Source organism: Rhamphochromis sp. 'chilingali' (genome assembly GCF_963969265.1).
Source record: "Rhamphochromis sp. 'chilingali' genome assembly, chromosome: 3".
In the NCBI taxonomy this organism is placed as follows: Eukaryota; Metazoa; Chordata; class Actinopteri; order Cichliformes; family Cichlidae; genus Rhamphochromis; species Rhamphochromis sp. 'chilingali'.
Window position 1 is genome coordinate 1,003,055 of NC_137931.1, and position 72,089 is coordinate 1,075,143.

The 72,089-nt window shown below is 43.2% G+C and overlaps 1 protein-coding gene across 3 annotated transcripts; it reads right to left on the reverse strand.

The window, feature by feature from the left end:
* Nucleotides 1–25,268: 25,268 nt before the first annotated feature.
* Nucleotides 25,269–33,698, reverse strand: LOC308393247 (uncharacterized protein). Of its 3 annotated transcripts, XM_080876876.1 has the most exons (7): nt 33,510–33,698; nt 31,965–32,033; nt 31,791–31,839; nt 27,786–28,811; nt 27,471–27,626; nt 26,562–26,654; nt 25,269–26,287 (listed from the first exon to the last, which is right to left on the reverse strand). In XM_080876876.1, exons 1-7 carry the CDS (start codon nt 33,647–33,649, stop codon nt 25,985–25,987), a joined length of 1,836 nt encoding a protein of 611 aa, XP_080733002.1. In that variant the 5' UTR covers nt 33,650–33,698; the 3' UTR covers nt 25,269–25,984. The 3 variants fall into 3 exon arrangements, with proteins under 3 accessions (XP_080733002.1, XP_080733004.1, XP_080733003.1); XM_080876878.1 differs by lacking the exon at nt 31,791–31,839; XM_080876877.1 differs by lacking the exons at nt 31,791–31,839; nt 31,965–32,033; nt 33,510–33,698 and adding an exon at nt 29,114–31,498.
* Nucleotides 33,699–72,089: the final 38,391 nt, after the last annotated feature.

Consider the following 72,089-nt stretch of genomic DNA (forward strand, 5'->3'; position numbering starts at 1 on the left):
GTTGAATTATTAAACATATTTTTCCTTAATCTTTCTAGCCATAAAAAAACAACTTTTAATTTTCTTCTGCTTGAGTATCGGCCTCGGGTAGCTCTACTTGGCATTGCTCAGTCAGTTGTCTGTTTGTGCTACTTTTTCAAAGAGCAGTTTTTTTCTCTGTATCTATGAAGCGCCTTGAGGCGACTTATGTTGTGATTTGGCGCTATATAAATAAAATTGAATTGAATTGGATTATTGGTAAGGGTGACTTTATGTGTTTAGTTACTTACATAAGTGGAAGTACTGTGGAAAGTTTAACCTTACATACATAGATCTGACAGTACAGGTTCTGAGGTAAGATGTTATATCCAATCCAAATGTTCTTTGCAATTTTGCATTGATAAACATTCTCCTTAACATATTTGGTCACATAAAGTACCACGGCCATCACACTGTCATTTAGAATTGTTTAAATAACTCGTGTCTTAAGTCATCCCATCATACAGAAAATAAAAACAGCCACATGGTTCACTGTTATATCACACAATGTTAGAAATATAAGTCGTTCATAACAACCTGAGATGCTGGGAGTTTAAAATGCAAACCAATGAAAGCAGAAGTAGAAGACTATAATGTCACAGAGCACACGGTGTCTATTATTGTGTAGACATTTATAAACAAGAGCTTAATAAAGATGCTTAACTTCTTAAGAAATAAGTAGAAGTTACATCTATTCAAATCAATTCAATTCAATTTTATTTATATAGCGCCAAATCACAATATAAGTCGCCTCAAGGCGCTTCATAGATACAGAGAAAAACCCAACAATCATATGACCCCCTGTGAGCAGCACTTTGGCAACAGTGGGAAGGAAAAACTCCCTTTTAACAGGAAGAAACCTCCGGCAGAACCAGGCTCAGGGAGGGGCGGGGCCATCTGCTGTGATTGGTTGGGGTGAGAGAAGGAAGACAGGATAAAGACATGCTGTGGAAGAGAGACAGAGATTAATAACAGATATGATTCAATGCAGAGAGGTCTGTTAACACATAGTGAGCGAGAAAGGTGACTGGAAAGGAAAAACTCAATGCATCATGGGAATCCCCCGGCAGCCTACGTCTATTGCAGCATAACTAAGGGAGGATTCAGGGTCACCTGGTCCAGCCCTAACTATATGCTTTAGCAAAAAGGAAAGTTTGAAGCCTAATCTTGAAAGTAGAGATAGTGTCTGTCTCCTGAATCCAAACTGGAAGCTGGTTCCACAGAAGAGGGGCCTGAAAACTGAAGGCTCTGCCTCCCATTCTACTTTTAAATACTCTAGGAACAACAAGTAGGCCTGCAGAGCGAGAGCGAAGTGCTCTAATAGGGTGATATGGTACTACAAGGTCATTAAGATAAGATGGGGCCTGATTATTTAAGACCTTGTATGTGAGGAGCAGGATTTTGAATTCAATTCTGGATTTAACAGGAAGCCAATGAAGGGAAGCCAAAACAGGAGAAATCTGCTCTCTCTTTCTAGTCCCTGTCAGGACTCTTGCTGCAGCATTTTGGATTAGCTGAAGGCTTTTCAGGGAGTTTTTAGGACTTCCTGATAATAATGAATTACAGTCGTCCAGCCTGGAAGTAATAAATGCATGAACTAGTTTTTCAGCGTCACTCTGAGACAGGATATTTCTAATTTTAGAGATGTTGCGCAAATGGAAGAACGCAGTCTTACATATTTGTTTAATATGTGCGTTGAAGGACATGTCCTGATCAAAAATGACTCCAAGGTTCCTCACAGCGTTACTGGAGGCCAAGGTAATGCCATCCAGAGTAAGAATCTGCTTAGATACCATATTTCTAGGCTTTTCAGGGCCGAGTACAATAACCTCAGTTTTATCTGAATGAAGAAGCAGAAAGTTAGCGGCCATCCAGGTCTTTATGTCTTTAAGACATTCCTGCAGTTTAACTCATTGGTGTGTGTTATCTGTGTGTGTTAGTTTTACTATGCATCATTGTTACGTCCCCTGGCTAGTCTAGGGGGTTGAAGGGACGAACATAAAGGTGGATAGAGAAGGAGGAGCCAAGATGGTAATTTCAGAAGGTTTATTTAATACTGGTGATGGGATCAGATTGAGGTATAACGTCAGGGAGAGCCAAGGCCAACATAACAAACAAAACATCCCTGATGTTGAAATAAAAGAAACTTACCTAACTCCAAAGAAACAAAATATACAACCTATAACCATAACCTACCTAACAACACATAAACAGGAGAAAACAGGGTGTCAAAACAAAAGGCAGCTCTCCCCTACAAGCAGTCTGAACATGAAACAACAATGCTCACACAAAATACAAAGGCATGCAAGCCTGCACAAGTATGGCAACCAAAATGGCCAGAGGGCACAGAAGCACAGCTCCACAGGCCTTAAATAGTGCTCTGCTGATTACCAATTAGCCGGACTCTGCGCAACATCCAATCAGGACAGAGGAGGTGGAGCCTGGACAAAACAAAGGGTTAATAGGGAGAAGAGACATCCTCCTGGGGGATGTAACAATCATAAAAACGCAATCATTCATCTTCCAACTGTATCTTTCTGTTCTGGCTTTAGAGTCATTGTTTGTTTACTGAGCCGTACTTTGGGAGTCATACTGTTGTGATGCTGGGGAGAAACTGGTAAGGTTTGATAGACTAAACCGTTACACACAAAACTTCAAAAACCTAAAGAGTGTGTGAGACTGCTAGCTGTGTAGTTCATCAATAAACTCATCTACAATGTGTTAGTAAAGAGTGACTTGTACTTCTGTGCTGTTAAGCAACAGTTTAACAAATTTCACTGCAAACTATAAAAGGAATCTGGATTTAAATAGAACATAGTAGTGATGGATTAAGTGCAGGAAACACTAGTATACAGTGTCTATGAAACAAATCTCCTTCAACATTCAAGTGGATGACTGCAGGCGTTTCTCTCAGTTGGTTGTGTTCAGGGAAAAAGCAGCTAAATACACTGAGACTGCTCCACGCTGTTGGTGAGTTAACTCTGGATGTCTGTGGGTTTTGTTAACTTGGAGTGAACAAAAGCAGAAAAACAGTAAAAGATGCAGACAGTGAAAGTCTGGTTTATTTCATGAACAAAGTGAAACATTTTACAGTCCACAGAGCAAAGTAGCATACATGATAAATAGATACACATAACACGGACAGTGAGAAGTAAAACTCGTCGTCTTACCACATGTTATATTCTGTAAACTTAAAATAACCACAGAAATTAGAGTTTAGTGTTTTAAAGTCGTCTATCAAAAAAACACGAGTCAACATTACTGAAGTGACACTTGAACTTCATATCACAGTCTTTATGATGATAAAACATGTTCTCTCATTAGTAGATGTCTGCGCTGTCACTGTCCAGAGCCAGGGTTCAAGCTTCCTCTTCAATCACCATTGATCATTAATAGGGTCACAAAAGATTTGTCACATTATCCCCATAAACAACATGTTTTTATAGAAATCATTGTGACACAAATATTTCGATTCTTGTTTCACAATGTGCATGAACTCAAAATCTTGATGAACAATGATGAATCGGCTAGTGATGAGGAGCAACGTAGATCCGTAAAATGAGGTTTGATTAAATTAAACTCTTATGAACAGCAATGAATTCTACCTCTCTGCTGCTGATGTGTTCCAAACAAACGATGCTTTCTACATGGCCAAATTGTGTGCTAACTACCTCACACCGCTGTGTCTGGGGTCCGAAAAAAAAAGCACTTCACAACTTCCGTATACCTTGCAGAAGTTGTGAAGTGCTGAGTAAAATACTGTGTCTGATGGGATGTTTTTATATAGGTGGACTTGGTTTCAGTTGGCCTCTGACATGCAGATATGAAGAGCAGGTTGTAGAGAAAAAGGTGGAAACTAGAGAGGTGCAGTTGGGGGGTATACCTATCCATGTGAACGTTAGTGTGTGTGTCCTTGGATGCTCTTCCTGTATTCTTTTTATGACTTGTTTTGCTGACTGTTGGGGACCCACCTGTAACCCACGTGTCTAATCACTGAGTCTTACTGTTGCAGTGTGTTTGTGTGACCAATTATAGTGGTGGCTGCATTAAAGGAACATTAGATGTCGATACAGAGCTTATATATGTATACATGCTAGACCAACGGGTAGGAGGTGTCATAGTCACACGGGGGGGTGACTGTGTGTCAGTTAAAACTCTGACATGGACGGATTAAAGAGCAGGTTGTAAAGAAAAAAAAGGTGTAATCTGTGGAGGTACAGTTGGGAATGTGTGTGCTGGGATGCTCTTGATAAGTAAGCAGCTTTTGTTGTTTTATGACTTGTTTTGCTGACTGTTGGGGCCCTACCTGTAACCCCCTCTGTCTAATCGTCAAGTCTTACTGTTGCAGTGCGTTTGTGTGGCTACTAGATAATTATAGGGATTGTTGCATTAAAGGAACATTGGGGGTCGATACAGTGCTATTGTGGCTAGTTAAGAATATGTGGTTTTTAGAAGTATCACAACAAAAGTTTATTTCTAAAAGGATGCCTGTTATTTGTGGTACTCTGTTTAAAAACTACTAGGCCCTGTGTCTTTCAGAGCACAAAAGAAAAGTAAAATGCTAGACTAGTTAAATTAAATCATCTACTGTATGTCTAAATAACAGAGCGCTGAGACCTATACAATCCTTAAAACCAGTTTAATTAAAACACATAATGGTTTCATTAAATAAAACGCAAATTAAACTTTTATGAACTCACATGTGCGAGCAAAGCCAGTACACGCGTACATGCACTCACATGGATGCGCAGGGTGGTGGGGTGGGGGTGAGGGGTGAAAAAAGTGCAGGTATATTACTACTCTCATCGCACCACGTTTCAACGTTTAACACACGTTTCTCTATTCCCATATTCCCCCAGATCGAGGGAGATTATCAGTGGTCTTGTATGTCTTCCATTTTCTGATGATTGCTCCCACAGTTGATTTTTTCACACCAAGCTGCTTGCCTATTGTAGATTCACTCTTCCCAGTCTGGTGCAGGTCTACAATACTTTTCCTGGTGTCCTTCGAAAGCTCTTTGGTCTTGGCCATGGCGGAGTTTGGAGTCTGACTGTTTGAGGCTGTGGACAGGTGTCTTTTATACAGATGATGAGTTCAAACAGGTGCCATTCATACAGGTAACGAGTGGGGGACAGAAAAGCTTCTTACAGAAGACGTTACAGATCTGTGAGAGCCAGAGATTTTCCTTGTTTGAGGTGACCAAATACTTATTTTCCACCCTGATTTACAAATCCTACCATGTGAATTCATGGATTTTTTTTCACATTCTGTCTCTCACAGTTGAAGTGTACCTCTGGTGCAAATTACTGACCTCTGTCATCATTTTAGGTGGGGGAACTTGCACAATCGGTGGCTGACTAAATACTTTTTTGCCCCACTGTAGTTGTCATTTCACATTTAGTTATCGTCAGGACTCCAACTGACATTGCAAACATTTTCAGTCTGCACCAACATATGATCATAAATCGCTATCTTTATACAAGGACATACAAGGGCGGCCAGATAATCCTGTAACAAACCATGGAGCATAATCCAACTATTTTTAACCCAATCTCTAAAAAGAAAGACCACAAAGGAGATACACTACATGGGGAAAGTGCTGAGCTACCACTCTTAATCTTTGAATATAGGCATTTTCAGTCCCATTGCACCAGTTGTGTAAAATGAAGCAGCTTCAGAAACACTAAAGAATAACCTCTAAAGAGCTCACTGAATTTCGGGATGGTCCTATATTAGGGTGCCACCACTGCAGTAATTCAACTGCAAATATCTTCCCTCATAGATATTCCACAATCAAATGTAAGTGGTTATTATATTATTATTGCAAACATAGAAGTGTTTAGGAACAAAGACAGCTCAACCACAAACTGAAAGACCGTGTAAAATCACAGTGCTGATGCATATTATGCATAAAAAGTCACCACCACGTGACACAGATACCAACAAAAGGGAAAACACTACAAGCCAAAGGATACTTCAGCAGCTGCAGTTGATTTTTACCCAGCAAATCTTTTGATTCCTGTAGGTCCCATTTTAAGTATTCCTTTTGATGCCTTCTTTTATATCTCCCTTCACTACATTCCCTCTCATAAGCTTTTTACATCTCCACTGGGCAAGCAATTATCCATAAACCTAGAGGGAAAATAGCCTCTGTGCCATATGAGCGTATTAAATGTTGTGAATATTTGTCTCATCCATTTAATTGAAACAGTCAGAGATCCCTTTGGAATTCCCACTTCCAAGCTCCCTTGCTTTTATGCACTCAGGTTTTCGTTCTTTTATTTTTATTTATTGATGTATTTTTTTGCCAGCCAGCTTTGACATTCAGGAGAAAGAGGGCCATCGCAACACATGTGTAAGAACAGAAATGAAAATGAATGACCCAGAAATCAGAAATCAGCACTGGAACACAGAACGTTGTTAAAGGCCAGGAAAAAAGGGCTACTGTCGATGCCAGATATCTGGCATTAAGTTGACAGATAATTTTTCTAAATTTCACCTGCGGGAGATTAATTTTGTAAGATGATTAATTATGTAAACAGTGTTATCAGTGTGAGATGCTTACAGACCACTACAGAGAAACATTTGGATTCTGTCAGCTTTGCCTTGTTTACTTTCATCAGTGGGGAGACAGCATCCAGCAACAAGGTTGTTCAAGGTTACAGCTCGTCTATGGACACTGAGGGGAGCTGAAACATCAGTACAGGAGGCAGACTCATTCATATTCCTTATCTCAACACTGCATAGACTCACTAACATTAAATAAAAGAAAACGGTGGCACTTTCTATTATGGTTGGGTAATAAAGTAGTAATAGTAGTGTAGGAAGCCAGAAACAAGAATCCAGTAGTGTAGTAATTTCAATTTCATTAACACTCAATTACCCGTGTCAGTTTCTGTGCAATATGGAGGAAACAGAGCTGCAAAATGCAAAACTCCCTGTTTCTGTTTAATAACAATCATTAAAGCAAACTTAAACTGGCAATTTGAAGTGATGCACGATCGTCCTAATTAACTTAGTTTCATCTAAATCCATAATTAATTACTGACTGACAGAGCTTTAATCTTCCCCTTCAAAACTAGGCACTGCTGCAAAGAGTCGGCTGCCAGTAGGTGGCAGACTGCACTTTCTATTTCATCCCTGTCACGGTTCTGGGTCCGTTGGACCCAGTATTTTGAGTTTATTATGTTTTGGTTTATTTTTGCATTATGGATTGTTTTCTGATGTTCTGGTGCTTTGTTTATTATTATCATTATGGATCTGTTTCTGTTATTCTTGGTGAGGGATCAGTTTTTAGGTTTTGGGTTCTCATGTGTATTACAGTTTCTGTTCAGTGTCATGTCTGCATCTGGTTTAGTAATTCTTGTTTCCTGTTTTATTGTGGAAGTCTTTGTCTTATGTTAGTGTGTGTGCAGCTTAGCTCCCCCGTCTCGTTAGCCCTGATCTCCCCCAGCTGTGTCTCCTTTCTGTTGCCCATTCCCTCATTACTACCCTGTGTATTTAAGCCCTGTGTTTTCCCATGCTCTGTGTCGCGTCATACCCTCAGATTATGCCTGTGTGTTTGTTAGGTTTTGTATTGTTGATTGTCATTTATGCTTAGAAATATTTAACCATATATGCTTAGAGGTGTATAATCATTTGTCGATTGAAAGAATGTCTCATCCTAGGAGGTCTGTAACAACTCTGTGTAGCATAAAGAGGGGAGTGCGTTCACTCCTCTACAGATTGTTCTGGCATAGATCACACACCTCCTAGGAGAGGTCGTATCTTCTCTTGCTGATATATGGTTTAGCAAACACACGTATATCTGTTTAAGTATAAGAGCCTTTTGTTCAGATGGAGCCCCAGACTCCTGGCACCAGCCTTTGGGGAGTCTTCACAGGGTCACATCTTGACCTCACACATACACACACATACACACACACACAGTATTCTTTGTTCACATGTATACCTATGTAAGATGTCATATGTTAATGACCCTATGCATATTCATGTAACCACAATAAAAGGAGTGCTATGGGGAGCCTGGCTGAGAGTCTGACGGAGGTCAAGTGGTGGAACGACACTTGGCTCCAGGCAGGCCTCCCTCATGCATGAGTAACATGAAGAACTTTGCCTACTCGTGTCTTGCTTTGCTGTGTAATTATATTGTCCTCAACGTTCCAGCGGATAGGTTCAAGCTACAAACCTATCAGTGTTTCTTTGGTTTCTGTATTCACGTCACTTCACGTTTGGTTTTCATGTCAGCAATAAAGCTGAGGTTCTGATTTACAATTCTGTGTTCGAGTCCTGCGCTTGGATCCTCCTCCCCGCCTGCCCACACACAGAGCCCTGACAATCCCTGGATAAAGCTAAAGAAGAAGTGAAGTGCCACCTGCAAACATTGGCCACCATTTACCTCCTTTTTGGCTTGCTTCATAGATCCACATAATCTCGTAGATATGCTTGCACAAACCAATGAAGTATAACAGTATATTTGGAATCAAAGCCACATTCTATATACTGCTGTAGGATTAGGATTCATCTTTATTGTCATTACACATGTGTGAATGCAGCGTAACGAAATACAGTTTGCATCTAATCAGAAGTGCAAAGAACAGTAAGTGCAATAAGAGCAGATTATATACAGATAAGGGTAGAATAATGGTGGAATAGTTATGACAGATTATGTTAGGGGCGACTGTGGTTTAGGGGGATTGGGAAGCTCATCTTGTAACCGGAAGGTTGCGGGTTCGATCCCCAGCTCTGTCTGTCTTGGTCATTGTGTCCTTGGGCAAGACACTTCACCTGCCGCCTACTGGTGTTGGCCAGAGGGGCCGATGGCGCGATATGGCAGCCTCGCCTCTGTCAGTCTGCTCCAGGGCAGCTGTGGCTACAACTGTAGCTGCCTCCACCAGTGTGTGAATGTGAGAGTGAATGAATAGTGGTATTGTCATGCGCTTTGAGGGTCTCGAAAAACACTATAAAAATGCAATCCATTATTATTATTATTATTATTGTTATTATTATTATTATTATTATTATTGTTATAATATTATTGTTATTACATTATTATTAGAGATGTGACACATATACACAGATGTATTGATGTGTGGTAAACAGATCTACAGAGTGCTATGAATATATCTGCCGTAGTTAAAGCAAAGCGCTCAACTTTCCTACGCCAATCCGTCAGCTACTCATGGTGGTAACAGGCCGTATTTATTTATTAGATTTATTGCCAAATGAGTTTCTCTCCATGTCAACAGATTACCGCAAATCTTCACACCGTCTTTCCGTCGGCAGCCTCCAGCTCCAGCCTCAGTAACAGAGCAGTTCCCATGCCAGACTGTGACACAGTTGGTCACGATGCTCTCTACTGCACAGCACTAGAAGTTACCCAGTATGTCAGTAGACAAGTGGTTCTTCTTCAGTGTCCTCAAGAAAAAGAGGCGCCGATGGGCTTTCTTAGCCAGGCTAGAGATGTTAGTTGGCCAGGACAGATTCTCAGAGATGTGGGTCCCCAAGAACTTGAAGCTGGAGACCCGTTCAACAGCTCTGTGTATTTGTACCTTTTTTTGACACTTTTGGTCAAGATGTATTATGAGCTTTACAGATTATTTTAAGGTCAATATTAATAAGGACGATAGCTGGTGGTAAATACAGGGTCTTTGCCTGGTTTTAGCAGGAGTGTTGGCAGAATTCATATTTGGTGGTAGTCTGCCATTTTCCTTGATTTCCTGCAACGCTCTGTGGTTAACTGGTGCCAGAATTGTCCAGAATTCTGCGGGAAAGCCGTCTGGACCTGGAGCCTTAATGCTGGGTATAATTATCAGGGCTTCATGGAGTTCAGCTGATGTCAGCGGTGAATCCATTCCTACTGCTTGACTGTCGTCTCTGAGACAATGCACTCGATCAAAGCTGATGATCTTCACGGTGTCCTCCGGAAGCTTGAGCTGGGTTCTGATGAAACTCTCACCTCGAAGCTGGGTCATTTTTAAGCATAACATTTTAACCTAGGCTTTTAAATTGCATTATCCCTTTCTGAAGCATTAAAACAAAAATTACTGCCTTAAAATACAGTGTTCGGTACACCATAATTTCCACAGTTTGAAGATGCTGATTACTTAGTGTTATATTAATATGCAGTTCAATAGCTGATGATCATTACATTGTTAAATATGTTTTTTTTTTAAGAAGAAAAGTTTGAATTCTTATCAGGTTTTTCTAGTGTTCAATGATGCATTTGGAAAAGAAATGAAGAAAGAGATCTAAAGCTGTGCGTGTGTTTTCTGTGTGTGTGTTGTGATTCGGGGCTGTATAAACAACAACAATTGTAACAACAAAAGGAAAGGGCTCACAGAAAAGATGAAGCAACATAACAACAACAGAAACAAACATTTTTGTACCCACCTTTTACAAAGTATGCTAATCAAAGTCAAAAATCCAACAGCTTCCAACACTCTTAAAAGACCTTTAGGCTTCACAAAAGTGATTTCATACCTATTGATCTCTAATGTCAAAGATAACCTGTGGACACTAGTACATTCGTTTCAACAGAAGAGGTCAGGAAGGAGCGGACGTGATTCACTTAAGTTTGCAGAAGTCTGTGTTGTGTCAATAGTAATAGCTAATAACAATAGCCACTTCTTGGAAAAAGGAGCTATGGCAATGGCTCCGATCCTGACTGATCAGAAGGTTGGTGGTTCAGTCCCTGGCTCCTCCAGTCTGCATGTCAAGTATCCTTGGGCAAGATACTAACCCCAAGTTGCTCTCCGATGCATCCATCGGAGTGTGAATGTCGTTAGTACTAAATACAGAGAAAGTGCTCGTGAGAATGGGTGTGACTGGGTGAATGTGGCATGTTGTATAGAGCGCTTTGACTAGTCCGAGAGAGTTGCACCATCGAGAGCATCCTGACCAACTGTATAACAGTCTGGTACGGGAACTGCTCTGCCTCGGACCGGAAGGCGTTGCAGAGGGTTGTGAAAACTGCCCAGCGCATCGCCGGAGCACCACTTCCTGCCATAAAAGACATCTACAGGAAGCGGTGTCTGAAAAGGGCTGGGAAAATCATCAAAGACCCCAGTCACCCAGCACATGGACTCTTCACCCTCCTGCCCTCTGGGAGGCGCTACAGGAGCCTCCGGACTAAGACCACCAGGTACCGGAACAGCTTCTTCCCCACAGCTGTCAGACTCCTGAACTCTGCCTCCTGACATCTGACCCACGTTAACTCATGGACTGAACATACACACACCCACAATGGACAACTGTACCCTCAAACACAATAATAACATGGACTGAACCACCACTCACAACCACTAGCACTTTATATAGCCTCTGTAGAAACTATCTACACCCTCACTTATCTTAACTGCACTACTGTATAGCTCTGTGTAAATAATCATTCTGTACATTCGATAATCTTTAATCCTACAACTGTTTACAACTTGCATAGTTCCCATTTCTGTATAGCTGTATATCTCAGATTCTGTAAAGTTATTTATTTCATATTCTGTATAGTTTTTCATATTTATATCCTGTTCATATCCTGTACATAGCTTGTACTCACTACAGCCTGTACATACTTATAGTTATAGAATATTCACAACATACTTCATACCGTGTACATTATAACATACCATAATAGACCCATTTCTGTAATATACTCACATATCTATATTATTGCTAATATATATTGTAATATATCTATATCACTAAGCACTTCTGGATGGATGCAAACTGCATTTCGTTGCCCTGTACCTGTGCATGTGCAATGACAATAAAGTTGAATTCTATTCTAATTCTATTCTATTCTAGAAAAGCGCTATATAAGAATCAGTCCATTTACCATAAACTCCTGTTCCTTTGTACTCTTACAAAAGTGTGTATGTGACTCCTACATTTCAAACAAAAACAACTTAAATGAAATCTTTAGGGGGGGTTTTAAAAACAAATTTGCTTTTAAATCTCATTTCAGGAACGTGGACAGCCAAGGTAGGAATCAGCAGACACTCAGCAATACACACTCTTACAATTTTTGTAATATACTGAGCACAATAATAACATGTACTATGATTTTCACCTTTTTTCAACTGCAAATCATATCCTCAAATTTGAACTTTGTCAGTATCAGTTTTATGCAATAAGATAAAGTTATGTGACTATTGCCATGAGACGGAGTCAGACTGCTGTCAGTCTGATAACAACTCTGACTGAATACAGTCAAGATGGCAGCTATTAAGACTTAACTATCACATTTGTCCTCAGCTATCTTCCTGTTCTACAGGAACCAAAATACAAACAGCAAAACGACCAAGCTTTTCTAAAATATTAACAATAAATAGTAACTGAGATTTGTTTGTATGACATCATTCTTAAAAATAAGCAAGGACTTTATCAAAGACCAGTAATATGATTATACTGAACTCACAGGGACCGTGACCAAAACGAAAAAAAAACAAAAACAAAAACGATCTCACTACAAGTGTTAAATAACACCTTAGGATTACCTCTGGTCTTTCAAACTTTGAAACCAGCTTCTCTTGCATCTGTGACCAAAGTGACACATCTGGGCCGCGAGACAATTTCATATGTCAATTATTAATGGCCTGTCGGTTTGTGGGAGCTGAATCTTCAACCCTGCTGAGAATCCATGCAGGCAGGTGTGGGACTTTATTTTCATGGGCACACCATCAAAATAAAGATGTGATCCAAGTCTTGGAAGGGGGGCAGACGTTCAGAGGAAAGCACATGTAGTGGTACAGGCCAGGTAGACAGAGACGGGGTGCCGGATTTAAATGCAAGTGTGTCGGGAATAAGTGAAGAAATGACTGCTTATTCTTTAAATATTGTAGACACATTTTGGAGGTGTGTTTAACCTGCTATCCATAGGACGGTCCATGGTGCTGCAAAACCTTTTAATAGCTTTCCTTTCTTAAGGTCCCATCCACTATCCCAAATGTCTTATTTTACCACCTCCAGAGCTCCCCTAGACCGGTACACCATGCTTTACTGATGGTATTAAGCACTGTTCTTGCATCCTTTTATCTGTTCTTTGTCTTACAAATTCTGTTTGACTCATCTGTCCAAAAAGCTGTCTTCCAATGTCCAATGTCAGTTTTTATTGTCCAGTCTGATATGGCTTTTTCTCTTCAAATTTGCCATTCCAGAATTCCAGCATCCCAAAGTTGCCTCTTCACTGTTGATGCTGATTTTAAACAACATGCTCTCAGATATTTGTCTTCTTGTCCTCTACTCAACACTTTAATGCTTCATGCAAAAAATATAGATCTTATGTTATCATCTTCAATGCCCTGTACCAACACAGAGCAGAGCAGCTATCTGAACGCTACCCCAACAGAGGTCGATTATCTTGTTAATAATTTCACCTCCTCACTACGTACGACTCTGGATACTGTAGCTCCTGTGAAAACTAAGGTCTCTAATCAGAAGTACCTGACTCCGTGGTATAATTCTCAAACACGTAGCCTAAAGCAGATGACTCGTAATCTGGAGAGGAAATGGCGTGTCACAAATTTAGAGGATCATCATTTAGCCTGGAGAAATAGTTTGCTGCTTTATAAGAAAGCCCTCCGCAAAGCCAGAACATCTTACTATTCATCACTGATTGAAGAAAATAAGAACAACCCCAGGTTTCTCTTCAGCTCTGTAGCCAGGCTGACAAAAAGTCAGAGCTCTTTTGAGCCAACCATCCCTTTAACGTTAACTAGTAATGACTTCATGAACTTCTTCACAAATAACATTTTTATCATTAGAGAAAAAATTACCAGTAATCATCCCACAGATGTAATATTATCTACAGCTACTCTTAGTACCATTGATGTTAAGTTAGACTCTTTTTCTCCAATTGATCTTTCTGAGTTAACTTCAATAATTACTTCCTCCAAACCATCAACGTGTCTTTTAGACCCCATTCCTACAAAACTGCTCAAAGAAGTCCTGCCATTAATTAATGCTTCGATCTTAAATATGATCAACCTATCTCTAATAATCGGCTATGTACCACAGGCCTTCAAGCTGGCTGTAGTTAAACCTTTACTCAAAAAGCATCTCTAGACCCAGCAGTCTTAGCTAATTATAGGCCAATCTCCAACCTTCCTTTCATATCAAACATCCTTGAAAGAGTAGTTGTCAAACAGCTAACAGATCATCTGCAGAGGAATGGCTTATTTGAAGAGTTTCAGTCAGGTTTCAGAGCTCATCACAGCACAGAAACAGCTTTAGTGAAGGTTACAAATGATCTTCTTATGGCCTCAGACAGTGGACTCATCTCTGTGCTTGTCCTGCTAGACCTTAGTGCAGCGTTCGATACTGTCGACCATAATATCCTATTAGAGCGATTAGAACATGCTGTAGGTATTACAGGTACTGTGCTGCAGTGGTTTGTATCATATCTATCTAATAGACTCCAGTTTGTGCATGTAAATGGAGAGTCCTCTTCACACACTGAGGTTAATTATGGAGTTCCACAGGGTTCAGTGCTAGGACCAATTCTGTTTACATTATACATGCTTCCCTTAGGCAGTATCATTAGAAGACATAGCATACATTTTCACTGTTATGCCGATGACACCCAGCTCTATCTGTCCATGAAGCCAGATAGCACACACCAATTAGTTAGACTGCAGGAATGTCTTAAAGACATAAAGACCTGGATGGCCGCTAACTTTCTGCTTCTTAATTCAGATAAAACTGAGGTTATTGTACTCGGCCCTGAAAATCTTAGAAATATGGTATCTAACCAGATTCTTACTCTGGATGGCATTACCTTGGCCTCCAGTAACACTGTGAGGAACCTTGGAGTCATTTTTGACCAGGACACGTCCTTCAACACACATATTAAACAAATATGTAAGACTGCTTTCTTCCATTTGTGCAACATCTCTAAAATTAGAAATATCCTGTCTCAGAGTGACGCTGAAAAACTAGTTCATGCATTTATTACTTCCAGGCTGGACGACTGTAATTCATTATTATCAGGATGTCCAAAAAACTCGCTGAAAAGCCTTCAACTAATCCAAAATGCTGCAGCAAGAGTCCTGACAGGGACTAGAAAGAGAGAGCAGATTTCTCCTGTTTTGGCTTCCTGTTAAATCCAGAATTGAATTCAAAATCCTGCTCCTCACATACAAGGTCTTAAATAATCAGGCCCCATCTTATCTTAATGACCTTGTAGTACCGAGGAGGAGCTCTGAACAGAAATTATTGTGAGATACTATTCTTGTCCCCACACTGAGACATTACAACCAATTTAAGAGTTCCCCAACCTGCTGAATCCATGTTACCTCCTGACTGGACATATTTCACTCATTCATTTTACAAACTTAGACTAAAGTTTGTATATCTACTGATGTTATTTTAATATTATTTTAATATAGCACAAGGTTCAAATGTCCTCTCGACTACTACACATTCAAGAACACTCAGTAAATCCCATTGCGGTGCAACAATGCCATAAGTGAGTGGCAATTCTGAACACAAAACACTGCTAACACAACAGTCAAACTAACTTGTAACCCAGTCTGTTACACAACCCCGTCCCCTCAAAGTCCCAAGGGTGGATAAAGTCTCTCAGGTGGCCTGGTGGTCTATGGTGCCTCCTTGGGCAAAGGCGCCTGGAAGCAGGCGTGGAAGGAGCTGCATCCAAAGCGACCACAGGCCCAGGACTCACAGGGCTCACAGCCGGGGGAGTCACAGTGGTGATGGAAGAATCTGTAGGGGTGGAGTCCAGGTCTGTTCGTGGCCCACAGTATTGTCCCAGTAAGGTGGCCGTGCCCCGATAGGGGGTCAGTCTGTCCCAGTGCAGGGTGACCCTCCTTCCCATGGGGGTAGTTGTACCCTGTACGCCACTTCCCTCAGGCGTTCCAGGACCTTACAGGGTCCAACCCAGTCACTGTCCAGCTTGGGGAATCTGCCCTTTTTCCTCTGGGGGTTGTAAACCCAGACCAGTTCTCCGGCGTCAAAATGTCAGCCTCTGGAATGGATGTCGTAGTTCCTCTTCTGCCCCACCCCCGCACTTGTCAGTTTTCTGTTAACAAAGTCATGAGCAGACTCCATGCGATCCTGGAGCTTCCGCGCATAGTCACGTTCTGGTTGATCGTCATCAGCGTCAGGGGGTCAGCCCATCTTCATCTCCGCTGAAGTATGGATCTCCCTGGCAAATATCAAGAGGGCAGGGGAGCACGAGGTGGAGTCCTGGACCGCCGAACGATATGCCATGAGGACCAGGGGAACATGAGTGTCCCAGTCACGTTGATGTTTAGCTGTCACTAGCGCCAGTTGCTCTGCCAGTGTACGGTTAAATCTCTCAACGAGTCCCTCACTCTGTGGTTGGAAGGGTGTTGTATGGATCTTATGGGAGCCTAGTTTCTCGCACATGGCCGCAAACGCACAGGACTCAAAGTTCCTGCCCTGCTCTGTGTGAATTACTTCAGGCACCCCAAATCTGCTGAACATCCCCTCCACCAGAGCATCCACAATCGTCTCGGCCTCTTGGTCAGGAAAACTTTAAGCCTCTGGCCACTTTTTGAAATAGTCCATAGTGTTGAGGATATAGCAGTTTCCCCTTTCTATGCGAGGGAAAGGACCCAGGATGTCCATCCCCACCCTCTCCATATGGTACTCTGCCAGAAACTGTTGGAGTTGGGCATGGGATTTTGCTGTGGGCCCCTTCCGTGCTGTACAGCTGTTACAGCAGCAGCAAAAGTCCTCTATAACGGGCCCAATAGCATCGCTGCTGGAGGCGGCAGAGGGCTTTAGTGACACCAAAGTGGCCAGACCCTGGGGCTCCATGCACTGCGTGAAGCACCATCTCTTGCAGGGCCCGCGGGACCACCAACTGCCACCTCATCTTGTCCGTAGCTGGTTCCTTCCAGCCCCTTTGCAGCACTCCATTGTACTGCCGCAGGGCATTAAACATGGACCAGAGTCCCTTTGTGGCCTGAGACAACATGGCTATTTCCTCCTGTTGGGGTTGTCGCTGTTCCTCAGTCCACCCAAGCACTGGTTTGATATCAGCATCATCCTCCTGTTGATGTCTCCACTCTGCTGCATCCACAGCAACCAGCCTCTGACTGGGTGGCTGTTCCTCTACCCCCATCACAGCACAATGTAAGTTGGGCACCAATTGGGCGCCTCCTGAGCTTCCTGTCTCTCACAGTAGTGGCATCTGTCTTGGGCACAGGGTCTGCGGGAGAGCGCATCTGCATTTCTGTGCTGGGCCCCAGGTCTGTGTACAACTTCAAAATTATAAGCATGCAGCTCCTCGATCCAGCGTGCTAGCTGCCCCTCTGGCTCCTTACAAGACATGAGCCACTGCAAGGCAGCATGTTCAGTTCTGACCATAAAGTGGAGGCCCCCGAGGTAGTACTTACAGTGGCGTGTGGCACATACCTCAGCAAGCAGCTCCCGCCTCGTGACACAAAAGCGGCGGTCAGCTTTGTTGAAGGCCGACTATGGTATGCAGCCACTTTCTCCCCGCCGGGTATCATCTAGGCTGGCACTGCACCAGATCTGACACTGCTGGCATCTGTGTCAAGGACAAAGGGCAGTGTGGGGTCAGGCGGAGAGAGCACTGGGGCCCCCACTAGGGCTTCCTGCAGTGAGGTGAAAGCTCCCTGAAAGCCCACTGTCCACTGGAAGGTAACACCCTGTTACAGCAGGTGGAACAGTGGCGTGCCTATGCAGAAGAAACCCCTTACAAAACCTCTGTAGTAGGATGCCAAGCACTGCACTGATTTGGGGTGGGCCAGTCTTCACAGCTTGGATCTTATCCTCCATGGTGCCAACGCCACCTGCCCCCAGTCCGTGGCCCGGGAACGTGACCTCATGTCACATGAAGCAGCATTTCTTTTCTCTTTTTTTTTTGCCTGTCCCGTTTGGCTCTTTTGCCATCAGAATTATTGTCTAAAGGCAAAGAAAGATGCCCAACGGATTTACTTTACCAAATCGACCAACCCAGGCTTGCCGTAATGGTCCATTTGATTCACCTTTTATTGTTTATTTTATTTTAACCTGCTAAATACGGGACAGACTTGACTGGGGAAAAGGAAGGGGAGAAAGAAAGAGGGAAAGAAAAACAGCGGGGAAGAGGAATGGTGATAAAGGGCAAAAAAACAAAAGCCAACAATATAAGCAGACGAAAAATACATCTGTCAATCACCTGGATCACTTGTTTAGAAAGAAAAAAGAGAAAACAAGCAGAAAAAAAAGAGCAATATAATAAACAACATCATCGCGATGATCTATGGAAATATAACAGTAAATACTCAATATTAAACATTATTGTGCATCACGTAAGATCGACAGCGCACAGTGTGCTTTGAGGTAGGAGCCAAAAAGGGTGTAGTTTGTGGGTGTGATCACCCGTGTGTACACCTGTGAGCATGGACGCGCTTGTTTTTAAACGGTTCCTTCATGTAATGATCTGCTAGAGGGTGTGGGGGGGCCACAGCCCCGTCCTCCAGGGCATGAAGCAGGTATGGAGGAGATCAAAACTCCAGACATCCAGAGGCCCCCAGAACACAAGAGACCAAGGAAGACCAACAGAGGGGCAGCCGCGCCACTGTCCCAGAAAGAGAGTCCCAGATGAGGGCTCACTCAGCAGCCGCGGAGCAGACGCCAGGGGGAGTTGCAGTGACGCGCCCGTGAGCTCTGCTGGCAGCCAGCTGTGCCAGAGTGACACCACAGTCTCTGTGGTGAATTCCAATGAGTACCTTATCCATGAGTATCTCAAACGTGGCACGGGCATTGCAGAGGCCGAAAGGAAGAACTTTGCATTGATTACCAGCAGAGACTTATGGTAATTTAGTCCTTGGTCTGGCCTCTGGTGCGAGGGCGCTGCGTAGGTCTAGGGAGGAGAACCATGAGGATCCCGCCACTTTGTCAAGCGTCTCATCTATACGTGGGAGAGGATATGGGTCCTTCTTTGTCACCTTATTCAAAGGCTGGAAATCTATGCATAACTGCCAGTCATCCTTCACTTCCTTTGGAACCATAATGACCAGGGATGCCCAGGGGCTGGTGGATGGTTCAATGAGTCCAGTAATGGCGTGGGCGTAGATTGAGGTGGCCGCCTCAACATCTGAATAACACACCCATCAGGGAAAAAGAGCGTCCCCCCCTTTTTGTCAATAAGCAGTCCAGTGCCCTAAGGACATCCAGCCCCAGTATGCAGTCTTCCAGGTTTGCAACCCATGCCAAGCAGCAGACTGATTTCCTCCCCACACTCAGGGTGAGCACCGCTTCCCCTAGCATAGGGGCCCGCTCTCCCCTGACAGTTTGCAGCTTCACCATGGTAGGGAGGATGGTATCCCCCTTCCCACCACATCAGGTCTTAAAGCTGTCGCTTAAGACCCGGTATCCACCAGGGCTGAGTAGCACAGTCCATTCATGACTAATGGGGCATACCAGCAGCTCCCAACCCAAGTCCTGCCCAATAAAACAAACCGCTCCACTTGTCCATCCACAGCTCTGCAGGGGTGCTGTGCACCCCCGTGGTCCCCGAGCTGGGTTGTCCCTACATGTAAAGGAGGTCGGGACACAGGCCCATGGTCCCGCATTGTCCCGGTTAGGCGGACACCATGTCGTTTCCCTGATCCCTGCCGGCGTGGAAACAATCTCGGGCTAGGTCGCCCGACCGTCCACATCCCCAGCAGACCCTCGGCCCCCTTCTTGGTCTTTGTTCCCCACGCAGCGTGATAGCTCTCACCGACTGGGTCAATACCTCCACCCATGCGGGTTCAGTGGCGTCCGGTCCAGTCCCACTTGTAGCCCCCGTTTGCAGTGGCCCAGTGAGCTGAGTCAGGGGTTTAGCAGTCCCAGCACACAGTAACTCTCTCTCCCTGTAGCCAGCTCCAGGGCCTCCTGAAGGGACTTACGATAGGCTGACAGTGTCTGGATCTGCAGCTCATCTGGAAGCAGGGCCTGGAGGAAGTGGTCCCGAGCTAATTCGCCCTGGATGGCGGGGGGCATGTGGGCATAGGTGCGGTGGACCAGCCTCTCAATGTCATTAGCCAGATCCCTAATGTGCTCCCCCGGACAGCGGCGGCTGCACAGTTCGGAGTGGAGTAGGCTCGGGAGTAGCAGAGCAAGAACTGAACCACCTCTTCAGAGCCCTGACCAAAGCATCATAATTGTCCCTGCCCTCTGGACTCAAAAGCAGTAAGCTAGACAGGGCATTGCCAGTAAGGCACATAGCTAGCTGTAGGGACTTCTTCTAAAGCAGACCACCAAACAGCCCTGGCCAACAGTTCAAATTGCGCATGAATAGTTTCCCAGTCAGCCTTGCCATCATACCTGGGGGTGTTCATGGAAGCACAGAAAGTGTTTCTATACATCGACATGTCCCTCTCATCATCCCCATTGTCTCACCCAGTCTCTGTGCTCTGCAAACCTCTGGTTTCCAGCGGCATAGTGGTGTCCGTGAGCATCCACTGGGGGTTCCCGCTTAATCTTGGAGTATCCATTGGAAACATCCCGAAAAGTCCCAGGGCAATTGCCAGCATCTACAGCCGATTTGGTGGATCATCACGGTATTCCGGTTGCTGGATGTTTATGAAGAACAGTAACACAGGCTACTGTGGGCCATAGCCAACACCAAAACAATAGGGAAAATGCGCTCTCCTGAATCAAAACAAACTCTCAGCACGCACTCCTTTCCCCCCCACACACAAACAACAAGACTCTCTAATACCCGCCCTCCCCCCCAAATACTCTAAGCCAACCACACACATGCTCTCCTCCTGACTCTTTGTCATAGGTACCTGATCTGACTGACAGGCCAAACGGCCTCTAGACTACTACACATTCAAGGACACTCAATAAATCAAATTGGTGCCAGTGTGGTTCAACTATGTCATAAGTGAGTGGCAATTCTGAAACACTGATAACACAATAGTCAAACTAACTTGTAACCCAGTCGGTTACAGTATATATATTTTTTATTCACTATTTTAATTGGGTTTTTACGTCTTTCTGTTTCGGTGATCATCCCCTGCTGCTCTTCCCATTTAGAAGGGTTTCTCTTCTAGCATACACCCGTGACATGTAGATGAAGTGGAATGAAGGTGGCCAAGGACTAGTCAGTGTCAGAGCCACTGTCCATGATGAGACAAACATCCATGAGTACATGAAGAAGATGGCCATACTGATAGATGTAGCTATAGTGAGTGACAGCAACATCAGGAAAAAAGAACATGAGAAGATCAAGAAGTACCAAGGACAGAGAGGAGCTCGAGAAGAAGTGGAGATTGAAGGTAACAATGGTCCCTGTGGTAATAAAGCACCCAGAGCAAGCGCGTGTTAGGGACAGATAGCAATTTACTTAACTTTGCGCTTTAAAATTTATTTAACAATGTCAGGGTAAACATTCAAATGCACTGTTGGGCAAGTTATTTTGAAAAAGTAATTAATTATAGTTACTTCTTCAAAAAAGTAACTGAGTTAGTAACTGAGTTACAAGATTAAAAGTAACTAATTACTTGAAAAGTAACTATTGCGTTACTATAAAAAAAATGTTGAACCCTCTGGGGTCCAGGGTATAATTGGCCATTTTTAATGACTTTTGATGTTTCCTCTACATTTTACCTTTAAAAACTATTTACTTTGCCTTGTTTGGTCTCATTCTTTTCAGCACAGCCTCACGTGTCTGAATTTACAGTCATGTTTTCATTTTGACAAACTGTATTAACACAATTGATCGAAAATCAGAACATAAAATCCGAGTAGAAAAAGTGATAGTTTTACTGTAACAACCACAAACATGTTTATTGAATCATATTTCATAACTTTAAATGCAAATATAAATTGTCAATTTTAAAATCTTATGCACAAGTTTTGCAAACAACAAAGTTATTTGCAGCCATTTACCTTTTACCCTTTTAAAATGACCATTTCAAACTGTTTACAGAACCATCAGCTGTTCTTCAATAAGATGCCACAAATTATTTGTGCCACTGCAAATATTTCTGTCCACTATAAAGGAAACATCACAGCCTGATACCTGCAGGTCTGACAGCAGCAGGTGTGTCGCTGCTGTTTCTACTTGGAGACAGCAGTCGCCTCATTGTTCTGACACACAACACAACACTATCCACAACACTACACACTAACTACACAAGACAACACATTAACTACACACTGCAAACACGCTAAACGTCACAAATCTCACACATCTCAAAACTCGCTCTCTCTTTTTCTGCTGTCTCTCTCTTGCTCTCTCTCTCTCTCACCGTCACTCCTAAATCTTCCCCCTCTTCCTAAACAACCAAATGTCATGTTGCCATATAATTTTTTGATTGGTCAACATGGTGCATTTTTCCATCAACACAAAAGGGCTGTATTTTTTATTTATTTTTTTCGCTCATAAGCAGAGAGGTCTCGCTGCGCTGTCCTTAGACAGCCAACGTGGCGAAACTGTTGAGGAAAAAACGGCGCGTATATGTTTATCATATATCACTTTGGTTTTACTGGCCTATCAACACAATCTATAAACGGGTATATGTCACCTTGTTGCTTTGTCATCTTGAAGTGGTCATGTGATTGTCTTACCACGACTACTTTATTCTTCCTCAGTCAAACAGCAGCACTCATGCGATTGTTTTGCTCCCTTAGCTCCAGATGTTGTGCTAGAAAGTGATTGCTGTCTGCGGGAGCGTGCAGCTGCTTAAAGCTGTAGCGCCCAGATTACTTACAGCTACTTCCGTGCAGCTGATATAAGCTGCGGTAAACTGAACACAGCTTCAACCGTCTGTTTGTTGAAAAATAGTAATGCGACCGCGCCGCATTTTCTTGTTAGTAACGGTAACGGCGTTGTAACGATAGGAATAGTAATTAGTTAGATTACTTGTTACTGAAAAAAGTAACACCATTAGTAACACCGTTACTTGTAACGCCATCCCATCACTGTTCAAATGTGGATATAATAAGAAACAGTAGTAAGTGTGTGGTATGTTCAGAAATAAAGGACATCTGCTGATCAAACAGTTACTCTGCGCAGTCAAATCTAACTGAGCACATTTCAGGCTACAGGCCAGGAGAAATTGTTTCAGCACCTGTTCTGGCAAAGGCAGCTTATTGCTTTAAACAACCAGCTACAGCCAAATAACAACAGGCATGCCAGAGTACTAATGGGCTCATGGTAAGGTGGCAATCACAAGCAGAATCATCAGCATCAGATACAAGTCTTATCTGTGCCCCCTTCCCCAACTGCAGCATAACATCACCTGGATGCTAGAGCTGAGCTGCTGCTCATTTTGCTATAGGCGAGAGTCAGAAGAACATGGAAAGGAGAGGTGGTGCTGACAACAATGCTTTCCTGTATTTTGGATAATTTGTGACATCCAGCAAGTCTTAATAACTCTGTTTCCTGCTCCTTTTTCAACACAACATGAGCAGCATCCCATAACAAGTTCATTTCCATATTGAAAGACCTTAGCAGACATTATTCCCTTTGCACCAGAAAAGGTGTCACCTCGTCTCTATACTCTCAGTCCTCATTTTTATTTAAAGAGAACAGAGGCATGAATGACATTTTTATATCAATGTAGTTCAAAGGCATGGGAAATATTGTACTGCAAGACGTTAGCTCCCTGCAAAGAGAAGACATCACATAACAGGGATACCGTAACATCTAACCCACACTGTGCAGTGAATATACAAATGCAGGCCATTTACCATTTATTTTACTGGACTATACAGTTGTTGGTGCTATGTTCTCAGATTATAACTGTTTTCTTTGTCTGTTTTCTGATGCCCTTCCGTGAGTTGCCACCTTATCATGTGGGAGGGATTTGTTTGTCTTGGGGATGCCAGGGTCTATGTTGTCAGGGAGGCTGACAAATTTGTCCCACTGCAAATTGGTCCTAGGTGAGGGGACAGACAAAGAGTGATTGAGAAAACCCCTATGAGTGTTACATTAACCCTTTAAGACCTACCATAGAACCAAGTCCGCCAGAGCTTATATTATATTTTTACATGCTGTAGTGCCATTTTTGGGAGCATTTCAAGTTGCTATACATCAATACAACCAGATTTTAATAATATGTATGCATTAAGTGCATAGTACTTACATAAATTGCAAAAAAGTGCAATAAACTACAAAAAATTTGAAAATCGTTTTTGTTTTTTTAACATATATTTCTAGTTAGAGAAATTTAAGAGGCTTATCCCTCAAAACTGTAAATACAAAAAAGTTGCAGAAAATAGTTTCCTACCACAGGAAATTTATTTTGGGTGTCTTCATAGTTTTATTTTTGAAATACACCAATTTTTATATACTGCAGAAAAAACGAAAATAAATATTATACTGCAAATTTGCAAAAAAACAGCATATGCATCAAAATAAACTATTTCCAGCAGTGCAATATGAGTCCTAAGCATCCCAGAAACGACACAGAAAGTCATAAAGTCAAAGATAACTTTTAAAAACACCAGTATAGGCTCATGAGGCTTTATGGTAAAAAAAAAAAAAAAACTACATTTCCGCAAAAATGACATCAGTTCCGGTTTCGGGCAGGTAATGGCGGCAATGAAAAAGTTCGCGCTGACGTCTATTCCAACGTAGGAAGTGTTATGAACAGCTGATCGGATCGGCAAAGCGTGTTTCTGGAATATTATGTTTTTGTTCCTGCAAGCGCTTTTTGTGCAGTTTTTGCAAAGCTTTATGTGGAAGGAAACTGTGACCGAGGACAAGCTGATGGCATAAGATGTAAGTACAACTCCTCTGGTTTCATATGCAAAAAAAATTATTGCGCCAGCTTACGTGGTTGCAGAGCTACCGGGATTTAAAAATAGTTGCGCAAAACAGAGCGTGCTGCACTCAAAAAAATAATTCATTGGATGAACTTAATTTCATCTTGCCACCTATATTCCATCTAAACAAATCATGTTAAATCAATCCATCTTGATTGTGTTGTTTCAACACTAAATATGTTTGTAAGTGTAACATAATTTAAACATTAACATTCAGTTAATTTGATTTTTATTCAGTTAACATGTTTGTACCAAGTTAGTCTAATTAAATTAATTTAAATTCATGTTATATTGTTTAAACACTTTGGCACATCAAAAGTCAGTCTTGTTACATGAACTAGTAAAATATTTGTTTGTTTCACCAATGTTAATCTTGTTGAATGAACAAATGTAATTTATGTCTGTAGTACTTACACCAATCATGTTTCAGTTAGTGTTTGTATTGCTTATGTAAACATTACTTTTAATTAAATTAATGAAACATACATAAATGATAACTTGCAAAACCATCTTTTATTTTGCTTGAACATTCTTAAAACAGTTGGCAGGATCCCAGTTCAGCCTAGCTTTCTCCCCTTTAACGATCTCATACCAAGACCACAGAACTTCCAGATCAAGACATGCTGACTGAAAGAAAAAATACAATAAAATAACCCTAACCCTAATAATAAAAATGAAATAAGTCTGTTGAATAGTTTGCAGACAAAAAATATTATCCCCAAAGCAACTTTCGTAAAATGTAGTAAAATATGCATTGCAAACAACAATATGAATTTTAACACAATTTAAAGCTCAGACATAACATTCACCATTACTATAATATTACAACATTACTATGTTGCTTGCATACATTAGTCCTCCATTTAATCAGGCTGTATCCATTAATAGTGACTTTATGCTATTTAACGTGTGGAGAAAACATTCAATTTTGAGCATAACTGCTCCACTCAAACAATTTGTGAAAACCAGTGTGCATTTGCCTTTGTAACAATTGCCATCTGGCAAAAATCAGTGTTTACACTTCAAGTGTATAAGACTTTAAGTTATGGACGAACAATCTTTGTGTAATAGCCACAGAGCAAACCACATAGTTTATATGAACATTTTATAACTTACAATTTTAAACTTTAAAACAGTAAACACATATTTGCATTGCAGAAACCTTGAAAAAAAAAAATATCTGGCTTGCATGAGTCCGTTTCAAGCTCATTCACCCCATTAGCTTGTTTTTTAGGAACTGTGCCTTGGATGACAACCTCTGTCCATCCAGCTTCATGATAATCTTTTGCAAGACTTCAAAAGTGCATTTGAGCTCCGGTGGGTAGCTTAGGTTCAGACAGTATATCAGTCCAAATAACAGAGCACAAGCAATTGCAATGCTCCTCAAACCAGTGAGAACCTCCACGCCTTCAATCATGTTCTCTGGGTCATCTCCAGGCTCCGCACCCTCCTGATGTATGACATACACTCCCATCACAGTTTGTTCCATGGCTTCAGTGTTGGCCTCAGTGTTCTGTGACGTAAAATATAATAATACATTTGTTTGAGTCTACATATGAAAAAAAAAAAAAAGGAATTCAGCAATCAGCGTGAATATGCTGATATATTTACTAAATTCTATGTCTCTGGTTTCACACCTCAGAAATTTGACATGAAACAAAACAAGGACCAATTGCAATATCTTTTATTCACACGTGGTGTCACATTTTACCATTTCATATATCGAAATTACCCATAACTCCTGGAGCAAATTACATAACACAAAACAACTTGTGAATATAACTGACCGTATATTCCTTCACAAGTTTCTCATGGTCTTCATTCAGGTAGACACACAAGGACTTCAGGATGCATGCTCGTCTTGTATGTATTGTGTCATCCTAAGAAAAAAGGGAATCCATAATGACAATATTTAACTTTTAGGCAGCAGTTTGAAAAAGGAATACTTAGTTTGGAAGAGTCCAAAAGGCCACATGGTAAATAGACTGGTTCTTATATAGCGTTTTTCTACTCAGAGCACTCAAAGCTGCCTTTATACAACAATTCATTCACCCAATCACTTTTTCTAAACTGTTTAAATGGCCTGTATTTATATAGCACTTTACTAGTCCCTAAGGACCCCAAAGCGCTTTACATATCCAGTCATCCACCCATTCACACACACATTCACACACTGGTGATGGTAAGCTACATTGTAGCCACAGCCACCCTGGGGCGCACTGACAGAGGTCGAGGCTGTCGAACACTGGCGCCACCGGGTTTAGTGCTTACTGTCTAACATTCATACACATTCACACTCCGATGAATGCATCGGTGAGCAACTTGGGGTTAGTATCTTACCCAAGGATATTTGGCATGCACACTGGAGGAGCTTGGGACCAACCCGCCAAGCTTCTGATTAGTAGCTGACCTGCTCTACCACCTGAGCTACAGCCACCTCAAAACATCTGTCTAAACCAAATCAGACACAAAATGAGGCAACACTAATGTTTTTTTTGGGGTTTTTTTCCCCATTTTGATCAAAATTAACCATACGATTTTATCAATTACTTATTAATATAAGACTGATGCTTATATAATTTGTATAAAATATGAAAACCTCTTAGGACTTTTGCCTACCATATGTATAGATATCTTTGCTCATAAAATTGCCAGATTATGGGCATAAAAAGTTCTTAAGCACAGATCTAACCCACCTTGGAGATGGCCACCATGATGTGTCTCATTTTTCTGCCAGCCACCCCACCTTTGCCTCGAAAGAGCTCCATCATGCGTGGAGTGTACAAGTCTAGCTCATAAAAGAATCTAGATAGCAGCGGTACTGCCGATATGCGCAGGAATTCCTTGTCAATCTGAAAAACATGAACAATGCACTTATAATATGCACCAGAGGAAGGATATACCAGGAATTATTAGCTGTTTTATCACTATGTTATGTCAATATTAGTGAAGCAAGAAATAACTGGTCAACCATAAACACACTCTAAAAGTTAGACATATAGGACATGCACCTCTTTCTCGGTGAACAGAGCTGGCCATCTGCTTTTAAAATCTGCAATAAAGGGCTGTCCTTGAATAACTTCTTGCCTTCTGTACGAAAAAGTCTTCTGCATTTTCATTGTCACTATATTGTCATTGTTTCTCTTCTGAACCTCTGAAAGCAGTGCAATTCTCTCTTTTTCCAGGCTGTCAGTGGTTTCTCCTTTTGGATACTGCGGACAGTAATTGACTTCTGCTCTTCTAGGCTTTTTCACATTCAATGCTGCCTTACTTTTGTCTTGGGCCTTGTTCTTTAGTGAATTTACCAACACCTCAGCACAGCCCAGGCCTCTCAGTTTGGTCCGGACATTGGCCATTTTATACTTGAGGCTAATTTTCCAACCATAACAGCCATTAAAGGATCCCTGCTCCCTCAGACAAGGATGCTGTTTGACAAGGGCTTCTGCAACTTCATTCAGGTCATTGTCAGTTGGATAGACTTTAAATTTTATTATTTCTTCAGCCAGCCTTTCTAAAAGGTGGGATTTCAGTTTTGGTGAGGGGGTCAAATGAGTTCCACCAGCAATGAACTCAGCATTGGCCTTTTCAAGTTGCAGTTCAGCCTCATAGCTGAAACGAGGGACTGTGAAGACACTTGGCCACACTGACAGTCTTGTAGACGGTGATGAACCTGACGATGAAACGGGCCTTGTATTGTCTGTGTCTGAAGAGCTTGAAAAGGAATGTGTTGGACTTCGCACTGGTTGACATGTCACTCCATCTTCTGTAAAACTTTGCAACTGCACACTATCCAAGTATACAACCTTTAAAGTTGCTTTATCATTAATTTCAGAGATCGCAGTCAGATTTACAAAATCATTTCCGAAATCAGGATCTTGATATTGAAGACGAAAATCCTGTTGCACTCCAAAATTTGTCTTTATTTCCTGACACAATTCCTCAATGGAGTCTGATATCCCAGCTGGTAAAATTAGTTTCCTGGCATCATCTTCTCCGAGAATGATCCTCAGTCTTATGGGCTGGGGCATCATGCTGACCTGGACAAATATCAAATATTTAAAAAATAAATAAAGATGTACTCATTGACTATTGTGCGAGTGTGTGTAACAAATTCTAATGTCAACGATAATTTGATGATGTCACCTTGGCCTCGAGGAATTTTTTTACTGGAGAAGTGAATAGTGCATTTTCCAGATTTGTCTTGCATTCTTCTAATTAATGACAATTCTTGCATAAGATGCTTAAAAGAAATCTACTCTCAATAAATTAAGTAGCAATTGGTCTGCAAAGTATGATGTATTATTTACTGTGCCAGGTGATATAGGGGGAAAATACTTACAAACATCACTCCTGTTTACCCTGCAAGTTAGTGTGTCTCTTCAGAGTAACCAGACGCAGGCCTCCCACTGAATAGGCAGCTAACGGGTAGTCATCGAGTAGTTCCCCATGCTCAATCAGAGACACCTCTCTCGCATGTGACATGTCAAGCTCAAAAGCTCTGAAGTGCTCTCGATACCAAGCAGAGAACTTTTTTACAAAAAAGTATATTCTGCCATGCAAAATAAAAATCTGCAGAATTTCTGCAAACTCTGGCAAACCAAATATTTGCCCATGAACAACTATCATTCCTGTGCTGTAGTTCATGCCATTGTATGACACGCTTTTTGTAATATGGACATCAGTTTCATCTGGTAATCTTTGCTTTATAGCTACTGCGATATCACTTTTCAGAACATCAATTGGTACTGATGAGCCAACATTTACCATTAAAGGTGTCTTATGGTCAGAAGAGTGCAAGTCAGAGGCAATCACGAGCTGATGTTTTTTGGCAAGTGTAACAGGTATGTTCTTAAAACAGTTTGTATGGCGAGCAATTTGTTTAAAAAAAACTATGTTTCGCCTCAAATCTCATTGTCCATTTGTGGACAAGAGGCCCAAAATGCCGAATCAGAGCAGGGTAGTGCTCCAAATAATGATGTTTAGGGAGAAGACTGTTGTTTGGAAAAAGTTCTTGGTATCTCTGGCGATGTTCACTGATTTTACACTCAAGGTAGGAAATCGACTCATCAGACTGGACAGGGGCTACAACAAGCTCCACAATGTCCTTCAGATCCAAAACAATATGCCATGCAGGTTCATCCTCTGGAACAAGTGGACCAATAATTAGAGGCAACAAACGAAGCAGAGACCAATTTTCATGTGCATTTCCACCAATATTTTTTTTTAATGAGAAAGTCTGGGGAATTGCATGAGGCCGGTTGGTTTTATCTGCCCATTTATACTCAAAATTTTGGATCAAGTTGTTAAGTTTTTCTAAGGTGAAATACTTTTTAGAGATTAAAAAAGAAAAACAATGCGCAAGCTCCACTGGTATTATGCCCTCTAGCAGATCATGTGCTACATCTGGAGGGTAGCCTGCAGTGACATGAAAATGGCTCAGATTCTTACTCAAAATACAATCTCGCTTAACTCCACAACAAGCACTTGCTGTTTCTTGTGCACGCTTCAAATGGAATTCATGAAGTTCCGGTGTTCTATGCTCAAAATCACCAGCAGTCACTGACTTTATTTCAGATTTTTTAGCTGTACAGAATCTGCATATGTATTCAGCAGAAAAACTTTCCACAAAACCTGCCAGCCCATGGGCTCCTAGGTTGTCAGCTATGACGCAGCTCACAGTTCCTTTAATACACTCGTTCAACTGACTGATGAACACACCATGTTGCTCCAAAGTTACCAGATCTCTCAAAAGTGGATCAAAGACTTTTTCAAACCCAAATGTCCTCAAATCTTCACTCTTGCAAAGGATTGCCAAATAAATGGATGAAAGGGCTGAATGAGAACCAGGTGGTAAATTGCCCAAGACCCAATATACACCACAAAGCTTGTGCTTTTTCCGTGAGGTCCCAAGAGGATTACAAACCTCAAAATCATCAATATAAAGGTTAATAGAAATTCTCAACTTCTCACCATCTAGAAAGCTATTTCTTTTATAATGCTCCCCATCTCGAAAAGATCTGTAAACCCTCTGATCACCATTCAGATTCTCTCTATTTTCTTGAGCTATTTGTTCTTCAATCACTCTATCCAGCAATTTATTGTGACTCAATATTTCCTGCAATAACTGTAATAAAGGGATGTACTGAAATGACTTCCTTTGGTCTATCGATAAAAAATACTCAACAGGCTCTACAACCCTAAAATTTTGTATGTAGTATAGTTTTCTTTTATAAGGAGTGGCAAGAGGGCCACACTTTCCCAATATTTTAGCCACAGGGTTAGAAACACATACAGAATTTGCAAGCTCTTCAATAACAGCCTGACTAATATGGAGGTTATGGCTCTTAAAAATTTCTGTAATTGTACGTTTTGTCAGAGGTACACTAGCTGAACTCAACAGAAAAACTAACTCCTCTAAGAACTCATCTAATCCTTTTGCTGGAACATGAAATATGTGTTCCAATTTCAACAATATTACTGCTAATTTCCGTTCAATTAGTTCGGGCTGATTTTCAACAGCACTATTATCACATTCTGTCACTGACTCACTTTCAAATTCACCATAGGATACATCTTCAGAACAGCTAGCCCTTACATTATCAGAGGACTCTATCACTTGAACTGGGTCCACACGTGTAACTACACTGGCTTTAAAATCTTTAAGTGTGTGTGGATGATGCTTCCTCTTTTTGTGTGTATAAAATGTATTGTAAATATTTGTCTTGAAAGGGCAATCAAGAAACACACAACTAACTGTCTCGTTACTTCGCAGATGTGTTCCAATATGGACAAAAAAATCTCTCTCAGAGAAGACGTCACTGCAGTCACATAACTCACATTTAAAAGTTACTGAACTTGAAGCTGTCTGTGTAAACTGAGATGAATGAGCTTTATAGACATGAGTGTTCAGTCCACTCCAAGTCTTAAATGTGCACGGACAATTAACATATATGCACAGATAATGTTGACCTATTCCGTAATGATGATGTAGTTTATAATGTTGAAGTAATTTGTACCTGCTGCTCTCTCTGGTAACACAATGCTTGCACTGCCACATACACGTCACTGATAAAAAATGAAATATGCATTAGAAAACGTCAAGGAGATTAAACTTCTGCATCATCCAAAAAAAAAAAAAAAATAACATAATAATAATAATAATAATAATAATAAGGCAAACATGAACTTACCATGTATTGTTGAGGAGGTGCATAAGAATCTCAGAGCATGGGAATGTGGCTTTATTTTGTGATGTATTTCTGGGGAGAGAAATTAATTAAAACAAAGTTATTACTCTGACAAATTTGTGTTAATATCTACATACTGTGAAATGTGAAGACTGTTACGGTGCGTACACACCGAACGCGATAGACGCGACCAGAGCTTCAGGTTTACATGTAAAGTCAATGGAGGAGCACGATGAAGCGCGACTGGGGGTCCAGCTAAACTTCGGAAGCAGATTTGCATTGAGAAAACGCTTTTCTGCCTACTTCACACGACTGACGCCTTTGAAGCGCGAAGTAAAATACGCACTGCAGTTTGTGTGGTGCATTTTGTGCATTCGCGCTTATCACGTCTACCGCTCGAGTTGGTAAAATCTGCGGGACAGCAGCTTCTCAAACTCGGCAAGGGACAGAAGGTGGTACAGCTGAAAGCGGCCGTCATCCAGACGGAGCTTCTGGAGCAAGTGGTGAAACTCACCAAACTGCTCACGCTTGTGGAAGACCTGATGGACCCAGGTACAGTGAGGACGTCCTTTAGGCACTGCTCTGCTCTTCACAGCAAATAGAGAAGGGAGACTCTTTCTTCAAACGCTAGATTGACAGCTGCCATTTTAATAACATACCGTCTGGCACTACTTCCTCCCAGATCTCTTCTTCATACGCGTGAAAATTGCATATAAACCTCGACCAGTTCATGCTGGACGCGCTTCGAGGTGCAAATGTGCACGAGATCAGCTAGGGGCATCTATCGCGTTCGGTGTGAACGCACCGTTAGTCAGCCTAATGCAGAGCACCAGAGAAACTATAACCCAAACAATTATCCACCTAAATCATTCTGAATTCAAAAATTAAGTGAATATATTACAAAAAAAGAAAATGCACATGCAATTATTGTGACAGATTTTATCTTACTCCTTGTTATTAACTCCCCTAAACGCTGGTTTAGTTGAATTAAACCTTTCATCAATCCAGTTAATGCGGTTGCCCGCGACTAAACTCCACTGACAAAAACAGGAATTTTAGATAGAGCATCATAAAACACTCATAAAATCACCAAAACCATGTCGGTCAGTCTTACCACTACTACCAACAATCACCAACTCCGGTTAAGCAGAAAGTAACCCTTCATTCATGGAGCTATATGCGAAGACGTTACGGCTCTACGCGGCTTTCCCGCTCTTCAAAGTTAGCTAACTCCAGAGAAGAAAAACAGTCCTACCCACGCAGATAACCATGAAACACACCTCATTCAAAGTCGACAGAAACAAAAACAAAAAAACGAACTTACCAAAATAACCTCATCAGTTTTTGCTCTGTTGCAACAATTAGCGACTCCGGTTAAGTTTTAAAAAAAAAACATTAAATTCACCGACTTACATTTGAAAAATGTTTGGGTCTACAACCTCCCTGCTATATATAAATCTCCACACTACACAGGTAAAAAATTTTAACTAATAGTATTTATCTCTCACTCCACTAACCTAAATAAATATATCAAGAAATATTACTTACCTCACTATCAGGTATGCCAAAGAAGTAACTCCACGTGCGCTCGTTAACTTCTCAACGGACCTTTCCGCATCCGGTGGGCGTGGAGCATGCGCAATACATGACGCTATCAGAGCCGTTGGTTTGATGGACCTCATTCTCATTGGATTGCCATGAACGAATTTAACTCATCAAAGTTTTCTTTGATTTATATTCAACAAAAAAGAATGAATCATTTAATGAGCATAAAAATGATTTCTTCATGTGATGTAAACATATTACTACTTTGTTAATCAAACACATGCCCTAGTTGATTTTTTTGAGTGTGCTCCGACCAGCTTTAAAGGGTTAAGAGAGTAGTTCACCCTGAATGGGATAGGGCTAGTGGGGTCCCACCGTGGAGCCAGGCCTGGGGAGGTTGTCTGAGGGACAGTCCCTGGTGTCCGGACATTAGCATAGCATAGCATAGCATAGCATAGCATAGCATCTTTATTTATAAAGCACTTTACATCCAACAATGTTGACCAAAGTGCTACAAATATAAAACAGAGAGGAAACAGTTTAAATTACATATAAAATATCTTAAAATTAAAAATAATATGATTAATAAGAAACATATTAAGAGACATCAACAAGTCCTGCTGTGCTAAAAGCCAAGGTAAATAAATATGTTTTAAGACATGATTTAAAAACAGATAAGGAAGGTGCCTGTCTAACATGTAAAGGCAACTCATTCCACAATTTTGGTGCTGCCACAGCAAACACCCGATCCCCTCTGAGCTTACGATTAGTCCTGGGCACGCTCAGGAGGAGCTGGTCTGCCGACCTGAGGGACCGGGAAGGTATGTATGGATGAAGAAGCTCAGAGAGGTACACAGGGGCAGCATTGGACAAACATTTAAAAACAAATAAAAGCAGCTTAAAATGGATCCTAAAATGCACGGGCAGCCAATGAAGTGAATATAAAACTGGGTGATGTGCTCGTATCTACGAGTGCCAGTTAAAAGGCGTGCAGCAGCATTCTGGACTAACTGCAGTCGAAAAACAGAAGATCGACTCACCCCAAAATAAAGAGAATTACAGTAATCCAGCCGAACGGTTACAAAAGCGTTCAAGTATGAGATCAATTGGTCATATACAATTTTTTCTAAGACTTTAGATAAAAAGGGCAGCTTAGATATTGGTCTAAAGTTTTCAACAGCGTTTGTATCTAGCCCAGGTTTCTTAAGAAGTGGTTGCACAATTGCATCTTTGAAATTCTTTGGAACCACACCTGAAGTAAGGCTGCTATTTAAAATGGTTAAAATGGTTGGACCTATGGTAGAACAAACTTCTTTCAGAAAAAGGGGAGGGAAAGGATCATAAGGTGAGCCTACAGGCTTTAAATGATCCACCACCTCCTGTAGCTGAGCAAGAGTAACCGACTCAAACTGTTGAAAGACAGCTGAGCAAATTGGAAGATCAGAGGGGTCAGATGTGGGCAAAATAATCTGCGCCCTAGCCGAGGCTACCTTGTTTATAAAGAAGTGCAGAAACCTTTCACACATTTCAAGTGAAGGCTCAAAACTAAGAGCAGAGGGAGGGCTTAAAATAGTCTCAATTGACTTAAACAATATATGTGGTTTCTGATAATTCACCATAATAATGTTTGCAAAGTGTTTCCGCTTTGCTTCTTTTATTGTAAGCTGATATAAGGCCCAGCACTCTCTTAAACTTTGTAAAGAGACCTGTAAGTTATGTTCTTTCCATCTCCGCTCAGCCCTACGACATTCACGCCTCGCAGCACGGGTTTCATCGTTCAACCAGGGTTCAAACTTTGTCTTAGGATGCTTAATTTTTACAGGGGCGACAATATCCAAGACAGTCTGACAAGTGGTATGAAACCAAAAACCGAGTTCCTCTACGTATTGGAGTGTCTCAGGAATGGAGAACTGATTATAGTAGGTGGAGAACCGTGCTGCCGTGGAAGAATTTAACAAACGAGATGTCTTTGTAGGGACAAGCGCCCTGAATTCATTTCTAGATAAAGAGATGTCAAACAGAACCGGCATATGCTCAGAGAAAACAAGATCGGAGACTTTCAGATTAAAAACAGGCAATGAGTGGGCTAAAACCAGATCGAGAGTGTGGCCACACTGTTGCGTGGGTGCAGACACACATCGAACTAAATTAAAAGAATCAGTAAGATTCAAAAAGTCTTTAACCATGGGCTTATCTGGACAGCACACATGAATATTAAAATCCCCAACAATAAGAAAGGAGTCATATTTTATCGTAACTTCAGTTAGAAATGCAGCAAATTCCTTTATAAAGTCTTTACTGTATTTTGGGGCCCTGTATATTATTGTGCACAGTACAGGGGGAGAACAGGCTATTTCAAACAGTAACAGTTCAAAACTGGAAAAATAAAATTCCAATGAAACCTGCTTGCACTTGTAGCGATCTCTGAAGATAGTAGCTACTCCTCCACCTCGACCAGATCTGCGTGGGACATTAAAATAGCAGCAGTCCGAATGCAAAAGTTCTGCAAAGGCGCTGGAATCACCAGCAGTTATCCACGTCTCAGTTAAGCAGAGAAAGTCCAAGTAGTGTGACAAAAAATATTCCTTAAGGATAAAAGTCTTATTCGATACCGATCTGGCGTTTACCAGGCCAAATTTGGCCGGAGTTGAATAGTCACTAGACTTTGAAGCTCGCGCAATGTAACGCAGGTTTTGCATACTCACTCCGCGCCGCCGTGGACAGGGAGGCAGGGAGCGGCCGGGCGGGAACAGCCCAGAGCCAGCGAGCGGCACCAGACACGCATAGGACGGCCTACGAAGATGCCAGGGAAAAGGGGCGTGACAGGCAACGCCAGGGACAGCACAACCAAACGCCAGACAGGCCTTCAGTTTCACCAATCTCCCACTCCTTTTGCCGTGACGGCGGCCCCGCTTCCGCGGAGACGGCACAGGTACACGGAGCAGGTGAGTAGGAACCAACGACAGGAGTGGAGGCGGTATTTTGTGTGCATTTCCCAGTCTACACACCGGCGTATTGGGAGATAGTCGGAGATCAAGTAAAACTTGGCGATCGTAGACCAGCAGGGAGTCAACATCATAACAAAATAAAAACATTAAAACAGAGACGTGGAGGAACAGACGGCAAGCCATACCAACTGTGGGGCTGGGCCAAATGAAGATGGCAGTAGTTAAATCAATACTTAAAAAGCCATCATTTGACTCAGCTTTACTCAAAAACTCTCGCCCGAGGTAGTTTCATTATAAGGCATAACATGCATTTTCAATGCTATCCAGATGACACCCAACTTGAAGCCAGATAACACAATCAGTTAAACTGCATAAATGTCTGAACAACATAAAGACCTGGATGACCTCTAATTGTCTAAGTAACACTGTGAGGAACCTTGGAGTCATTTTTGACCAGGACATGTCCTTCAATGCACATATTAAATAAATACAGTGGGGCAAAAAAGTATTTAGTCAGCCACCGATTGTGCAAGTTCCCCCACTTAAAATGATGACAGAGGTCAGTAATTTGCACCAGAGGTACACTTCAACTGTGAGAGACAGAATGTGAAAAAAAAATCCATGAATCCACATGGTAGGATTTGTAAAGAATTTATTGGTAAATTAGGGTGGAAAATAAGTATTTGGTCACCTCAAACAAGGAAAATCTCTGGCTCTCACAGACCTGTAACGTCTTCTGTAAGAAGCTTTTCTGTCCCCCACTCGTTACCTGTATGAATGGCACCTGTTTGAACTCATCACCTGTATAAAAGACACCTGTCCACAGCCTCAAACAGTCAGACTCCAAACTCCGCCATGGCCAAGACCAAAGAGCTTTCGAAGGACACCAGGAAAAGTATTGTAGACCTGCACCAGACTGGGAAGAGTGAATCTACAATAGGCAAGCAGCTTGGTGTGAAAAAATCAACTGTGGGAGCAATCATCAGAAAATGGAAGACATACAAGACCACTGATAATCTCCCTCGATCTGGGGCTCCACGCAAGATCTCATCCCGTGGGGTCAAAATGATCATGAGAACGGTGAGCAAAGATCCCAGAACCACACGGGGGGACCTGGTGAATGACCTGCAGAGAGCTGGGACCAAAGTAACAAAGGTCACCATCAGTAACACACTACAACGGCAGGGAATCAAATCCCACAGTGCCAGACGTGTTCCGCTGCTGAAGCCAGTGCATGTCCAGGCCCGTCTGAAGTTTGCCAGAGAGCACATGGATGATACAGCAGAGGATTGGGAGAATGTCATGTGGTCAGATGAAACCAAAGTAGAACTTTTTGGTATAAACTCAACTCGTCGTGTTTGGAGGAAGAAGAATACTGAGTTGCATCCCAAGAACACCATACCTACTGTGAAGCATGGGGGTGGAAACATCATGCTATGGGGCTGTTTTTCTGCCAAGGGGACAGGATGACTGATCCGTGTTAAGGACAGAATGAATGGGGCCATGTATCGTGAGATTTTGAGCCAAAACCTCCTTCCATCAGTGAGAACTTTGAAGATGAAACGAGGCTGGGTCTTCCAACATGACAATGATCCAAAACACACAGCCCGGGCAACAAAGGAGTGGCTCCGTAAGAAGCATTTGAAAGTCCTGGAGTGGCCTAGCCAGTCTCCAGACCTCAACCCCATAGAAAATCTGTGGCGGGAGTTGAAAGTCCGTGTTGCTCGGCGACAGCCCCAAAACATCACTGCTCTCGAGAAGATCTGCATGGAGGAATGGGCCAAAATAGCAGCTACTGTGTGTGCAAACCTGGTAAAGACCTATAGTAAACGTTTGACCTCTGTTATTGCCAACAAAGGTTATGTTACAAAGTATTGAGTTGTATTTTTGTTATTGACCAAATACTTATTTTCCACCCTAATTTACGAATAAATTCTTTACAAATCCTACCATGTGGATTCATGGATTTTGTTTTCACATTCTGTCTCTCACAGTTGAAGTGTACCTCTGGTGCAAATTACTGACCTCTGTCATCATTTTAGGTGGGGGAACTTGCACAATCGGTGGCTGACTAAATACTTTTTTGCCCCACTGTATGTAGGACTGCTTTCTTCCATTTGTGCAACATCTCTAAAGTTAGAAATATCCTGTCTCAGAGTGACGCTGAAAAACTAGTTCATGCATTTATTACTTCCAGGCTGGACGACTGTAATTCATTATTGGGGGTCATATGATTGTTGGGTTTTCTCTGAATCTATTACTGTACGATCTACTGTACAATATAAAGCGCCTCGAGGTGACTGTTGTTGTGATTTGTGATATCCCTTGTCCAGTGTATCCACCATTCCTCCGCTGCACATGTCCAAACCATCTGAGCTGTAAAACACTTTTTCTTTAAACTGCTCAACTTGAACTTTCTCTCTTATATGCTCTTTTCAATTCCTGTCCACTCTGGTCACTTCCAATGAAAATTTTAACATCTTCAGCACTACCAGCCCCGGCTTGGGCTGCTGTCTTTTTGTCAGTGTCACATCTCCAATCCGTACATCATAGCAAATCACCACCATCTTGTAAATCTTCTCCTTTCACTCTTGCCACATCCAAACTGTGCCTCTGTTTCTGGCTGCCTGCCACCAACTGCTTCCTCTGTTGCTTGTCCTGTCTCTGTTTCACTTTTAGTGAATGATCTACAGGCTGTACATCACTGCAATTCATTATTGTTAGGACATCCTGAAAACTCCCTGAAAACCTATCAGCTGTTTCAAAATGTTGCAGTAAGAGTGCTGACAGGAAGTAGAAAGAGAGAGCAGATTTCGTTCATACTGGCTTCTTGTCACTGGTTCTGTCATGATCCTGGGTCTCTGACGCAGCGTTTCGTGTTTTCTATTGTTGTGATATATTTTGGTATTTGGTTCTGTTCTTCCTCAGTTTAGTGTTTAGTCATTTCTGTCTGTGCTTTCCTTTGTGTAAAGTCCGTGTTCCTTAGTCTGTGTCTTTGCATGTGTGAGTTCCTGTTTTATTTTATAGGTCTGCGTCTCTCGTCAGCATTTCTGGTTTCGCCTCCCCTTGTCTCGTTATGTCCAATTACTGCCAGCCGTGTCTCCCTCCTGTTTCCCATCCCCTGATTGCCCTGTGTGTATTTAAGCCCTGTGTTTTCTCGTGTGCATTGTTGGGTCGTCTGCGTATCTCCCTCCGTCGTCTCAGGTTGTTTCTCCGTGTCTCCCTGCATCTCTGTTTCTGGTTTGTTTCTGTTATTTTTTCCAGTTTAGGGTTTTGCTTAGTTTTCATGCTCTCCCTCGCCATTTCTGTTTGTATCATCATCTTATGAATAAACTCACTTGCATCTGAGCTGCCTGCATAAAAGGGTCCTTTAATAATTTACACACGGCTTGCCCCGCAAACCGAATACAGAATTGTAAATCCTTCAACTCTCGAAGGTCTTGAATTGTCATGGCGTGCTGCGTGGTAGGCAGAGTGGGACCCATATCACAACAGATTTAAGGCTATGACTTAGAAAACTCAAAAGTACAGAAACTTAGAAAAGGAGAAACTGGAAATTAGGAATTTACTAGTGAAACACAGACAAGGAACAGGTGGAACCACAGCTGGAACTATTTACAGACTAAAGAAACAGAGGAAGCAAAACTGAACGCACAGCACACAGAATGAGAGACTCAAAATAAAACAGGAAGTAAGAAACAGAGAGACAGATTAAGACCCATGAAATGGACAGATGACACTAGAACTGGAAAGTAACCAGACTGAGAGACATGAATAATGGGGGAGGCAGTAAACACACATGAAGACAAGACTAACTACAAAGGAGACAAAAACACACTGGAATTCAGACAGGACCCACAAACTAGAAACAAAATTCAGAGGGTCTCAAACACTGGACAGAAATATTTCATAATTCCAACCAATAAAAAGCAAAACAACAAACAACCCTAGAACCACAGTCTAAACCCTGGAATATGAAATGATGCAGGATCAAAAGCCAAAACACAAATATTGCGTCCCAGACCTTGGAACATGACATGAATGATCAGGCCCCATCTTATTGTAAAGACCTCATAGTATCACCCCAATAGAACACTTGTGTACAGACTGTTGGTTTTGTTGTTGTTCCTAGAGTATTTAAAAGTAGAATGGGAGGCAGAGCCTTCAGTTTTCAGGCCCCTCTTCTGTGGAACCAGCTTCCAGTTTGGATTCAGGAGACAGACACTATCTCTACTTTCAAGATTAGGCTTCAAACTTTCCTTTTTCAAGGTTCAAGGTTCAAGGTTCTTTATTTGTCACATGCATAGTTATACAAGTATAACACACAGTGAAATGTAGCCTGACACGCTCCTCGACATGTGCAAAAAAAAAATTGGGGGGGGTGGAGAGGAAGAACATTACATATAGTATATACATTGGGTGAATGTGCAGTAGTAGCAGCAAGCAGGTGAATTCTGTACATTAATAAGAATAGACATCTGACTATTTTACAGGATAGACAATATAAACATATTTAAAATTAAAGGAATTGAAATGTACATTGTGCCTTGGTTTAGTGTCTGGAAGAGAGTCCTGTCTCAGTCAATTATAGATGATGTGAGCGGGCGGGTGTGTGTGTTTAGGGCCCGGATGGCTTGGGGATAGAAGCTCCTCTTGAGTCTCTCTGTCCTTGCCCGGAAGATGCGGAACCTTCTACCAGATTGCAGAAGTTGGAACAGTTTGTTGCCAGGATGGGACGGGTCCTTCAGTATCTGCGCTGCTCTAGTCCGGCATTTCCTGGTGTAGGTGTCCTGAAGCGGGGGGAGAGCAATCCTGCAGCAGCGTTCTGCTGTACGGATCACTCTCTGGAGAGCTTTTTGGTCCTTCACACAGCTGTTCCCAAACCACGATGTCATGTTCTGTGTGAGGATGCTCTCCACAGCGCCTGTATAGAAAATCCTGAGGATCTTTGGAGAGACCCTGAACTTCCTCAGTTGTCGTAGGTGATACAGGCGCTGCCTAGCCTTTTTGGTCTGGACCTGAATGTGGGCAGCCCATGTCAGGTCTGAGGAGATGTGGACACCAAGATACTTGAAGGACTGCACCCTGTCCACTGGAGCTCCATTGATGATAATGGGCTTGTAGTCTCTGTGCTGACCCCTTCTGAAGTCCACCACCAGCTCCTTGGTCTTGCTGACGTTCAGCTGGAGGTGGTTGTCCTGGCACCACGATGCCAGATTCTTCACTTCATCCATGTAGGCCGCCTCATCGTTGTTGGAGATGGCACCCAACACCACTGTGTCGTCAGCAAACTTCACAATGGTGTTGGAGCCGTGGGTGGCCACACAGTCTGAAGCGTAGAGGGAGTAGAGCAGTGGCGAGAGGACACATCCCTGAGGTGCTCCTGTGTTGATGGTGATGCTGTTGGAGAAGCACCTGCCCACCCTCACCACCTGAGTTCTGCCAGTGAGGAAGTCCAACACCCATGCACACAGACTGTTAAGTCCCAGATCCCTCAGCTTTGTGAACAGTCTGCAGGGCACTATTGTGTTAAACGCTGAACTGTAATCAACAAACAGCATTCGCACATAGTTACCCTGTTTCTTGTCCACGTGGCTGAGGGTGGTGTGTAGGACGTGGGCGATGGCATCCTCTGTGGATCTGTTGGATCTGTAGGTGAACTGCAGCGGATCTGTGGTGTCTGGGATGGAGGAGGAGATGATGTTCTTCAGCAGCCTCTCAAACACCTTCATTACTACTGAGGTCAGTGCAACTGGCCGGTAATCGTTCAGGGATGAGGGTTTGCTGTTCTTGGGCACAGGGATGATGGTGGATCTTTTGAAGCATGTGGGGACCACAGACTTCGCCAGGGACTCGTTGGGACTTTTGCTAAAGCATATAGTTAGGGCTGGACCAGGTGACCCTGAATCCTCCCTTAGTTATGCTGCAATAGACGTAGGCTGCTGGGGGATTCCCATGATGCACTGGGTGTTTCTGCTTCACTTCACTCACTTTTTTCCCACTCACTATGTGTTTATACACCTCTCTCCAATTAATTAATTGTTATCTGTTATGTCTTTGTCCTGTCTTCCTCACCTCACTCACCTCACCCCGCCAAGTGCTTCCTGAGCCTGGATCTGTCAGAGATTTCTTCCTCTTAAAAGGGATTTTTTTTCTTCCCACTGTCACCAAAGAGCTTGCTCAGAGAGGGTCATCTGATTTTCGTTTTGTTTTTCTGTTTTTCTGTATTGTTGTAGGGTCAACAATACTGTGAAAACAACAAAAAGTGCCCTGAGGCAACTGTTGTAATTTGGTGCTATAGATATAAAACTGAATTAAATTGAATTGAAAGCTGTCAGTTTATGATCACCAAAGTCTCCTGAGTCTATAAGTGACTGTTTCTTGAATCTGGTCTGCGCCCTACTCCTCAGTACACTAGACTTGTAGTCAAGACCGCCTAAACCAAGACCAAGACAAAGTCGACACAAGACCACAACAGAGACCGAGACGAAAAAGTCTTTTTGCGATGCACTCGCACAGCCCTCCTCACCGCTGTCTACTGTCTCACTCACTTACAGAGAGGACAGACGCACGCTCCACTTGACTGTCTCTCACCCGTTTTTCACATAATGATATTATCCTATATCCTCATATGTGATTGGCCACAATATGAAGGGATTGGAGCGTAGCTGAGCCACTGTGTGAGAGCTGAGCAGCGAAAGGAGAATAAGTGAGGAGCGGCTCTCGCTCAATGGGAGTCGATTCTTCTGATTCACTACAAAGCGCTCTGTAAGCACGGCTCTCAGAGCTGATGCCTTTGTGCATGACACATTATCGAATGCTACGTTGTGTGTCTGTTTACTCCAAATCTCCTGACCACTATGTCGATCTGACGAGACAGCAAGACCAAAACAAGACCAAGACCAAGTAAAGGTGGTGTTCCAACTCTACAGTACACCTGGAGGACCCTGGGCTGTTTACTGGAAAAAATAATCCAGTAGCAGGAGGCGTTCAGGCATCTCAGTTAGGCTGAAAAAGCATGTGTGTCAGTCAATATCAGCCTATCTGTTTCATGTTGAGGAAGAGGGATCTGACTGGCCTTAACTCACCCACTGGTGCTCCCTTGTGTCCAGGTATGCTTTCCTCCAGTCCATCCCTATGGGCTTAGCTGCTGACTTCTGCATTCCTCCCAGGGGTAAGCCCCAGACAGGCCAGCAGTGAAGCATGGTGGCGTAATCCCCAGAAGTCTTCCCCTCTACCGTGGGAATCAATATGACAGTATGTGTGTCATGGTCCTGAGTCTGACAACTCAGTGTTTTGTTTCTTTATATTACTCTGTGTTCTTGTTTATTCTGTTATGTCTTTGGTTTGCCATTGGTTAGGGTTTTGTTTTGTGCCTGCCTGCTCCCACTTCTCTGTGTTCCCTCTGTCTGTCCATGGTGTCACTGTGTCTGCTTGTGAGTCTGTCTGTTTAGTGCAGTGTCTTGTCTGGTTCTCTGTGTCTGTTAGGTTCCTGTTTTATTCTGAAGGTTCTTGTCTTCTGTGAGTGTGTCCGGTTTACGTTTGCCCTGCCTCGTCAGCTGTGATTTCTCCCAGGTGTGTTCCCCTCCTGTCTCCCATCCCCTGATTACTGCTGTGTGTATTTAAACCCTGTGTGTTCTCTTGCCTGTTGCTGGTTATGCGTTATTTGGTGTTTTCCAGTATGCGGTTTTCTCTTTGTCTTCCTGTGAATTCTCCCTGCAAGTTACCCTCACTCATGTTCAGGTTTTGTTGTTTAAGTTTTAGTTTTTCCAGTTTAGGTTTTACTCAGTTCGGTTTTCGCCACCCTCGCCTTTGCTGTTTGTGCACGCTCCTTCAATAAAGCTTCCTCACCTCAGTTTTGCCACATCTTGGGTCCATACAGCTCGCCTCGCGAACCATGACAATATGTCCCTTACTGTCAAGTTAGCTTTCATAAGGATCCATATCCAATAAAAGTTTTATCCCAAGTGACTTTGTTCAGCTGCAATTTGGATTTGCTGCTTGTGATGGAGACCTGGCAGAAGGTGAGATCTTGTCACTCGCTGAACTTTGCTCAGCTGACTGTAACTTTTTTAGTACATAGTAGCAATATTTAAGAAAGACTAATGCCCGTCTGTCGAACACTGATCACATTACCAGTTTTGAACTGCAGTCAACTTCAGTGAGCATGGTCAATCCGCTTTTGATAGCTCGTTTCGGCACATTTTTAATCCTCTTTGATTTTAATATTCTCTTTTTGCTGTCCTGATAAACCCATGATAAATGAATGATTAAACTCTATGTACGAATGCACCTACTCAGAAGCCGGGCCATTCTTTAGACCAAGTGTCACCATCGAGTATTCAAGTGTATAATCTGAGCATGACTGATGGCTGTGTGTCAGACCACTTCCCTGTCATTTTTGATGCGCTGCTCCATCTTTTCCATACCAAACTGCTTTCTGCCTTTCTTGTCCACTGCGTGTTGCTTTGAATGGCTGATCCCAGGTGTTTGAACTCTTTCTGTGTCACTCTCTCTTTGGTGCATACTGGAGTTTGGTGATTGATTATTTTGAATAATTGTGTATGTTGCTGTTAGTGCTTTTTTTGTGTGGTGTTGGTATTTTTTCGTGGACTGGAAGAGGGAATGCCATCCTCTGTCCATCCCTTTCTTTGAAGCTTGGATTACAGTTTCATCCGGACACTATAGATTCAGTAGAGGCTGTTCTGTAAGGTGTGAGAGATGTAGGACATGCTAATCCGTCCCACACTTCCAGAACGAACTGGGTCATGGTGGTATTTTTAAGAGAGAAGTGATCTGTGGCTAAACTAGAATAGAATAGCCCTTTATTGCCATTGTACATATACAAAGGAATTGTGGGTGCTCCACACCAACTCTGCAGGTATAAAACATAAATATCAGACAGCAGGAACAAAAACTAACAAACAAGAGAAAGACAGACATTAGAAGAACTGGCTGCAAAGTCTTTGGAAGTAGTCTAATGGACATGATCTGAGTAGAGTGTGTGTATGAGTGGCCTGAGTGATGATGGCGAGTGGCTGAGCAGCGGTGGGGTGTTGTGGGGGTCGTATTTGTTAACAGTCTGAAGTCTGAGGCGCCGTCCGGAGGGCAGCGGGTCAAACAGGTGGTGAGTGGCTGACTTAGTGGTGTTTCCCTAAATAGCACTTTTCTGCAGGTCTCCCCACTTTCCCAGGGTTGGGGTGTTATTAGATTAGATTAGATTAGATAGAACTTTATTAATCCCTCGGGTGGGTTCCTCTGGGAAATTCGATTTCCAAAAAAGCAAAGCACAGCACCGACAGAAGTTACAGAGTTACAGAATATTATATATATATATATATATATATATATATAATGCACACACACACACACACACACACACACACACACACATACACACACACACACACACACACACACACACATATATATATATATATATATATATATATATATATATATATATATATATATATATATATATATATATATATATATATATATATATATATATATATAAATACAGAGACAATATAAATAAAATATACGAAGGGGATAAATAGAATAAATAGGAATAAAAATAAAAATACAAGTGAATTGCACATTTCAAGTATTGAGTCTATTGCACCGTTGACTATTTACAAAAGTATTGCACAAAAGGTATTGCACAGTGAGGTGAAGAGGCACTACAGCTTAGTTGTTCCCCCCTCCTTTGTCCTCCTGTTTCCCCTCCCTCTCACCTCCAGGGAGGAGTTAAACAGTCTGATGGCGTGTGGGACAAAGGAGTTTTTAAGTCTGTTAGTTCTTGTCTTTGGGAGAAGCAACCTGTCACTGAACAGACTCTTCTGGTTGTTAATGGCCGTGTGCAGAGGATGCCCAGCATTGTCCATAATGTCCATCAGTTTCTTTAATGTCCTTTTCTCTGCCACTGTCACCAGAGTGTCCAGCTTCATGCCGACCACAGAGCTAGCCCTCCTGATCAGTTTCTCCAGCCTGGATGAGTCCTTCTTTGCTGTGCTGCTCCCCCAGCACACCACAGCATAGAAAAGTACTCCAGCAACCACCGACTGGTAAAACATCCTCAGGAGCTTCCTGCAGATGTTAAAAGACCTCAGCCTCCTGAGGAAGTACAGTCGGCTTTGGGCTTTTTTATACAGGTGCTCTGTGTTGCATGACCAGTCCAGTTTATTGTCCACCCACAGCCCGAGGTACTTGTACTTGTTGACCACCTCCACCTCCTCCCCCTCTATCTGAACCGGCAGTGGACCTGCTCTAGACCTCCCGAAGTCCACAACCAGTTCCTTAGTCTTTGAGGTGTTGAGTTGCAGGTGGTTTGTGTGACTCCATGCGACAAAGTTCCTCACCAGACTTCTGTACTCCTCTTCCTGATCATCCCAGATATACCCCATGATGGCTGTGTCGTCTGCAAACTTCTGAATGTGGCATAATTCAGAGTTGTAGCAGAAGTCAGAGGTGTACAGGGTGAAGAGAAGAGGGGACAGCACAGTTCCCTGTGGTGCTCCTGTGCTGCTGACCACAGTGTCAGACGTGATGTCCTTCAGCCTGACGTACTGTGGTCTGTCGGTGAGGTAGTCGGAGATCCAAGCCACCAGGCAGGGGTCCACCTCCATCCTGTTCAGTTTTTCCTGAAGCATACAGGGCCGGATGGTATTAAAGGCACTGGAAAAGTCAAGAAACAGGATCCTGACCGTGCCTTTTCCCCCATCCAGGTGTGAGTGGGCTCTGTGTAGGAGGTACAGGATGGCATCCTCCACTCCGACACCCGCCTTGTATGCAAACTGTAGTGGGTCCTGGGCATGTTGTACCTGTGGTCGGAGGAGGTTGAGGAAGAGCCGCTCTAGAGTCTTCATAAGATGTGACGTCAGTGCCACCGGTCGGAAGTCATTCAGCTCATTGGGCCGGTTCTTTTTGGGGACCGGGACGATGCAGGATGTCTTCCATAGGGCGGGCACTCTCCCCAGTCGCAGACTGAGGTTGAAGACTCGTTGTAGCGGCTCCCCAAGTTCAGCAGCACACTCCTTTAGCATCCTAGGACACACCTTGTCTGGGCCTGCTGCCTTTCTGGGGCGAAGCTTCCTCAGTTGTCTCCTGACCTGATCCACTGTGACACTGGGAGATGTTTGGGAGGAGGGGAGGGGGGGAGATGTCTTGCTGCTGAGAGAGGGATTGGAGGAGGGGGGTGTCATGGTGTCAGGAAGGGGGGGAAGCGAGGGAGGCAGGAGAGTGGGGAGAGGACTCTGTAGTGAAGGTGAGGGTGGGGGGTTGTGGGCTGGTCAAACCTGTTGAAGAAGTTGTTGAGTTCGTTTGCCTTCTCCACAGCCCCCCCCACTGTGCTTTTCTTGGTGTTGTGGCCTGTGATGGTTTTCACACCATTCCAGACCTCCCTCATGTTGTTCCTCTCCAACTTCTGCTCCACCTTCCTCCTGTAGGTGTCCTTTGCTTCCCTCAGGCAGCGTTTCACCTCCCGCTGTGCTGCCTTCATCTCCTCCTTCACTTTGCTCCTGAAAGCCTTCTTCTTCATGTTGAGGACAGCTTTGACTTCCTGTGTTACCCACGGTTTGTTATTAGGATAACACCGTACCGTCTTAGCAGGGGCGACCGTGTCCACACAAAAGTTGAGGTAGTCTGTAAGACAGTGTGTCGCCCCCTCTATGTCCTCACCATGTGGGCTCAGGAGCACATCCCAGTCTGTGTTGTCATAACAGTCCCTCAGAGCATCCTCCTTTTCTGGGGTCCATCTCCGGATGGAGCGCGTTGTGACCGGCTGCCTTTGGACGAGGGGTGTGTATTGTGGCTGTAGGTAAACCAGGTTGTGGTCTGACTTCCCTAGTGGGGGGAGGGGGGTGGCTCTGTATGCATCTCTCACATTAGCATACAGTAGGTCAATTGTCCTGTTGCTCCTTGTGGGACAATTCACAAACTGGTGAAAAGCAGCCAGAGTAGAGTCCAGTGTGGCATGGTTAAAGTCTCCAGATATAATAATGAAAGCCTCGGGGTTTTGTGTCTGAAGTCTTGCTGTGACTGTGTGTATTTTCTCACAGGCAGCTGTTGCGTCGGCCCTCGGAGTAATGTAAACACACACACAGATCACATGACTGAACTCCCGAGGTAGATAATATGGCCGCAAGCTAACAGCTAGCAGCTCCAGGTCCGGACGGCATACCGAAACTTTAACGGAGACGTGTCCAGGGTTACAGTATCTGTTGTTAACGTAGACAATGAGTCCCCCACCTCTGCTTTTTCCGCTGGCCTGCGTGTCCCTATCGGCTCTCACGGATGTGAAACCGCATAGGTCTACGTTAGCCTGCGGCGTTAGCTCGGTTAGCCACGTCTCCGTGAAGATAAACAAGCTGCACTCACGGTATAGTCTGTGGTTGTTCAGAGCGCACAGTTCATCAATCTTATTCTGTAACGAGTTCACGTTGCCCATGATCACTGTCGGGATTGATGGTTTGAATCGCCTCCGGTGATCCGCTTTCCTCGCTCCAGCTTTGCAGCCTCTGTAGCTCCTCTTTAGCTCGGCCGGGATGTTGTGTCGCATGCCGGTCTGTCCCTTTGTTTTTAGTGCCAGCAGCTCCGCTCTCGAATAGATGAAGGAACTGGTTCCAGAAGTTTTAAAAAGTGCATTATCCATCTTGTATCGCTATATCTAAGAGGTATAAGTAGAGGAAGGTGAAAAAAAGTTTGAAAAGCCTAGTCTAAAAAAGTTAAAGTTAACAAAAAAGGTGCGGTGTTGCAGAGCTACTTGGAAAGGCTGCCGTCACTCCAGCGCCATCTTATTGGCTTTTTATTGGCGTTATGGTCACAGAGTCAGATTTTTCCTCGTTTATTCCCAATGAGGCACTGGAGTGGGAGCTGTAGCATTTTGGGAAGCTGGTGAGTGACTTTTGAACTGTGGGTCTGGGTTGTAGATGTAGATGAAAAATAGAAACATGTTCAGTCTTACAGGAGGCAGATTTTAAACTTTTTAAACTTCATTACAGACACTAGAAGTTTCCTTCAGAGTGAATCTCCAAAAGTTGATTCTGTTCATCTGGACGAAGCAGTTTCAGTGGGAGAAATGTTTCATCACTCATCCAAGTGACTTCTTCAGAAGAAGTCTGAAGAAGTCACTTGGATGAGTGATTCAAGCATGGACACAATGAAATGTTTTGAAGTGGGCTACTTATACCTCACAAGGCAGTCAAAAGGCCACCTGAGCCTGTGGCTGAGCCGGTGGAGGAGTCACCAGCAATATGATAAACACCTTTCCTGTTCCAGCCTCGGTCCATAGATTTAAGTTTTCTGACTCTTTCTTTACCAGTCTGTTTTACAGGCATGGCAGGTATTAAGGTTTCACAAAAACCTGGGGTGACACACACCCTCTAAAAAATATTTTGTTGGCTCAACTTAAAAAATTAAGGCAACAATTTCCACTCAGCTTTTTAAGTTACAAATTTTGCATATTATTAAGTAAATTCAGCAAGTAATTTTTAGGTTCGGCTAACTCAACTTGTTTAACAAACCAACATGATTTACCTTTGACCTCCAAAAGCACAATTAAGTTTATGCAACCTAATATTAATTTACAATTTCTGGTAAAATTAAGTTGAGAAATTATATTAGTTGAGTTACACCAACTAACTTTTTTACATACACCCTACTCACCATTATCCATGCCAATTAGTTTAGGTTTCTATAGTAACTTTTCTAAAATCACACAAACCCATTTCACTTATTCCAATTGATTATTTTATTACAAAATATTTTCAAAGTAATACACTTCTGTGTCAATACAACATAAATGAAATGTTACAGCAGCCTTTTAATTATAAATGACTAAGCAAAAAAAAAGTACTTCATGTACATTAACATTAACTTAAATTGGTATCAACTTGTTCAACTTGTCACAGAATCAAGGAAATGACAAAACATTTTAATCCAAAGCTAAGGTTATATGTATTACAAACTTTTCTCAAAACTACACTCATCTAGGACTGCATACAAAAACATAAGAGACATTACCTGTGGACTGGCTTTAAGCCCATCAAGTTCCAGAAATACCTTCTGGAATACCTCTAGAGTGTTCTTTACTTGTTTGGGGTAGCTCAGACTGAGAGCGTATATAAGCCCCATCATTAAGGCACACGCTCTGGGCACATCAAGGTCTTCCAGGACAGCTGTTCCTTCAATCACAATTTTAGCGACAGCTGGGAGAGACACTGCTGCTCGTCTGGTGACTACAATCTTTACCACTTCTTCTGGGAACTGTTGTTCACCATCCTGGCAAGTAGGTAGTTTAAATGGAAACATGTCAGCATTTTATGTGCCGTTTAAAAATAAAACACAAAAGAATGCGAGATTCACCTACCAGCTGTTCTCTGAAGAGATCCTCTTCCTTCTCTTTCAGATACACCTTCAGGCAACGGATTGCGACCTCTCTCTTCATTTCCACCGAACTCTGGAGAATAAAAAAAGCAAAACAAAACTTAAACTTACAGTTTATTAGGTGAAAAGTCAGAACTATTACATTTATGTGACTTGCATTGTGCTAAATATTGATTTTAAATATGTTTTTAAAAGAATTAAAGACTTAATCTTTGTAACTTCAATTTAAACTGTTACACACTGGCCTGCTTTAAATGCCCACTTTGCTAGCAGTAGGATAAGGTGAGTAAAAGTAAATGTAACCTAAATTTCATCAACAGCACAATTGTGCTTTTGATGAATAGGACCTGAATCAGAGAATGACATGAACTATAACTGTAACTGTAACAACTAATTCATCAATACACCTGCGAGGTACATTATATATACTTTCCAGTTTTAGTAGTAGGTGGGCTAAATGTTTCTCAATTAAATTAGGCAATTCACCAATTTCTTCATCCTCTGCATTTGCTACATCTTCACACGATGGATTTTCATTATGTTCCTCAAGAGGATCATCTCCTGCATTCAAACGACTGACACACCTCTGTATCAGCTCAGGCTCGAAGTCATCCAATGAGTGAGGAGTGTGTTTTCGGTTCCTATGAGAAGCACATGTTCAAATGAGCAGTAACAATCCCAGTACAGGCAAGGTATAAACAGTCCACCATGGCTATGTTTAAGCCTGTAATGCTTTAAGAGCTCATTCCTTCTTGATGTTTCAAACTTGCAAATTTTGCAAGTCCAATGCATTTTGGAATTTACTGCAACCTTTTGTAATGCAAAGAATTATTGAAGCTTTTGAGTTAACAAGCTATTTTAAGTATAAAACCTTCTCTAAAACACTACAACAACACTACTACTACACTACACTGAAAAAGATGAATCATAAAGACTGAACAAAATTGAATTTTAAAATTTACATCTACAGACTGCAGTTTAAACTTGTAGTAAGGTGTCAAATCCGAATGTGTAAGAGAAATTTATTTTAAACTATTTAAATACCACTGTGGCCACAACCCCACACTTTACATTATGCTTACAATTACAGAAAGCAAATGCAAGTCGTATGCACGCACACACACACACACACACAATATTGTTTTTGTTTTTTTTGCCAGGTCAACCATCTTTAACGTCAGGCACACTTCCCAGTCGAGCTTAGAACATCAACACAATTGATAGAAATACTTTTAGTCAGGGATAAATTCACCACATTTTACTCTGTCAGTAATTAGTTACCTCACCCAAGACCATCTTGTGGAAACACGAATTTACTCTGACACCATGATAAGAATGCAGGCAGCTACTGACCGGTTAATTTGAACATATACGGGTTCAAATTGAACATGCTCTGCTACATGGTCTATCAGCTAACCAAATGTACCCGGACAAGTGACATATTTTAATTGTATCTGTACTCTTTTATTTGTGAGGAACGTTTGCTAGCTAAAAGAAACGGCTAGCTAAACTTAAAAAAACCCCCAACAACAATTACAATTAAAACCATCAAATTTCAGTTTTTTTAAAGATGACATTTTAAAGTGTACAAATACAACTTGTAATTCATCTATTTAGAATTCAGTACTTACCTAACTCACCGAACACAGTCGAGGGCAAACACACCTCTTCTCCCACGAGGCCACAAGAATCCAGAAACTGTTGCGCACGATACGAACATATGCTACGGGGTTGCCCTCTGCTGTCTGAATGGTCTCAATTCAAACAGGAAGGATGTTGAAACTCATTTTTACATGTTACACAAACTTAATATTTTCTGTTGTTGATTGATGACAAAAGCATTTTATTCAATATACTCAAACATTTAGGTTAAGGAGCTGTTTTTTAATTTTTGTGTTGCACTGACTTTTAACATCGATTAGTCAACTCACTGAAACGTGTACATGTAGACAACTTACTGTTTTTTTAGCAGAAAAATGCTTTTTTGTTAAGTTCTACTGACAAACACAATGAATATTTTTTAGATTGCAGGATGTGGCTTTTTAAGGAGCCCCAGTTTCTCATTCCTCAAGTTCTTTCTTTTGGCAGCCTGAGGATGACACAAGTTGGCTGCATGACGCTAGGTCATCTTATGAAGACGTACATCTCTGATCAAGTAAGTCTTAAAATCAAGTCTAACCAACTGCTGGAGAAAGTAGTGGAGGAGGTCTGTGGAGGTCTGGAGTTCTTAGAGGATTTGTTGAAGATCGTAGAGTATCTGGTCAATGGGATGAAGAACATGACTGTGGTCTCTCCTGCTAGTGGCAGGATGAGGAAGATATCCTACTGTCTCTAAATACCCCAGAGGAGGGGGATTTTGAGACTGTGGTGACAAACAAAACACTTTATCATGTTTTTGTAAAGCTACTGAACACCACTCCCTAGTGGGAGTGAGAGTTTCAAGATGAATCATTTCTAGATCTTTGGTGAGTGTCACGGTGGATCAGCAGGAAGCTGAATCACCAGTGTTATTGTTTCTCTCCCTCTCTCTCTCTCATTGTGGGTTCCTGCCCTCGGCCCACACACCTGTGGAGAGTGAACATCTGCGCCTCCCTATCCCTGCCATTACTTAAGCTTAGGAAGGAAAGCTACTCATCGCTGGATCGTTGTATGACTCGCATCAATGTAGCCCCGGCTCTAAAGATCAATTCATAGCTCTTGTTGATTCTGTGCCCGAGTGTCAACATGCTTATTCTTGTGTATAGATTCCCTAGACCTGTCCATGTGTTTCCCAAGAGGATTTTTTGTGAGGGAGTGGAGAGCGGCTGGCGGTGAGCAGTGTGTGAACGAAGAGGAGCAAGAGTGTTTTTCCCGGTCTTCCTCACCTTGGATTTCCCGGAGCCCCTGACACTATTGTATATAGCACCGTGCCCTGCACTGTTGTACAAACACCTGGTGAAGCGTCAAATAAATTCTACTGTGTTGATTGAAAGTATCAGAGTCCCACCTTTGAGTCCCCAGTGAACCGTGACACTGAGGACTTAAATATTCAAATTCAAAATTTATTTGTATAACACATTTAAAAACAACAGACCAAAGTGCTTCACAATCGGTTAAAAACAAGAGAAAACAATAGAGAAATAAATATATATACATTAGAAACAAATACAGATAAATAAGAAGACAATGAATTAACAAAAAAACATAAAATGGCCTGATGGTACTCATACTGAACTCAAATTAAAAGCCAAAGTCAAAAAGGGAGTTTTAAGACGTGATTTAAAAGACTGAATAGACTCCGAAGTACGAATCTCCTCTGGAAGATTATCCCAGAGTCTGGGTGCTGCTACTGCGAAGGCCCGATCTCCTCTATGCTTCAATCGAGACCTTGGTTGTGCTAAGAGCATCTGGCTGATGATCTCAGTGCTCTTTTGGGGTCGTACATGTTGAGTTTATTTAAATAACTCAGCGCCATATTTTTTTAGAACTTTAAAAGTAAGTAAAAGAATCTTAAAATCAATACGATATTTTACAGGGAGCCAGTGTAAATTTACTAAAACTGGAGTGATGTGTTCATACAGTCTAACACTTGTTGAAAGACGTGCAGCAGCACTTTGGACTAAATGCAAGCGATGAAGAGATGGGTGTTGAACACCCAAATAGAGAGAATTGCAGTAGTCCAGTCTAAAGGTGATGAAGGCTTGAATTAGTGTTTCTCACACTTCCTTACAGCGTGAGAAAGATGAAAAGCAAGAGGACCGAAGGTATCAGTGAACTTGTTCAAAGGGGCACGAGTTCCAAAAACCATAACTTCAGTCTTATTTTCACGTAGTTTAAGAAAATGCTGTGTTAACCAGTCTTTAACATCATGTCAACAGTTAAGCAAAGGCTCCAGTGGGACAGAGACATCCTGTTTCAAGGCCAAGTAAATTTGGATGTCATCAGCATAACAATGAAAGGGAATGTTGTATTTCCTAAAAATAGATCCCAAAGGCAGCATGTATAAGGAGAACAGAGTTGGACCCAAACAGACCCCTGTGGCACACCACGACACATCGGGGCGGAGGAAGAGGAGTATTGCCCAATTTTAACAGAGAAAGACCTCTCTGATAAATAGGATTTAAACCATGATAAAACCGTGCCTTTTAGACCAACGTGTTCAAGTCTCGATAAAAGAATGTTGTGATCAACTGTGTCAAAGGCGGCAGTCAAATCTAAAAGGACTAAAGCAACAGAGCAACCTGAGTTGATGGTTAAAAGATGATCATTAAAAACTCGTAAAAGCGCAGTCTCAGTACTGTGACGAGATTTAAACCCAGACTGAAACACTTCACAAATGCCATGTGTGTCTAAAAAGGTCTGAGGTTGCTTGAAAACAACTTTTTCCAAAATTTTGGACATAAAAGACAGTTTAGAAATTGGCCTGAAGTTAGAAAGAACATTTGGATCCAGATTTTTCTAATGGGTTGCACAACAGCATGTTTGAAAACAGCTGATACACATTCTGATGACAATGAAGTTTTTAATAAAAATAAAATACTAGGCCTAATGACATGAAGAGTTGAGATTTTTTCAATGAAGTGATTCATAAAGTTTTCACAAAGTGCAAAGGAAGCCTCCATAGGAACAATGGCACAGGGGTTAATCACAGAATAAAAAATTTTAAAAAGACAGTTAGTAGAAATTACACCGGACAGGAAAGCAGATTTTGCAGCTTTAACAGTTTTCTGATATTTTGTTACGCAGTCATGCAGGATGCACAAAGACACCTGGAGCTTGTCTTTTTTCTCTATGCACGTCAACATTCACGTCTGAGAGCGCGGCTGGTTTCATTCAGCCAAGGTTGACATGAAGATTTGGTGCGTTTAGTCCTTAGTGGAGCAACAGAGTCAAGGATGCTGGAGCATGTTGAGTTAAAAAGGTTAGCTAGCTCCTCAACTGATAGTTCCGGACCGGGATTAGCATCATAGAGGACCGAGTTAGTAAAAGAGGAGGAAAAATGAGCTGCAGTCACTGAATTTATCATGCGCATCTCACACACAGCCAACTCCACGTTACACACTGTGACATTAAACATAACTGGGAAATGATCCGATATCCCACAGACCTTGATTTCTGTTATACAGACATCCAGACCATATGACAGCACCAGATCGAGTGTATGACCATTTTCGTCAGTTGGATCACTCACCCACTGAGTGAGATTAAAAGTGTCAGTAAGGGCAAGGAAGTCTTTTACTAGTGGCCCGGTCTCACAGCATACATGGATGTTAAAATCACCAGCAATCAAAACGCGGTCATATCCTAGCATAAGACTCCCCAGTAAGTCAGCAAAATCAAGATCTTAACGCATTTCGGTGGACAAGAAATCACCATGCAGACAGCTGATAGAGCGCAGTTCAGTTCCAAAAGCTGCACCTCAAAGCTGGCATATGAATCAAGTGGCAGTTGCCGACAGCGAAAATCATTTTTAAATACTGAAGCTGGCCCTACACCTCTTCCATTGGTCCGGGGAGAGCTGAAAAATGAACAATCGGGGGGAAGGAGTTCCAAGAAAGAAGAAAACTCACCAGGTAGCTGCCGAAGGTTACTGAGATTCACGCCACCTCTGCAGGACCGCACCCATCGCCAGACAGGTGGAGGCGTTGCTGGCAGGTCCGATGGAGCAGGAGGTCCAACAGGCCGGATCCAGCAATGGCTGCTGAATCTGTAACTGGACTGGTCCCAGAGAGCTTGAAAAGATGGTTAGCACATCTCTAAGCGTACCAGGATGCCACCTCGTTTTCCCCGTCTTCTAGAGCACTTCCTGCGAGGGAGGGTAAATGGTAAGCGATGTAGGCAGTCAGGTATGTCTGCCAAAAGCGGAGGAAGATTTTCTGGCTTGCTTTCCAAATCAAGCGTTCGGGGTTTTAAAAGAGACGGCTCACCGTGCACACTGGCGCCATCTTGGATTCTTGGATTTTGTTGTCTATCTTTGGTGCTGGATCATCTCCAAGAGGCTGTTGGCATCCCATTTGAAACTAAACAGGTGAAAACCGTGGAAGGTAAGTGAGCAGGCAAAAGGTAAGTGAGCAGGATCTATGCTGTAGTATCGCGAGATGAGACGAAATAAATGTAAAAACAATCTGTACACACACTCACAGTTCCCCTCAGCCTGTCACAATTCAAAACAAAGAGGCGTAGCCATATTAATTAGCAGAAAAATGAACTTGTATTTAAAATATGGATCTGTGTATCGCTAGTATACAGTGGGGCAAAAAAGTATTTAGTCAGCCACCGATTGTGCAAGTTCCCCCACTTAAAATGATGACAGAGGTCAGTAATTTGCACCAGAGGTACACTTCAACTGTGAGAGACAGAATGTGAAAAAAAAATCCATGAATTCACATGGTAGGATTTGTAAAGAATTTATTCGTAAATTAGGGTGGAAAATAAGAATGAGGATGTGCTGCATGAGTGTGGGTACAAGCTCAGGAAAGCCCACTTCCTCACAGTGTGAGAGAGACGCAGGAGGGAAAATAAATCCAGAAGTCGCCCAGAGCCTGACAAAAATATCCTTTCATGCATATTTATAGTCATTAAATGTGTCAGGCAAGATTTTTAAATGTAAAGATGTCTGTAAATTTGAACCTCAAAATGTTTTCCACTGGAAATAATAGAAATGAAGACACAGTGTGTAGCTAATATCACATCCACAAGTATGAGTCCTATGTTCAGTTGGTTTCATCTCCATTTTGTCTCTACAGGTTAATTATAAAATAAATAATAAATGAGGTAAAAGAATTGCAGCTTTATTATTTATTAATGAAGATTGTAAGTTGAGTAAATGATGATTTACTTTTTAAGATAAAGATCCACAGTGATACACATTGATTTGAACGGAGGTTCTGCATCTCTCCAGTACTTCACTAAACTGCTTCATGCTTTTTACTTTTAAAGCGTTCTGTATGGGATGTCACCATGACATGGTACATGGAAAGGTGCTCATATAGGTGGAATTTTTATAAACTTGTGGTTTTACTTCTATAAAGAGGTAAAACCACCTTTATTATAGCATTGGAATAGGTTTAATGAAAGAAAATGTATCTATTGTCATCTACTGCAACTATAAAACATGTGCTTCAAAATACACACAATCTGGCTGGCTTGGAAGTTTTACCAAAACAATGCCCTGTGTCCTTTAGAGCAAGATTTATTCTAGTCTGTACAATGCAGATCCAAGCAGCTATATAAAAACAGCACCTTACTCTCATTTTGTGGTCAAGACCACAAAATATATGTGGGAAGATTGAAGAAAATCGGTACTTGTATTAATATGAACATGCAGATTTGGGAAAGCAGTTGAATCACTGTTTTTTAGATAGCTAAACTCTCAGTAAATGTGTCCACCAAAACCTCATTTAGCTAGTTTTCCAAATAAACAAAATCATTTCATTTTTTCCCCAAAGTCTATTTTTTTATTTTTAGTCTAAAATGTTATTTTTACAGAAGTTTCCCTTTTTCCCTGCAGAGCTGCATCTGCCACATACATCATTTTCACTGTTGCTGCTCCATTCTAGGTCTCAGATGATATTCAATAATAATTTCATCAGCTCTGCTTGCGTTTGTCTGATAAGATGCTCTGTTATGTTACAGCCAATGCATTCAGATCGTGTTGCCAACAGATCGAATAAATACTTTCTTCATCTACTTTCCAATACAAGGATATTGGAGCTGATGGTGGAGAAATTACACTTTTGTGACATACAGCCATTTTATAAGCGCTAGCCATTTTGCCCTATATATACTATATACACACATATACATATATAGACATAGTGATATATCTATGCATCTCTATATCTCTAGATAAATAGAGATGCATAGATATATTTAGATATAAATATATCTCTATACCTGGGATTCCCACAGGCAAAGGGAACCACAAAGAGGCCACTAGGAAAACTGCAACCACCAAGTATCTGCAGAGAGTAAGACGAGTCCTGAGGAGTCAGTTGAATGGCAAGAACAAGATCTGGCCTAACACCTACGCCCTGCTGGTGAACAAGTATCCTGTTAACCAGGTAACAGTGACGCTCAAGCTAGGCGAGTGGCTCCAGCAGATCACAGGAACAACATCCAAGATCTGTCCAGAAGAGCGCAGTCCTAGGAACAGCAAAGATACCTCACAGGACCCTCAGGCTCCCAGGCCTCTGGTAGAGAACCCGATCTTTAAGGATAAAATCCCCTCTTGGCCCTGTGGGCATATTTTTGTGTATATACACATTGGCGTTTATGAAAAACACAAGGATCGAAAACCGAATAAATTCCACAAACCCGCAACAGTGACAAGAAGCTTTTGGGATATTTTGAGCCAGTGCTGAGCTAGCGCCCTGAGATAGTGAGTAGATATAGTTGGGCTCAGCTCAATGCAGGGCTCGGAAAGGACAGGAATTCAGCAATGATGTGATAGGCCATGTCAAGCCACAGAGAGCACAGTTTGCAGAGGTTGCCAACTTCCTCAGAGTCAACTGCAACAGAGCTCTAAATTTCATGTGGCTTTCACATTAGCTCATAAACAGTGGATAGGAGAGCTTCATGGAATATGTTTTCAATAAAGCATGCCAATTGGGACATTTTCTCTGGACTGATGAATCACACTTCTCCATCTAGAAATCAGATGGATGAGTCTGGGTGTGCCAGTTGCTGGGAGAACTTGTGTGACTGCATTGTCCCAAGTGTAAAGTTTGGTGGAGGGGAGATTATGGTGTGGGGGTCTTATTCAGGGGTTGAGCTTGGCCCCTCTGAAATTCTTCAACATACAAAGACATTTTGGACAATTTCATTTTCCAAATTCCAAACACATAGTGAGTGAAAAAGAAACATCATGGGAATCCCCCGGCAGCCTACAGCTGTTGCAGCATAACTAAGGGAGGATCCAGGGTCACCTGGTCCAGCCCTAACTATATGCTTTAGCAAAAAGGAAAGTTTGAAGCCTAATCTTGAAAGTAGAGATGGTGTCTGTCTCCTGAATCCAAACTGGAAGCTGGTTCCACAGAAGAGGGGCCTGAAAACTGAAGGCTCTGCCTCCCATTCTACTTTTAAATACTCTAGGAACAACAAGTAGGCCTGCAGAGCGAGAGTGAAGTGCTCTAATAGGGTGATATGGTACTACAAGGTCATTAAGATAAGATGGGGCCTGATTATTTAAGACCTTGTATGTGAGGAGGGAAGGGAAGCAGGAGAAATCTGCTCTCTCTTTCTAGTCCCTGTCGGGACTCTTGCTGCAGCATTTTGGATTAGCTGAAGGCTTTTCAGGGAGTTTTTTGGACATCCTGATAATAATGAATTACAGTCGTCCAGCCTGGAAGTAATAAATGCATGAACTAGTTTTTCAGTGTCACTCTGAGACAGGATATTTCTAACTTTAGAGATGTTGCACAAATGGAAGAAAGCAGTCCTACATATTTGTTTAATATGTGCGTTGAAGGACATGTCCTGGTCAAACATGACTCCAAGGTTCCTCACAGTGTTACTGGAGGCCAAGGCAATGCCATCCAGAGTAAGAATCTGGTTAGATACCATATTTCTAAGATTTTCAAATGATCAGACAGCAGAGGGTTTTCAGGAAACACTGTTAAATGTTCAGTTTCTATGCCATATGTTAAAAGATCTAAAGTGTGATTAAAGTGGTGGGTGGGTTCTTTTACATTTTGACAGAAGCCAATTGAGTCTAATAACAGATTAAATGCCATGTTGAGGCTGTCATTTTTAGCATCTACATGGATGTTAAAATCACCCACAATAATTATTTTATCTGAGCTGAGCACTGGTTTTTTTTTAGTTTTCCAGCTAGGGTGGACAAGGCCAACCGTCAGGTTTATTTTAAGTGGGTGCAAACTAATGGTGAGCCAAACTTCAAGTATGAACTTCATGAACTACAGCTTCATGTTGTAAAATAGTCTGACGAAAAGGTGAAGCCATCAGTCTCTCACAATTCCCAGCTGAGCATGTATTATAATTAAGGTGGCTTGCATGTAAGTTATTGACCTCTCCCTGTGTCTGCAGCTCTCAGAACAGTACTGATGACGCTGCAATACTGTGTTCTAAAAGTCATTAGAACGCCCATATGTGTAGGAGGTTAATCACAAAAGACACAAGACAGTCATAGAAAGTTCAGAGCTGTAAGTGTGGTATAGAATGTGGCTCTAGCGGTTCGGCTTTAATAATCAAAACTCAATAGGGCACTGCAAAAACTCAAAATCTTACCAAGTATATTTGTCTTATTTCTAGTCAAAATATCACACTTAAAATAAGACAAAATCAGCAACAGAGTAACATTTCAGTGAGATATAGGAGCTTGTTTTTAGACAGTGCATCTTGGATATCTTAACTGAAAAAGTCTTGAAAACATATTGCTTTGAGTCATATCTCACACGGAACAAGCTTTTTTCTTAAATCTTTTAAGCTGCTGTGTTATTTGTTAAAGATGAATCATCTTGAATCAGGACATCAAATCTACTTTATTGAGAACTGCAGGTTAATAACACGCCCATTGCATTATTATGACTCTTAATATCTTAAATGGTAAATGGCCTGTATTTGTACAGCGCTTTACTTGTCCCTAAGGACCCCAAAGTGCTTTTACACAACCAGTCATCCACCCATTCACACACTGGTGATGGCAGCTACATTGTAGCCACAGCCACCCTGGGGCGCACTGACAGAGGCGAGGCTGCCGGACACTGGCGCCACCGGGCCCTCTGACCACCACCAGTAGGCAACGGGTGAAGTGTCTTGCCCAAGGACACAACGACCGAGACTGTCAGAGCCGGGGCTCGAACTGGCAACCTTCTGATTACAAGATAAGATAAGATAAGATAACCTTTATTAGTCCCACACGTGGGAAATTTGTTTTGTCACAGCAGGAGTGGACAGTGCAAAAGTTATGAGGCAAAAATTAGAATACAATAAGAATAAATACAGTACACAACTGCACAGAATAGAATAAAATAAAATACTATATACAGTAGAATAAAATAAATATACAATAAGATAAAAATAGAATACAAATACTATATACAACTGAGTAAAAATACAACGATGACAGAAAGGATTATTGCACTTAGTATTATTGCATATGTATGGATGTGATGGGAGAAGGGAGCCGGAGATCGACAGACTGACTGGGGCTGCAGCTGCAGTAATGCGGACACTGCACCGGTCCGTCGTGGTGAAGAGGGAGCTGAGTGTAAAAGCGAAGCTCTCAATTTACCGGTCGATCTACGTTCCTACCCTCACCTATGGCCACGAGCTGTGGGTAGTGACCGAAAGAACGAGATCGCGGATACAAGCGGCAGAAATGAGCTTCCTCCGAAGGGTGGCTGGCCTCTCCCTTAGAGATAGGGTGAGAAGTTCGGCCATCCGGGAGGGGCTCAGAGTAGAGCAGCTGCTGCTCCACATCGAAAGGAGCCAGCTGAGGTGGTTCGGGCATCTGACAAGGATGCCCCCTGGGCGCCTCCTGGGTGAGGTGTTCCAGGCATGTCCCACCGGGAGGAGGCCCCGGGGCAGACCCAGGACACGCTGGAGAGATTATATCTCTCGGCTGGCCTGGGAACGCCTTGGTATTCCCCCGGATAAGCTGGAGGAGGTGGCTGGGGAGAGGGAGGTCTGGGCCTCTTTGCTTAGGCTGCTGCCCCCGCGACCCGGCCCCGGACAAAGCGGATGAAGATGGATGGATGGATGGATGGTACCGTCAGCTCAATGACATGTGCAAGTTTTTGGAACTTAGACCAAAGGACGAGGGCTGGTCGCAAAGTAGTGGTTACAATCTCTGTGGGATAAATTAGCCTCTGATCCAAGTCCACTTGCATCTGCCAATCCCTGGCAACCTTCAGCGGGCCCAAGTCTGGGCTTGAGGGGCTAGTCTTCGGCTTGCCTCCTCCTGGGAGTGATACACCTCCTTAGTTAGGCCTGCAGGTTTATCCCTGTGGTGTTCTCCTCTGTCTTGTGGTGGACAAACGTCTTTTTTTTTTAATGAAAGTCCTGCAATGTGAGATAATCCCTCACACTGGTCCACACCACATACCTGTGCATGTATTAAAACTGCACCCTCCATTTGCTGTCACGTTAGATGTCATTCCCTCAAGTTCATCCAGTGCCGGTGCTTTGTTGTTGTTGTTTGTTTGTTTGTTTTTTTTCACTTACCTGTGACTGGCTATCAAATTTGTATCTATTTTTCAAAAAAATAGTAAAACCTCGATGGTATGGACTTTTATTTAAATAAAAAAATATCTGTTGTTATTAAAGACTCTAAGATTAAATTAAAGATTAAAGATTCTAACTAGTGTATTTAATTGTGTATCTATCTGAAAATTATTTAAATACATCAGAATTACTATTTGCACTTTTTTACATTATTCTTGTGACACTGTAACAATCATGCACTTATATAAAGATATCACATTTATTCCTAACAAGATGTGGTCCTTTCTTTGGGAGGAAGATACTGGTTCGAAATACTCACTGACAAAGCAAATCGATACCTAATTACAAGCCTCACATTATCATGCTTCAGCAGGGGAATAGACAGAGGCCTTCCCTTCAACTCTTAAACCAAGGGCTCAATAACACCAAGATTATTTCTTCACCCGTCATTTGCATGCTGCCCACATAATGACCCCTCACTTTGAAAATCTATTTCCATTTTTGTCTTAAAGTCAGCATTTTTCAGGGGATGGAGATTTCTCTTGCTGTGGTCCATCATTCAACCTAAGATGTATTCGATTTACACCACAAAAGCGTATTGAAGCTAGTTTTGACTTGCAGAAATGTAAGTACCATTCTCTTGTACCAGATGTTTAACAGAAGCAAGCAATCTTTGGTAAATTGATCAATTATCAATGATCAATGGTCTTTGATCATGGTTGTTGATCAATGGTCATGACAATTTGCATATTAATGATCAAGAAACTGACCTCACAACAGTCATTATGCAGATGTGATGTTTATAAGGTTGGGAACCTGCAGTCAGCTGACTCACTTGGATGAGTGACGAAAGGTCCCGATGTCCTCTGATGGTCTGCGTTATAGTCAAAGTTTCTCCACAAACAACCGAGATCTTCCAGAAGGAAAATCAAACTTTCTCACATGTTATCTCTGCTTTATTTATACTGCAACAAGACTGCTGGGGGCTTCCTATGGTGGACTGAGTGTTTCTTATTCAATCCCCTCTTTTCACTATGTGTTTATACACCACTCTACATTTATTTAATAGTTATTAATATCTGGCTCTCTTTCATAGTGTGTCTTTTGTCCTGCCCCTCTCCTCTCATCTCCAACTAATAGGCTTAGTTCTACTGGAAGTTTCTTCCTTTTTTTAAAGGTTGTTTCAGTTCCACTGTCACCAAGTCCATGTTTGTTTTTCTCTGTATTATTGTAGGTTCTGTACCTTACAATATCTTATACAAATCAAATCAAATCAAATCACTTTTATTGTCACATCACATGTGCAGGTACATTGGTACAGTACATGTGAGTGAAATTCTTGTGTGCGAGCTTCACAAGCAACAGAGTTGTGCAAAATACAATAACGTAAACAAGCAAAATACAAGAATGGCTAAATCTGAAACTAATAATGTCATGGTCCCTGTGCCCTGCTGGTCAATCCTCTATTGGGCAATATGTTTGTGGTTTGTTTGCTCTCTCGCCCTCTCTCTCTCTCTCTCTCTCTCTCTCTCTCGCCACGGCGATGCTCACTGCGGGCTCCCGCTGCTGGCCCACACACCTGCTCATCACCACACCGGCCGCTGATCCCAGCTGATTACTGCACTACTTAGATGGCGAGTCTGCACTAGTCTTCGCTGGATCGTTGAACTATCAGCGTCAGTCAAACTTGTGTATCTGCCAACCTGTATCTTGAAAGCCCTTTGTTATTATCCCGCTAACCCGACCTTTTGTGTTTAGATCGTTTTTGGAACCGGATTCTGAGAGGAGTGACTGAGGAGGAGCTTTTGTACAGAAAGTGTGGAGCACCTTTTCCCCTAACCCTGTTTCCCACGGACCCTGGCGACCCGGACCCGTTTCCCCTGCACATTGTACATAGCCACTTGGTGATTGTGTTCACTGTGAATAAACGCACTGTTCTTCGCTTAAAGGGAAACCCTGGCCTGCGCCTGAGTCTCTTTCGGAACCCCTAACAGAACGATCCAGCCATTATGGACTCAGCAGGACAGGACCCCGTGGGCCGGGCTCTGGCCGCCCAGGAAGCCGCGCTGGCCCGCCATGAACAAATGCTCGGGCAGCTACGGCAGGATGTCGCCGCATTGACCCTGGCAGTGGCGCAGTTAATACCGCTGGAGGGAAATGCGCAACCAGGGAATCCCCAGCCGCCCAGCCCGGCTCCCCAGGCGGCACCGCCCGCCGTAGCGTCAGGTAGCTCACCGCGGGTCGGTACGCCGTCTGACGGACCTTTACCCACACCGGAACCATTCTCGGGTGAGTCTGACAAATGCGCCGGATTTTTGGCTCAGGTGTCTCTGACGTTTCGCGAGCTGCAGCGTTTTCATGGCAACGATGGGGCGAAGATCACTTATTTCGTTCAACTTCTGAGGGGCCGTGCACTAAAGTGGGCCCAGGTTGTGTTAAACTCTGATCCTGTCATCACCTACGCTGACTTTCTCTCCAAGTTTAAGAATGTGTTTAACCCAGGCACCGGGGCAGAGGCCGCTGCTCTCCGTCTCCTCAACTTCAAACAAGGTAGGAGAAGCATGTCTGATTACGCTATCGACTTCTGGATTCTGGCAGAAGAGGCAGGGTGGAATCAGGAGGCGCTACGGAGCACGTTGCTGAACAATGTCAGAGAAGAATTAAGGGACGAGCTAATCATGCGTGATCTCCCTGCCTCCTTTAATGAGCTAATGTCCCTGTGCATTAAGGTGGATGAGCGGTTACGGGCTCGCCGGTCGCAGCGGAACTACAACTTCCATGAGGCTGCGGGAATCTCTGGCACCGGCGCCATGGCGGATGCCGGCCCCTCCCGGACTCACGAGAGCGGGGACGGAGAGGAACCCATGCAGCTGGGCGGCTCCCATCTCACCGCGGCGGAGCGTCAGCGCCGGATTACCGCCGGTGAGTGCCTCTATTGTGGTCACAGGGGACATGTTGTGGCTACCTGCCCTTCGCGGGCAAAAGGGCGCGCCCGCCAGTGATGGTAGGAGTACTGGTGGGCGAGCTGAGCCAGGAAGAAGCTCCTCCCCGTTTAACACTACCGGCCACGCTTTCCATTCACTCTAAGAGCCGCTCCCTATCGGTGTTAATCGACTCTGGGGCGGAACAAAACTTTATTGACTGTCAGTTAGCCCGGCAACTTGGGTTACTATTGGAGCCCCTGCCTCATGCATTACGTGTTACGGCATTGTCAGGTCAACGCCTTCCAGACATCACTCTGGTGACGGAGCCTGTCGAGCTCACCCTCTCTGGCAATCATTCTGAAGAAATCTGTTTTTTGGTGTTTAAAGCAACTCGCACTCCACTAGTTCTCGGCCATCCTTGGCTACAACAGCACAACCCTCACATAGATTGGCTGAAGGGGCGTGTCACTGGGTGGGGGGAGGACTGCCACATGACCTGCCTTAAAGCAGCCTCGCCTCCAAGCGTTGAAACGCCCTCTTCTGGGGTATTGGAATCAGCTGATTTAACTAATGTGCCCTCTGTTTATCACGACCTAGCTGAGGTGTTTCAAAAGGCCCGCGCCCAGTCACTCCCTCCGCATAGACCCTATGACTGTGCTATCGAACTGCTCCCGGGAGCTCCTTTACCCACCAGTCGGCTATATAGCATCTCACTTCCAGAACGAGACGCTATGGACAAGTACATCACGGAATCCCTGGCTGCCGGCCTCATTCGGGCCTCCACCTCTCCAGTCGCGGCAGGCTTCTTCTTTGTCGAAAAGAAGGATAAAACCCTCTGGCCATGCATTGACTATCGCGGATTAAACAACATCACAGTAAAAAATAAATACCCTCTGCCGCTCCTCAGTTCTGCCTTCGAGCTCCTCCAGGGGGTTACTGTTTTCACCAAACTGGATTTGCAAAACGCATACCATCTGGTTCGCATCCGTGAGGGCGATGAGTGGAAGACCGCCTTCAACACCCACCTCGGCCACTTCGAGTACCTTGTCATGCCCTTTGGTCTCACTAACGCCCCTGCGGTGTTCCAAGCCCTGGTGAACGACGTGCTCAGAGACTTCATTAACCGTTTTGTTTTTGTCTATCTAGATGACATCCTGATCTTTTCCAGAAACCAATCCGAGCACGAGACCCATGTCAGACAGGTCCTGCAACGACTCCTCGAAAACCGATTGTTCGTCAAAGGAGAAAAGTGTGAGTTCCACGTCTCCACCGTTGCATTCCTGGGGTACATAATCGACCAAGGAAACCTCCGCCCGGACCCTGTGAAGGTAAAAGCCGTTGTTGAGTGGCCGGAACCTCCTAATAGGCACCAACTGCAACGTTTCCTTGGATTTGCCAACTTCTACCGGCGGTTCATTCGGGACTTCAGCCGAGTTGCCTTGCCGCTGACCCAGCTAACCTCTCCCAAGCTTCCTTTTCAGTTGAACAAAGAAGCTCAGGCAGCTTTCCAAGAACTGAAGAAACGATTCGCCTCAGCCCCCATCCTGATCCAACCCGACCTCACGCAGCCATTTGTGGTCGAGGTCGACGCGTCCGACTCAGGGGTTGGAGCGGTTCTGTCGCAACGGAAGGACGGTAAGCTCCACCCTTGTGCCTTCTTCTCCCGCCGTCTGTCCCCTGCAGAGAGAAACTATGACGTCGGGGATCGGGAACTGCTGGCAATAAAACTAGCCCTGGAGGAGTGGCGGCACTGGTTGGAGGGCACGGCTCAGCCTTTCCTCGTCTGGACAGACCACAAGAACCTGGCATACCTACAATCAGCTAAGAGGCTCAACGCTCGACAGGCCAGGTGGGCCCTGTTTTTCACCCGTTTCCACTTCTCCATCTCTTACAGACCCGGTTCCCGGAATGTCAAACCCGATGCCCTGTCCCGTCAGTTCTCAGTCTCGGAGGACACCACTGAGCCCGCTCCCGTTCTCCCCGCCACCTGTGTCGTGGGCGCCATCTCCTGGGGGATCGAAGCAGCCATTCGGGAGGCTCAGGTGTCGGAACCGGATCCGGGAGGTGGGCCAGCCCAACGGCTCTACGTCCCTCAATCAGTACGTTCTCAAGTGCTTCAATGGGCCCACACTGCCCGCTTTACGTGCCACCCAGGGGTCCACCGCACTATCAACTTCCTCCAGCGCTACTTCTGGTGGCCCTCTCTGACTAAAGACGCTCGGGAGTACGTCTCCGCCTGCGCGACCTGTGCCCGGAATAAACCATCTCATCAGCCGCCCGCTGGACAGCTCAATCCCCTGCCGACTCCGTCCAGGCCGTGGTCCCATATAGCTTTGGACTTTGTAACCGGACTGCCGCAATCAGCAGGCAACACTGTCATACTTACCATCGTGGACCGTTTTTCTAAAGCTGCCCACTTCATAGCTCTACCCAAGCTTCCCACGGCCATGGAGACCGCACGACTGCTTACCCGTCATGTGTTTCGTTTGCATGGGATCCCGGAAGACATTGTGTCTGACAGAGGCCCCCAGTTCACGTCTGGCGTCTGGAAGGAATTCTGCTCCTCATTAGGAGCAAAGGTCAGTCTGACCTCCGGTTACCATCCCCAAAGCAACGGTCAGTGTGAGCGAGCTAACCAGGAGCTCGAGGCAATGTTGCGGTGCACAGCGTCCTCCAACCAGTCCATCTGGAGTGATGAACTACCCTGGATTGAGTACGCCCACAACAGTCTGACTTCCTCCGCCACTGGTCTGTCTCCCTTCGAGGTCTCACTGGGTTTCCAGCCGCCTCTCTTCCCCTCTGTCGAGGGTGAGCATTCTGTGCCATCTGTCCAGGCCCATCTACGGAGGTGCCGACGAGCTTGGCGGGCCGCACGGACGGCGTTGCTGCGCACGAAGGACCGAACCAAACAGACCGCAGATCGCCGCCGCACACCAGCTCCAGCATACAGCGTGGGACAAAAGGTATGGCTGTCCACGCGCTTTGTTCCTCTCAGGACTGAGTCCAAGAAGCTCAACCCAAACTTCATTGGTCCCTTTGAGGTTTCGGCACTGATCAACCCCGTCTCTCTGAAACTCCGGCTGCCCCGCAACATGAGGATTCACAATGTGTTCCACGTCTCCCAAATCAAACCTGTACAGAATAGCCCCCTGTGCCCTCCTTCCGGGCCCCCTCCACCCGCCCGGCTTGTGGACGGCTTGCCCGCCTATTCCATCACGCGGATTATGGACTCTCGCCGCCGCGGGCGTGGCTTCCAGTACCTTGTGGACTGGGAGGGCTATGGCATTGAGGAGCGGTCCTGGGTTCCGCGGGCCGCTGTCCTGGACAAGCGTATGCTGCGGGCCTTCCATCTGTCTCATCCTGGTAAGCCTGGTGGGTCGCCGGGGGGCTCCCGTTGAGGGGGGGGTACTGTCATGGTCCCTGTGCCCTGCTGGTCAATCCTCTATTGGGCAATATGTTTGTGGTTTGTTTGCTCTCTCGCCCTCTCTCTCTCTCTCTCTCTCTCTCTCTCTCTCTCTCTCGCCACGGCGATGCTCACTGCGGGCTCCCGCTGCTGGCCCACACACCTGCTCATCACCACACCGGCCGCTGATCCCAGCTGATTACTGCACTACTTAGATGGCGAGTCTGCACTAGTCTTCGCTGGATCGTTGAACTATCAGCGTCAGTCAAACTTGTGTATCTGCCAACCTGTATCTTGAAAGCCCTTTGTTATTATCCCGCTAACCCGACCTTTTGTGTTTAGATCGTTTTTGGAACCGGATTCTGAGAGGAGTGACTGAGGAGGAGCTTTTGTACAGAAAGTGTGGAGCACCTTTTCCCCTAACCCTGTTTCCCACGGACCCTGGCGACCCGGACCCGTTTCCCCTGCACATTGTACATAGCCACTTGGTGATTGTGTTCACTGTGAATAAACGCACTGTTCTTCGCTTAAAGGGAAACCCTGGCCTGCGCCTGAGTCTCTTTCGGAACCCCTAACAAATAAATATATATACAATATATAATAGTATATGCATTTCTGGATGTGTATGCTAAATATTTTTCTATGTGTGTGTGTGTGTGTGTGTGTACACATATTTTACAAATTAAATAGAGTAAACAATAAATAAAATATATAAAAATATACAGAGTTGAGACATGTGCAAAACAGTGGCATTACTGTATGGGGGTAATGTGGGGGTAATGAAATAATATGTGGGGGTAATGAAATAATATGTGAAATAATCTTAAAGCCTTGAAGTGCACAGCTTCCAGGAAAGTTTAAAGTAATCTAAAATATTATTTAGGTTTTGTCTTGACGCATGCTCAATCATCTTGGTAGGGAAATCCCAAAGAGTTGATTCGATGAGTGACAAAACATTTCAGGAAAACACAATGTCCAGATGAACAGATTAAATGGTAAATGGCCTGTATTTGTATAGCGCTTTTCTTGTCCCTAAGGACCCCAAAGCACTTTATACATTCACACACTGGTGATGGCAGCTACGTTGTAGCCACAGCCACTCTGGGGCGCACTGACAGAGGCGAGGCTGCTGGACACTGGCGCCACCGGGCCCTCTGACCACCACCAGTAGGCAACGGGTGAAGTGTCTTGCCCAAGGACACAAAGATCAAGACTGTCAGAGCCAGGGCTTGAACTGGCAACCTTCCTATTACAAGGCGAACGCCCAACTCTTGAGCCACAATCGCCCTCAGTTTAGTTTAACTGTACCGTCCATACTTCAGCGTACACCTAGACAAAAAAAATATTACCTTGCGGCAATGGCAGGGGGGTGTAATACATTTTTTCACAGGGCTACATGAGACTCTTGTGGAGAGTGAACCCAATAAGCTGAACTCAGTTCTGCTCAATATGAATTTTCTCTCATTGTAAACTGCTAATGGTGAGTCTTTCTTGTTAGTGAATCTGCCTTGCCATGGCAGGAGATCTTGTGCTGCCTTAATAAGCCCCTAAGCTGTGCATGCGAGAGCCCTCTGCTCCTGATAGATCCAACCATGCACACCAGATCTGTATAAGAAAGAGGCTAGACAAAAATGTATACTCTAGCATAACTCCCAACTCCAAGTTGGGGGTTGTGCAACGAATGAATGCCCTACTCACATAAAATCCGCATTTATTACAGAAACTATCGACAGATTGCAAACCACACACTCAGTTCTTGAAACAACCAGGGGTCCATCCGGAGACTTTTGATATGCTGCAGCCAAATCCAGAAAGGAGGTGAAACAGAAGCGATGAAAAGCACCCAAAACTCAAAACACAGACACACAGATTAAAAACACAGTTACTAATCCTATTGGATAAAGATTATATGATTAATGTGTTAAAAGCATGGGAATTGATGAGAAAACAGTGGTTGGGAAATATTGTTAAGAAAGAAAAGGTCAGAATTAAATGTAGCAATGATGCCAGATGCAAATAAAGGAACCATGGAAACAACAGACGAATCCACAAATGATATTCAACCTTTTGCCTCCTTGCATCCTGTTCTGGATACAAAACAGTCCTCCGAATAATCAGATGACGTAAACCCTTGGCTGTTTTTTAAGAGTGTCTGAAAAGCAACAATATAAAGTACCTAAAATTATTCCCACCGTAATTTTGGCAGAAGCAAATAGTAGTGACATGCAGATTTTGAAGTGGAGAGAATAATGCATCCAAAAGAAGGAGAAAAAGCTATAGATAAAAAAAACTAGATCCAGGGGTGATGACAGGGAGAGAAGAGAAAATAAAAGATGTTCGAGAATATATGACGTGAATTAAAACGAATCCTAGGTGTCACTGAATGTGGGCAAGAAATTGATATAAATGAATTTTCTAAATAATTAGTGGATACTTTTAAAGGCTGTAGACTGCAGGACTGAGAGTGAAGGGCTGCATTTTAAAATAAATACGCAGCCTGTGATAGAAACATCACACACAATGAAACCATGTCTGACTATGCAGCCTGCTTCAACAGTACTGGAAAGAGCACGCAAAATTAGTCATTAAGAATACGTAAGATACCTATTTGTGTTGACACTTTTAAATTGTTTAGAACTTAATACCACCTACACTGTTAAATTAGGTGGGCCTTACCCCTACTCCAAAAGATTTGTTAAAGAAAATTAGTAAACTGGAGGTTATTGGATTGTTGAGTTCGTTGAGTAATGAAATG

What these genes read in the sequence shown, in the direction of transcription:
- LOC308393247 (XM_080876876.1), bottom strand. Translation starts at nt 33,649, where the DNA reads ATGAGAATGAGGTCCATCAAACCAACGGCTCTGATAGCGTCATGTATT. An exon ending in CACCTCCTCAACAATACATG is followed by an intron (nt 31,840 to 31,964) that starts GTAAGTTCATGT and finishes ATTTTTTATCAG; the next exon opens with TGACGTGTATGTGGCAGTGC. An exon ending in AACTTGTGAAGGAATATACG is followed by an intron (nt 26,288 to 26,561) that starts GTCAGTTATATT and finishes TTTACGTCACAG; the next exon opens with AACACTGAGGCCAACACTGA.